The sequence below is a fragment of the Phoca vitulina genome, unplaced genomic scaffold (assembly GCF_004348235.1).
Source record: "Phoca vitulina isolate PV1807 unplaced genomic scaffold, GSC_HSeal_1.0 scaffold25, whole genome shotgun sequence".
Lineage (NCBI taxonomy): Eukaryota > Metazoa > Chordata > Mammalia > Carnivora > Phocidae > Phoca > Phoca vitulina.
The window spans coordinates 14,908,688-14,970,822 of NW_022589728.1; the positions used below are offsets into that span (position 1 = coordinate 14,908,688).

At 38.0% G+C, this 62,135-nt stretch overlaps 1 long non-coding RNA gene across 1 annotated transcript; it reads left to right on the forward strand.

Moving 5' to 3' along the window:
• Positions 1-25,866: 25,866 nt before the first annotated feature.
• On the forward strand, positions 25,867-44,624 carry LOC116642966. The gene is made up of 5 exons (XR_004301461.1): positions 25,867-25,916; positions 26,150-26,277; positions 28,581-28,656; positions 44,203-44,358; positions 44,459-44,624. It is a non-coding gene; the product is annotated as an uncharacterized LOC116642966 (long non-coding RNA).
• Positions 44,625-62,135: the final 17,511 nt, after the last annotated feature.

Below are 62,135 nucleotides of genomic sequence, written 5' to 3' on the forward strand. Positions count from 1 at the left end.
TTAGATTTTCAACACGTAGGATAAGCCTTTTAGGATAAAATATGGCTTATGTGTTTGTGATTGAAAACAGAATGTAAATGTTATCACCTTGGCAGATGACAGTGTTTGAAAGGAAAAAAGTGGAGAGAGAACTAAAATGAAGGAAAAGGACAGGAATGTTCTCATAATACAGAGTGATGAGTCAAGAGACACCTATTAGTTGATAGGATAAGAAATAAAGAAGAAACATTATTTACAGTTATGAAAAGCCTAAAAAATGTGACAAAACTATTTTAAGTGCACGGTAGGTGAAGATTGGGGGTGACAGTGAGCTAAATCTTTATCCATTATAGCAGAGAGTGGACGGTTAATGCGTAAAATTCCCGAATTCATAAATAGTATAAACATACTACTTGTCAACATGAACATAATCATGGGGAAAATACAAAAAATGATTTTCCCTGTGGATCTCTCCTAGATGTATAGATAGTGAATTGGGTACTATTTTTTTTTTTATTATGTCCTACTCCATGAAGTGATTTTAAAATCATGTTTATGTATAATTTTAATAAGTATTTTTTTTAAAAAAAGCTATCAGAAAAATGGAAAACTCTCATTCACTGATGATACAACCACTGCACATTTATTTGCTTCTGTGTGTAGATTTAAACTATTCCAAGCTGGTCAGGATGTGTTCAGCACCATGACTTTCCTGGAAAAGCTTTCTGTGTATTTAGACCTGCATAAATTCTCCTTTCTTTCCATTCAACTTCAAGGGGTCATCAGTTTTAGGAGGGGAATTAAAAAAAATTATTTAATAATAAATAATGTATTTATCTGATTCAAATTCAAAGGGCACAAAATGAAATATAATGAAGTCTGAGCACTATTGAACTGATGAACATTATTTATGCTCCCCATCTACTCAATGTTAAAATTCTTATTCTTATTCTTATTCTTATGAATGAGAGGCATCCAGAATTCTTTTATGCACATAGAAGCTAATACCCACACATGCATGAGTACACATAGGAATTTCTGAAAACCTGCTGGATTACAAGTTTTTGGATGGTTGGAGCTTATAATCCATTATTTTTAAAAGGAAAAAAACAGTATGTTCTCAGGCAATCAGAAACTCCCAACTTATTTCTCCAGTGGTTATATAGTAATTCACCGAAGATATCTGCACTATAAAATATCAAGAACCAAAATGTTTAACACTTAACGAACACATTAATGAGTATATTTGTGTGCAATGTGCAGTGATAACATTTATTCAAAATATGATCCATGAACTAGCAGCATCAGCATCACCTAAGAGCTTGTTAGAAATGCCCAATCTCATACCCAAACCCAAATCTAGTCAATCAGAATCTGTCTTTTGCTGAGATACCCTCTCTCAATTTGCTTTATCATTCAAACTTTTTTCTTATGTATGAGCTTTTCCCTACCTCAGGCTCACCTATTTTCTCCTTTTCCAATTTTAGGAGATATCTTTACTTACGGTATGTGGAAGATAATGATAATAACACAGAATTTGGTTGGACAACATCAGCAGAGACTCAGTTTTATCTAGAGAACACCTGAGAAATAATGGAAACTCACTCTAGTCTTGCCTGGAATCAGGCACCATGTTTATTGGTGCTTGCATGTAGATTCATTACAGGGGTTTCAATTTAGGTAGGGAATATTGGATAAACATTTTTGACAGTCATTATAGTGACTCTTATGAAACTGAGAGATCAGATAGCAAGAAAAATCAGTGATCCTGCCCTTAGCTTTAAAAAAAAAAATCAAATAGTACAATAATATAAAGACTGTGCTGTACTTTCATTTGTTTCCTTAGACATCAATAAATGTCAGTACTGAAAGAAACTTCCTCGGCCTTATTTTATGGCCACCAAGCACTCCACTGAGTAGACAAGCCATAATTTAATAAAATAGACCCCTTTTGATAGACATTTGGGTTATTTTTTAATATTTTACTATAATAAAAATTGTTGCATAAATAACTGTACATATGCCTTTTCATATGCATGAAGTTCTGTCTATAGAGAAGAAGAGAGTAGTTAGGTCAAATGACATGACCGCTTGCAATTTTGATAGCATTGCTAGTTTGTCCTCCACAGATACGTAATTTACACTCTACATGAGTGAACAAGGTAGTTCTCGACACCTTGTTCAATAAGAGTGTGTTATCAAACTTTGGAATTTTTTCCATTCTGAACTGTGAAAAGACATTTCAGTGTATTTTTAATTTATGTCTTTGTTATGAAAAATAAAAATATGTTCATATGTTTCATTTATGAGCCATTTACTATTCTTGTCCTATAAACTATCTATTTTAATCTTTTGCTTATTTTTCTATTGGGTTGTTGGCCTTTTTCTTAATAATTTGTTGGAATACTTTACATTAGGAAGATCAGATTTTTAAATGTCATATGAATTAAATTTTCTCCCCAATTTGTTATCCTTTGACTTTTCTTATGGTTGCTCTATCATCTATCTCTCTATTATCTATCTATCTATCTATCTATCTATCTATCTATCTATCTATCTATCATCTATCTACCTATCATCTATCATCTACTACCTATCATCTATCTCAACAGCTTTTATAATATGTTTAAATATTTTACTGAATCAATCTCTTCCTAGATTATAGCTGTTTCAATTCTAAGATGGTAAAAGAATTCTCACATAGTTTATTTCTTGTTCATTTGTGGTTATATTTATTTACTTTACTTTTTAGTTTGTGATCCATTTGACTTCACCCTGTTTTAATATGGGGGGTACGGACTCAACTTACTTTTTTTCCCTCAGGGTTTCTCAGTTATCCAAATTCTATTTACTGAATGATACATTTTTACACAAAGAACTTTTCAATAATATAGTTTCCCAGAAGCCACATTCAGATATTAGTATTAATATATTATTTAGTATATTTTGGTGAGGCACCAAAAGAAAGTCCCAGGCCATATGTGAAGTCATATTTGTAAATCATAACAAGGAGGCTCAGTCTGCAAGTGAAGGTGAGAGAATTTTGTTTTTCTTAATGAACATGATCCGAATGATTGGCTGGAAGCCTACCCTTTATTTGGAGAAAGCAGCTGTTCTCCAGAAGAGGCTCAGTAATATATTTGCCTGGATTGGTTCCTATTGATAAGACACAATACCAGCAAATTTATATAGCGATTAGCTACCCCTCAAATGGTTCTTTGAGTTTCTATGGGTGATAGGAGTAGTATAAGTGTTTTCTGAATTAGGACCAGTTGCTGGGTAGATGGAGTAGCAGATCTGAGAATGTTCACAAGACTCACTAACATGTAGGTAGCTTCCCAATGACCTGACATGAAGCACTGATATTCATCCTTGGACACTTATTCCTCAGGCTGGGTAGCATAGTTGACTCATATTGAGGGAAAGTAGGAGTTTATGTACTTGTTTTCTAGCAGAAATCTTAGCTGAGTATTATCACCATTAGTTAACATCATGCTAATTCTCAAGCCGAGCTGCATCTTGACATGCATGGAAAGCATTCAAAAATATTGATGCTTGGACCCTATCTTTGGTTAAACCACTCTAACTCAGGACCTCTGATTTAAGTCCAGAGCTTCTCCTCTTCCTCTGTATCATAAGCTCCTTCAGCAGAATGAGACAGAAGAAAATGGGAGCATGAGGAAGGTGAGAAAAAAGATCATGTCATAGAGCATCAACATAGTTCTAGAGACTCAGGGGTTTCCAAGAGATGGCAGAAGGGTGCTAAATGGGGCAGGGGAAGGATGCTGAAGATAAACCTCATATTTCAGCACCTTTCTCCTCTATTTAGAAGGGCGAGTAGGACACTGCTACCTCGAATGTGATGAAGAAAATTGCTCCTTCAGTGGGGGACAAAATGTGGAACAAGTATCCGACTTTCCAGAGAAAATTGCTGATGTTCTCTGTACTTTGTTTTTCAAATGGTGTGCTTCCTCAAGGCCTTGACTTTTCCCCATATTTAGCCCTATAAATACCGAGACGCTTTTTAATGCCTCATTTCTGAGGACTTGTTTAGGTTTTCTGCAGGACTTGATGCCTCTCATTTTCTTGCAGAAAAATAATGAAATCTTGCTAATTCATAATTCACAGGCTAAAATATTTGCTAGGATTTTGGATGCTCTAAACAAGGGCTTATCTTGGCTTTCCAGCTTATATTTATAAGGAAGTCTCTAAAATATTTTGCAAACAGTACGTGGGCCTAAGAAACAGTTTAAATCGTGTCATTCCCGGCAGGTCATTGCCTTGTCCCGAGGATCGACCCAATGTTGTGTGCCGAGTAAACATTTATAACACACAATTGTAAGCGTTTAATGAGGCTGAAGTGCTTTTTGATTTTAAAAGATGGCTACTCATTAGATCTGTATCTCATTACAAACCCATTCAGAGAAGCAAAGGGTTGAGGTTGCAGTAGGGTTAAGCCCTTCGTCTGGTTGGTGCAGAGCTGGGGAAGCCGTAGGTAAACTCTTAGCCAGGCCCCATAGACAGTGCTCCAGTCATGGGGTGACTGACTTCAAACTGGGATGTGGCTGCAGAGGTCTCTTTCCCAATCCTCTCCTGTACTGACACAACTAAGCCTCTCCAAATTCTTCCCTTTCTAGTTCCTAGTTTCTTCCGGTGTCTGAGTCAGTACTGTGGGGCCTCAGCAGTACATCTCCCATCCCACAGCCACAGTGTCTGTGTAGCCAGGGGGCTTTTTCTTCTTGTTCCCCATTACAGGTCCCATATCCTTCGTCCACCATAAAAACTGAGGAACCTTATCAGTCTCCTGAAATGCTGGAAATAGATGTGTCACAGTAGCTGGGACTGGTCAAAACTGCATGGATCTGGCACTTTTTTTTTTTTTTACTTTGCTCTAAGGCTCTTGCCATTTATGGAGCTGAGAGGATGCCGCTGCTTACAGAGTGGTGTGTTAAATAACAGAGTAATAAACAGGAGAGGAAAGCCATTTAGAAAAGAAAAACATAGTCACCTGTGAGATAATTCTTATAAGATTCCTATTTAATAATTTCCTCTCCTATTCATATGATCCCTCTTGGCAATGAATATATGGATTCCCCTCCCCCCCATTAGATTATGAACTATGAGAGCAAGGATTTCTTTTTTAATTTTTGTATCCCCATCACCTAACATCCAGCCCATCAGACAGAAAGTTCTCACTAATTATATGTTCAAGAATAAGTGAAAGCCTGGGCTGGCATATTTATTTTTTAAATTCTGACGTCTGAATGTTGGACGCTGCCATCAACTACAAGGTCCTCCACACCCCCTGTGGCCTGGCTGAGAAAGTTAACAAAACACCTAGCCTGGAGAAGCTCCTTAATCAATTTTAAATATTCACATTTCTACCATTCCTTGGGTGCATACCATGAGCAGGCCTTCGGCCCCGGGCACCTTATATACATTAGTGCCTTTAGTCAGGTCAACAACCTTAGGCAGTAGGTCTTCCTCTTCCTGTTTCACAGAGGGTAAAACTGAGACCCAAGGAATAACAACTAAAAGCCATATAATTGTTACAGAATTCATATAATTGAACCAGAATTCAAAGATGTGGAAAAGAGAACTCCTGCTTAGCGTTACTCCCGCACCTGAGTTTTTAAGGGCAACTACAGACTATTTTTTCCCCTTGGAGGCCAGGGAAAGGGGAGGGAAGGACAGACCAGAGAGCTGGGTGAGGGGCCCACAGCGCCCTCTGCTGATACCAGTCACCCCTCGCATTGGCTCTTCCTAGCTGGTAGCTGTGGCTTTCAAGATATCACTTAGTGAGAACATTTGAGAAATCACTTGAGGGGGATAATCTATAGAATGTGATGTAATTATTGCTCACTGAAGGGCGGCCCTGAGGAGTGACAAGGGCCCATATTGAAGCAGTTTGTGAAGAGGACTTGAACGCTGTACCAGCTGCATGTCCCTGGCTTCCTCCCAAGAGCTCCTGATGGGATATTCTCCATGATTTTTAAGACCACCTGGAGTTATTAGTCCCTTGAGGACTCCCATAAGACTCATCATTATCGTTTCCTCTGCTCCCCAGGTGCCTTAACTTAGGATCTTATTTATTGTGAGATGAGAAAATCATGCACGTGCAGGTTTTGTCTTAGGTGGCCATAAAAATTCTATTACTGCTGATCCCTACATGTAAATGACACAGGAAAGCTATTTCTTTTTTTTAATTTCTTTTTTTATTATGTTATGCTAGTCACCATACAGTACATCATTAGTTTTTGATGTAGTGTTCCATGATTCATTGTTTGCGTATAACACCCAGTGCTCCATGCAATACACTGTTGATGGGAATGCAAGTTGGTACAGCCACTTTGGAAAACAGTGTGGACGTTCCTCAAAAAATTAAAAATAGAGCTACCCTATGACCCAGCAATTGCACTACTGGGTATTTACCCCAAAGACACAGATGTAGTGAAAAGAAGGGCCATATGCACCCCAATGTTCATAGCAGCAATGTCTACAATAGTCAAACTGTGGAAAGAGCTGAGATGCTCTTCAACAGACAAATGGATAAAGAAGATGTGGTCCATATATACAATGGAATATTACTCAGCCATCAGAAAGGAAAGCTGTTTCTTAACGGCAGTAAATCTAATGTCTGTGTAATTCAAGGACCAGAAATCTGAACCCTACTTTTTGGCTAACCAAAAATTGTTCTCATTGTGATACTTAGGACGTGGTTTGTATGCTTTGTCTTATTACAGTAAATTCTGTTAATGTTTTAAAATCTTTAAATTGTTTTTCTTTTTAGACTTGAGTTTTGAGGCAACTTTAAAAGTTTGTTCCTAAGGAGGCAAGAGTTGTGTTTCAAAAAAGAAATAAGTCTTTGAGTCACTGGCATTTTTTTCCATGCATCTTTTCCAACACTGGAGTATTAGAAATATTTTTGAAAATGTTTGTGTAATAAAGGTCTATTTCTAAAAAAAACAGCACTGATGGGAAAGACATGAAATTTATGTAGAAAGAATTTGAAAATAAATGTAAAAACTTTTCACCAAGGGCACACAAAATAATTGGCTGAGAATGTGGTCAGTTTCAGTAATATTACACTAATAATTTCTAACTTCCTACACCATGTACACTTTAAATTTTTTATTAACATGAATTCATTATAGAACAAATGGCTGCACTTAAACATTAAAGCTATTTATTTATTTATTTTTTTACCAGTTCTCCTTCTTCCATGGAAAATATGATTCTGAATATAATGAATAAAACCAGAGGTGATTATGCTAATTTTGACAATGTCTGTGGAGTAAGTGCGTGCCATTTTCAAAGCTGCAATACTTCTTCTTAAAGGATAGAGGGCTAGGAGAGGAAGGGGAGGGGAAGAAAACCATCTTTGCATTTATCCTGTGTCCGAAGGCCATGTACTTTGCATGCTATGTCCTCTGTAACCTTCCTCAGAGCCATTCTTGGGCAAGTTTCCCATCTTCCCTTTGAGGGAAAACTGGAATCCAGGCACATGTTTGATGCCAAAGTGCATTTATCCTACTATCCCTCTATGTCTTTATGGGAAGCTTCTCTAAAAAAAATTTGATGGAGAAAGGGGAGTAATAAGAATTCTAAATGAAAGTAACTGTTAAGTTCAAAATAGTATAAGTAAGCCTGAATTTTACAATGGGGCTTGATAATAGTTTGCATGTCTATGTTTTAATGGAAAGTTAAAAAAAAAACAGGTGGTATAAATATAATAATTGCCACCTAACGTAAAATGTTGGCAAGCACATAAAGATGAGGGGTTAGGTCTGAGCAAAGAAGAGAAATTAGACAATACTTGAATTAGGTTTTATTTGAATTCTAGGGTCAGTGGTATTTTGGTTGAAATGCAAGGGTTTTAGTTAACTTCTGCATCTCTTCTCCAATCTGATGAAAGCCATGGTAATGTCCGCCAAAAAATGCCCATTAAGACATAATCATTTTTGCATAAACGTTTTTTGAGGGGGTCACTGATTCCCTAAAGTTCATCCATGACCCCCTTCTGTCACCTTTTCCTGGGGTCCAAGGGTCAACATGGAAAACTTCTTTAAGTGTCATCTCAGATGTCATTCTCTAAAATATTGGCTGAATTTTGTTTTTTTGGAATTTTGCAAGGCCTGCAAACATAAATCTTTCATTAACACCCTAACTATAGCTGGGTCCTTGTTTAGGGAAGTATACAACTGGGGAAGTAGAAAGATATGGCAATACTAACAGTTCATGCTTATGTAGAGCTGAAGGATGGTTTCTGTGTATTGCAGATGTTTCCTTGTTAATCATCACAAGCTCACCATGTAGGAACGTTTAGAGAAGGTTAGTAAGTTGTCCATGGCTTTCTAGCCTGAGAAAGGGGAAACCAGAAATCCAAGAAGTCTGGCCCTGGAGTCTATGTTCTTCATTATGATACCTTTCTCGGCTGGTTCAAAACACATGTTTTGATACACAATTAATAAATTTACTAATTCATCTGCTATGGATGGTTGGAATTTGGCCCTTAGCAGCAGTTCCCCCCTAAAATGTTATAAATGAAGAAAATTAAAATTCAGTTACCTGAAATGTCAAAATATCTAGATGTCTTGTTGTACATGTGACTGAGCAGATTTATTAGATTTCTATGAGGTGTTGGGCTTTGAGTGCCATAGATAGTTATATACAGTGGGTGCAAAATTCCCAGGTCAACCAGCGTGTGGACCAGCTGGTGTTCTCTTTAACAATCTCCGTATGTTCTTCAATCCTTGAATAACAAACACTGAAATGGCAAAAATACATTTTAAAATGACAGATAATTTTAATAGGACATTAACAATTTTTAAAGTTACGATCAGAATTATGTCCCTTAGTAAAAAAGAAATAATAATAACTCTTTTATAAATATTTCTAGACTCATGGCTCGAACCCAAAAGCAAAGCCTCCACTTCAGCACTGGAAGATACGTGAAACAGTTTTCAGAGCACAGAACTCTATGAGCTCAACACCAAGAATTGGTCTGCAAGGTCTTTAGAAGGGCAGGCTATTTGTAAACTTCTTTTGTTTTAGCTGGCAATATGCAAAACGTCCTTTTTCTGTGGTTAAATGATACTTGAGAAAAGGAAACACGTAGTAAATCTGGGTATTATATCTACTTGAAATACAAATGACTCCCTTATTTCTGCATAAGCACAATATACCACTTATTGGGGAAAAAACCGAATTTATGAATAGGCATAGGAGCAGGTTATGGTGCATTTTCTTATTCCCCACTGGGAGTTATTACTCAAACACTGTGTTTTTACCTGTCTTACAACACCTGTCATCCTTCCTTGTACTTTAGATGGCACTTTATCAACCTCTGCTATATTCTTAGCTTCTTCAGGGTGCTTATCACATCTTTATTTATCTTTGAACACTCTTCCTATGCCCTGCCCCTTTTCCTGAACCAATTTCTGCTCCCCTTGGAATTTTGTGCTCACAGGTGCACCATGAATATTTATGAGATTAAATTGAATGGTCTGTTACCAATTTGGGAATTTTTGGACCCATTAGTACAAATTCTTCAAAATATTCCCTTTCCCACTGAGGTAGTGAAGCTTCTAGATTACTTCTCACTTTTTGCCTCTGAGGATGTGAAGACCAAGGCTGTTACCTCCTCATAATTCCATGTGTCTGTCCTTGATTACCACTATCATTGTGGTCTCTCTCTACTGATTCCTCTTTGACACACCCGTCTTGGGGGTCTTTATAACATAATGGCCTCTGTTGATTCCCATTTTGCTTAAATAGGCATTCATCTAAATAAGAAAGTGTTTGTTTTTCTAGTGAGCTAAAGAGCACAGAAATTTGGAGCCTTCTTGTTGTCAGGAGTGGTGATGAGCTGATTCATGAGAAATATGTCACAACTGTGGTATCTCTTTTCAAAACAACTCTTCTTCCATGTCATAGTGCTTTGGTATAGCTTGTCTTGCATGCCTTCCTCCCTCCCTTTCTCCCTTCTTTTTTCTCTTTTTCTCTTTCTTCCCTCTTTCTCTCCTTCTCTTATTTCCTTCATGGAGAAAACCATTCAAAATGCTTCAGGTTGTGATTTCATTTTAGAGTCTTTTATTGACTTCCATTTTGGTATGTTAGGGGTTATGTAAAAAAAAAATTTTTTTTTGGTTTTAAAATGTTCATATTATTTCCTTATTTTTATATTATTTTCATATTAAAATGGTTCTAGATACCTCCAAAACAGAATGCAAAATTCACATGAAACTTTAAAGAAATTTTCTTCTAAGGTACCTTTGGACTATATATCCAGAAAGACTAGAAGCACAAGATCTCCTTCCCTTCCTTTTCCTTTCTGTCATTAGGGATATTTCTGTGACTTTTTTTTTTTTTTTTTTTTTTTGAGAGAAAGCAGGGGGAGGGGCAGAGGGAGAGAGAGAATCTCAAGCTGGCTCCACGTCAAGGGTCAGATGCGTAACCAGCTGAACCACTCAGGCGCCCCTTCTGTGACATCTTTGAGAAGCATTCAAAACCTCTTTGTTAATGCAAGCTTTTCTTTAGGATCTTACCTCCTTTAGTTCGTGTGTCTCAGGCTCTCGGTAGAATCCCACCATTCTCTCCTCAAAGCCCAGCGGATCTCTGGAGAGCCATGGGAGTAGGTGGTCGGTGGAGGTAGATGGTTTGCTGGGGCAGAACCTGTGCTTTGCTGGGGCAGTGGTTTGCTGGGGCAGAACCTGTGTTGTGCTGAAGAACCATTGGAAGGGCTCTGGAAGAGCCAATTTTTAGCACTTCTTCCTGACTCCTCTATCAGTGAAATCAAGTTGGTAGCTTGAAATTGACCATGGTGGGAGTTATTTACACCACAGAAATTCGCAAAGGCTATAGATCAGGGTTTCCCCCCCCCCCCCAAGACCTAGTTGTTAAGTACGTACCAGCACACCCTGTAAGGTTGATGCTTGGTTTAGGTGTCTTTCTTATTCTGCTTTGTATGTTACTGCTGCACCCTCAACCACTATTGTGCCTTAGCCTCTGGGGATAAGGGAAGCAATCAACCTTTGCCCCAGGTTTCACAAATGGCTTGGTTATTAATCAAGTGGTCATTTAGCTTCGTTCCCTTTGTTCAATGCCATGCTTGCAAGTATGGAAATGTTAGCTCTAGACAGAATCATAGATAAGGGAGCGAAAGCCCAGAGTGATTAATGACTTAACAAGGTTACAATTCTAGTTAGAAGTGAAACTGGGACAAGAATCCAGGTTTTCTAAGTCCCAGGTAGGTTTTGTTGCTCTTCTTCAACTCTGCCTCCCATAAGTTAAAAAATCCTAAATCATAAATGTTCCATTGTAATTAGCTTCAGAAAACATTGCCGGCTACAGAATAAAATACTAGGTCTAATAATATTAATTTTTGCTTCTCTTTCTAACCTGAAAAAGAAGATACATTAAGAGAAATAGAAAATGTACACGTATGGTTAAAAAAAGAAAAACAACCCAAAGCTCTAATTAAATTAATTTGTGTTAAGAGACACGTACATTTACCATCTTCATCTGCCCACATTTTAAAGGCACGTCTAAATCTAGTTCTCATGACTTTAAACCAAAATGATATAATTTCCCTTGTTATTTTAATAGTTTCTTCCAAATTACTTGTCTAGCAAGAAACAGAAAGATAGAGGGCAGCATGGGACCAGCGTGCTAGCTGCCCTTCAGGAGAACAGGACTGCGTAACTCGCACATCTGAAGAGGTAGCCAAGACACAGAGAGAAGTAGCAGGCGTACCCACATCCTCTCCCCGACCTCTCCAAAAAATAATGCAGCGCCTTTTTCTCATTGTTTAAGAAGAAAAGGGAGAACTTGGACACACAGCCAATGAAGGATAAATGAGTGCTCTGCTAGTTCAAAGTACTCCAATGAAGGATAAATGAGTGCTCTGCTAGTTCAAAGTCAACGTGCAGATTGGACAGAGGAAGCGTGCAGAGCTCAGAAGGTATTATTTTTAGAGGGTACAAACAAGAGAACTTGCCTGGCCGAAGGGGCTTTTGCAGGCCCTTCCAGCTTCTGTAATTGGATAGGTTTGGCAGCCTGAAAGAGGGGTTTGTGGTTCCTGATGAATGCTTCACTTGCACCCGGGCGTGATTTAGCGTGCTGCTGAATAAACACATCGTGGGACGGGGAGGTGATAACCACCAGCCTCAGCAGAAAGAGAGCCTATAAATATGCCAGGGGGTCAATAGAAGTGATTTCATTCTGCCTTCACAGGACTGCTGATGAGGTCTGACAGGGCAGCTCTACTTCATTACTGCATCACAATGGTGAAGGGAGTCTGAAGGGCAAGAAAGAGCAGTAGCCAGTGGTCCCAGCAGCAGGCTGTCACCTGAGCGGCAGCTCCCAGGAAGGCCAGGCGAGAAGACCCAGCGACAATAGTCTGGGATTTCCTGCCCTGGTTTTACTCTCCTTCCACCCTCTCCTTCTCTCTGTCTCCTGTCTCTGTCTCTCTGTCTACTCCTCCCTCCCTCCCTCCTTCCCTCCCTCCCTCCCTTTCCATCCCTTTGCTATTTTGCTATTTCTAGAAAGAATCCTTTCTCTTGCTGGCAGAGCATTTGTAACAAAGGAAAGAGAGCCGACCTAGATGCTGGAGCGGAGAGTAGAGAGCTTTTAACTGCAGGAGTGTTAGGATCTGAACACTCGGGTTAGGCTAGAAAGGAGAAAATCCTGGGGGAGTGTGTATGCTGAACTGTTCAGAGGAAGGGAAAAATCTTTCTAGGGAAATCACCCATAAAACAATCAAGGAGCTGAAATAAAGCTATTCTCCTGCACCTCGCGTTCCCTTTACTTCAGGAAATAACTAATACATTTCCCCAGACACCTCTGAGTTACCCCATTGTTCCTGGTTTTTTCTCTGGCTCAGGCTGCCTCTCTCCTCTTTTTGCTCCCAGACATCCATTTGCCTCTTGATATCATGTCTCCTTTTCCAAGGCCAGAGAGTATCTCTCACGCACCCTCTTCTGCCCTGCTCCTTCAGGGCCTGTCCTTTTCTGGCTCAGTCTGACAAACGGAATGGCGGCCGCGCCACCCGGATTGTTCAGCCATCTTAGCCCCGGGTTCTGATTGCTGCCTTATCAATCTGCCTGTGGACTGTCTAGAAAAATGGGAAGGATGAATGGTCGTGAAATAAATTCACTAGTCTGCTTGGCACCTTCCTCCTTTTCTATGCTTGGTTCGTGCACATGACGGCTGTTTATTTGGTCTGTGCAATTTTCAGGAACGTGAGGGGGTCAAGAAGGGGGTATTAAGGCAAGCTGTCCTACTTTTCCCTGGACGGTCTGCTTCCTAGCTGCATCTGTCTTAACACTGCAAATTACGTGCACATTTTTAGGAGCCGGTATTAGAGTCTTTTTAAAGACCACCATTCTTTTGGATTATTTTAGAAATAGAAACACACACGTATTACCTGTAGTGCTTAAAATCAGGTTTATTTTCAGAATTAGAACTTTCTTGGCGATGAGTTGTTCATTTTTCTTGGCCTGCTGACTTAGACCCATTTTCTAAGGTTTGTAGGTTTAATGCAGTGGTAATGGAAGGTTCATTGTTTGTGTTTTGGTGTACTGTGCTTTTGGTGTATGGTCACAGAGGTGATAAGCAGCAGTGCTACTCTGTGTGTGTGTGTTTTATATTTGAACGAACTATTCAGAAGAATACCCATGGATAATGAAAGCACTTGTCATTGTTTGGCTTGGATTTTGTTTAGTTTAATCTTGTCTCACTGTCCCTACGTTATAGACCTCCTGTGGGAAGTGCCAATGTCATTCATCTTTACACCCCCCAGTAGGCCTAGATTGGTGTGTGTGCACAATAGGGTGGAATGATTGTTAGTTGAATACAATCTAAAGCATATTTTAAGTATTTCAACTCCGGTAAAAACCATATGTAGAAGTTGTGTAGTGGGGAGGGAAGACAAGAAGGAAGACTAAAAACGTGCTTAGCTCAATTAGAAATTTAATTTCAGATTTTTACCAGTAGTTCCATTTATTTATTATTATCTAGAAAAGAAAATACATGAAATCACAAAATAGTCAAAATCTAGCTAGGAAATTAAAAGGCTCTTTAAGAAAAATAAATGAATAAGACTACTGATCAAGCAAAGTGCTGAAGGAATACCTGCAATTTCTACTTCATAAGCACAAAAAGAGCAAAAGGAAAGATAATTGATAAACCTCTTTGTCTTACAAGCTTTGGAAATGATACATATCCCACTTCTCAAACATTTTTGTTTTCGTTTTTTTTTAATTTGAACAGGAGAAAATCCTGTGACACAGATAAACAAACAAACATAAATATCCACACTGAAACAGGTAATATTCCCATGAAACAGAATATTAAGGCCTGAGAGGAAGAAGGCAGACTGAAGAAATCAGGCAACAGAATAGGGAAGTGGGAATATAACTGTGACTCTCAGTACTGGCTTCATGCTCAGCGTGGTTGGTAGAGCTCATTGCCGGCAGAGGCATGGTTTTGTTGACCTTGACTTAGTGCATGAAATGTTAATATATTACATTAAAGATTCTTTGGCAGCATCTCTGCCTTCTTACCTAGGTAATATTTTTCTTCTTGCTTTCACCTCTGATCTAGTCCTTACCTATCCATATCTGTGACTTCTTTAAGATATGTATAAAGTCCAACCATTGCAAATGGACCCAGAGCTTGATATATAACAAAGAGAAAATTAGGTAAATGCTTTAGTTTCCTTATCATTAGTATTCTTCATGCTTCTTACACTTGGGTTCCATTAAGTTTCCTGCAAAAGTGGGTATATAATTTTCATCAAGTGTAGAACAATTTTAAACATTATCTCCTCAAAGATATTTTTTTTCTGTCCTCTGTTCTCATTCCTGTGCCTTGAAAGCTCCAATTACACATATATTAGGCCATTTGAAGGTGTTCCACAGCTCACTGGTGCTCTGTTCATATTTTTGTCAGTCTTTTTTCTCTGTTTCACTTTGAGTTGTTTCTATCGCTTTGTCTTCAAATTCACTTTTCCCGGCATTTTCAAATCTGCTGTTAATCCCGTCAATTATATTCTTCATCTCAGTCATTGTCATTTTCATCTTTAGAAATTTGATTTGGGTCTTTTTTTTAATTTCATCGTCCCCTCCGTTCCTATAGCTTTTTGAATATATGGAATACAGTTGTAACCAAAGCAAGAGAAAATAAAGACCAGATAGGGAAGGGTCAGTGGGATTGAGAAGAGGGGGAGATTGAGGATTTATATGAGGAAATGAAATCAATGGCAGTTTAATCCTGACTAATATGCACAGTGGTGTCATGGAGAAGTCAGGGAAGGCTCTCAGGAGCCTGCATGAAAGATGGAGGGTGCTGCATCACCTTCCCTTTCCCTTCTACTCCACTCTTCTGCCCCTCCCAACTTGAACATATGCTCCCCAAGATGCACTTGTCTTTTTGTTCACTGCTGAGTCTTTATATTTAAAACAGGTCCTGGCACAGTCAAGTTTTGCTGAACAAATGATTCCGATTTTGCAAATATCGTCTCCAAGGATGATGGTATTGTCTGGACACTGCCTGCTTTGGTGAAATTTCACTGCTTTATGTGTGGTCTATATTCCAGTAGGGAGGACATCTATGTCCAAAGTTGAATTAATTCTCTGTACTTGCCCGTTCTGCTTATGCTAGTGTTCTGCAGCAAGTTCAGGGGTTAAAAGTGCGTCAGAGTAAAAGATTTCATATATATATACATACATATATACATCACATACATATATATATGTATATGTAAGAAGTCTGATCAGACATTCACGATGGGGCTTCCATATTGCACTCTAATAGACATAGAATGTCAGGACTGGAAGGGGCCTTTAATAATGATTGTAGTAACTAGTATTATTGAGAATCTAGTATGCATTAGAAACTCTGCTTTGTACTTTATATGGATTATTCATTTAATCTTCATAACAACTTTTTAATTTAATCTTTAAGCAACGAAATATCATTTTTATTTTTAATTTACCAATGAGAAACCTGATGCTCAGAAGTGTTGTACAACTTAAAAAGTTTCCACAGCTAGGAAACCACCTTCTTGGTTCTAATTACAACTAAGGAGCCAGCGTTAGGGCTGAACATGAGTGCAAAAGCCCTGATGGTCCAGGGGCCAGTCCAGGAGAGGAAGATCTAAGGAAATCCCTTCTCCTGTGATGCTCTTCTCATTTCCATGCTCCTGCTTGTACCTGCCCAGTTGCTTGCTGGCATACAGATGATAGCAGCTCTCAGTGTACAGATACACAGTGCTCCCTTCACTTGATGTTCTAAATCTATCATCCAGAGAAGTATTTTAATAATAACTCTGAGTTAAAAGTAGATGGTGTCTGATCAGCCAGTCAACTCATGTCCCTTGGCATGAGGAAGTCAATGTCCAATGACATTCTGGGATCTTAGGCATGAGCCCAAACCATGGATTCCAGATATGTGTACTCCTAGCTGAGACCAAACTCATGGTTCCAGAGAACAGAAGGTCAGAGCACTAAAATGGGTGTATTAGAATTAAGCTGGCTTCCATCAGAAAGCTTCATACAAATATTACACCCAGCTCTATAAGACACTCAATGTTTGGTTTCTGAACCTATTAATATATAATGAGGATATGATGTAATTAATATCATTTGTTTTGATTTTCTGTTAAATCTGCTTTAGTAATAAGAATGCAAGGTAATTATTCAGAAAGGCTTTTCAACAAATGTCAGTTTTCATTGATTAAAAATCAAGTCAGTGCTTCATTTGAAATGATATTTACAAGCATGCTTTAAGCTGAAATGAATAATTATCAGGTTATTGAACTGCAAGTTATCTGCAAAGAATTGTCTACTTTTTTTTTTTTTTCATTTTGCACTAAGGCTTACTCTCAAATAATAATAGAGGACAAACCAGAGGGTGTGGAGAAGAAATGCCATGCTTTTGCTTTATGGGATTTAATTTTCTTTACGTAATGTTGAAGGCGGCTTCCCGTTGGCTGTAGCATCTCCCCAAACTGAAGTTTTGGAGAACCAGAGCCAGACATTGTTGCTTGGGAGGCACTTGGAGCTGTTCATCATGCAGCAATCTAAAGTTTCTGTTTTCCTGGGGTCCTGCTGCTGTGAGTGGTGGTTGTGCCAAGCCAATGTGGGCATTTCTTTTCACTCTAAAATGGCTTTTTCTCCTACATATTTCTCTTTCATTATTTCACATAAAACAATGGGAAAGTAGTCTGTCATCTGTTACTCAGAGTCGTACTGAAGGTTATGTGAATTCACAGCCATTTGTTTTTCCAGTGACTAAAGAATGCACACAGCAACAACCCCAACAATTTAGACTGCAGTGTATTCATATTTACAAATAGACGTGTACATATAAATCAAGTCACCAAAATTATGCACTGCCTGGATTTTAAAATAATGTTCTTTGTGCGACTAACTCTTATTCAAAGCCCTCCAACAAAATGACAAAAATCCATTACTATATGCTTTCTTCATTTACTCACTCATTATCCTTTGTACCAAATACTCTTGTAGGTGCCTGAGATGTGGCAACAAAGAAGCCATCCAAAGTCCTTACCTGTGGACCTCACATGTGAGCCAGGGAGACTAGCAGTAATGGACAAACATGTGAAATATGGAGTGTGTCAGGTGGTGGTAGACGCCATCCAGGAAAATCAAGCAGAGTAGATGTGGGAGCTGGGGCAGAGAAAGAGTTTCCGTTTGCATTTAGGTCAAGAGAAAAGCCACACTGAAAAGGTGATCATTGAGCAAAGCCTTGAAGAATGTGAGGGAGTGAGCCATATGGGAACCTGGAGGAAGAGCATTGTAGCATCTGGGAACAGAATGTGCAAAGGCCCTACTGTGGTGGGTGGCTGTGGAAGCAGGAAAAGGAGGCCAGTGTAGCTGGCATAGGGTGCAAGGGGAGGATAATAGTAGAAGAGACAGCAGATCTAATTGGGGACTTATTTAATGAAAATACCTAGTACCTGACAGCTCACATCTGTCATAAGAGATGTGTTATAATAACTTGAGTCTAGGAGGTTGTTGATCTGATGGGCAACTCATATCTTTCTTACAGATTCTTCCTCTGTGATGACTAGGAATTAAGCTACTGAATTACTGGCTATCACAATCTATTTTTTTAAAAAGATTTTATTATTTATTTATTTATCTGTCAGAGAGAGAGAGAGAGAGAGAGTGCACAAGCAGGGGGAGTGGCAGGCAGAGGGAGTGACAGGCAGAGGGAGAAGCAGGCTTTCCGCTGAGCAGGGAGCCCAATGCAGGCCTCAATCCCAGGACCCTGGGATCATGACCTGAGCCGAAGGCAGATGCTTAACTGACTGAGCCACCCAGGCATTCCTGGCTATCACAATCTAAATGGGACTAATCCTGCATCTCTGGGTTCTGGGACCTGGTCAGAATTTATTCCCACCATGTCAACTAAGCCCACAAAGGTTGGCTTGTTTTTTTTGTTTTGTTTTGTTTTGTTTTGTTTTTAAGAGATAGATTAACAGGGAGAAAAAATATCAGAGATGGGAAGAATGACCATTTTGTTGTAATTGAGAACAGTGTTGGTTACAGGTATATATGAATTAGAGATGACAAGATTTTCAGACTTAATTCTGAGTTTACTCCTAAATTATGATATTTTGGTAATTGTCTTCATATGAAAATGGACTAAAATTTTAAATGCTATATTCCTGATTCCTGACACTCGGAATGTTCTATCTCTTCCTTTGGCTTTTCTTGGGTTCTACTTAAATGGCAGGAGAAAGCCAAGTAACATGTTTGGTTGAATGGTTAGATTAAAGTGGTGGGTTGTGGAGAGAATTTGTTTGGTACTTACTTTGGCAAGGCACTTACTAGGGCTTTGCACATTATCTTCTTTGGTCCTCAGGACTCTCTCTGAGGTAGATAGAGAAACTGCTTAATGTTCTAAGCAGTACCCTCTATGCTCTGACTCCATCACACATCTAGGAAAGGCGATTCCATTCAGTGATAAGATACAGCATGCAAAAGAGTCAAATCAGGACCCACATGTATTAATGGTGGCTGGTGGGAACACTGATTCAAAATATTTCTTCATCTCATCAGAGAGAACACTGTCTCCAAATTCCCTTAGGGATTGGAGCCATCATCTATCTCCAGTGTCAGAGGGCACTGCTTGCTTAGGTTACACATTGTAGTCAGCCAGAAATACAAATCTTGGGAATATCCAAGAACCCAACCAGTAAATGATCAAAAAGTTTGCAGTTAGAGTAGATGAAAACCAGGGGAATGTGAAGACCCTTAGTAATTCTATGGCATCAGAATATTAAATTTCTGTAATAACAAATTACGATATAATGAGGTCACATTAGTGGAATAAGAGGCCCAGATGCCTCAATGATTTAATCTCTCTCTCCACATAAGCTTGCATCAAATTTTAATGAGTATTTTGATTGATAACATATTTAGTTCAAAATAGGTCTTTGAAGACAGCTGTAAGAGTATTAACATTTAAAAGATGCTATGATAGAAATTTCATTAAGTAGCTGATAAGAAAAAAAATTACTGTATAAACCTGCCAGTGTCAGACATACTGCTATGACCCATCAATTCCTACTGAATAAAGGGACAGTAAAATATCTTTATTGGACTATTCTTTGAACACTATAGGAGCTCATTTTCTTTTCTTATGAAAAAGCCAAGTGTGGAGACCCACAGGGCTGTGGCAAACTGAAGAAGGTCCCCTAAAGGGCCTATGTGCTGACTCACCCGCCCCAGGGGCCAGCGCAGAAGCAGCCCTTTGAAAAGTTCCCAAACTTCCTGTGGAAGAGACTCATTTCCTAATTTTAAAGCATTGGTCTAAGGGCGGGGGCCTACTGGGATACTCTCCCTGGATGGAGGGTGGTGAGCACTATCTTCCTGTTCTCCCTCTGTCTTGATGAAGCTAGTAGGCACCACCTTTTTTTTCTTTCTTTTTATTCCCTGCTTTTCTTTTTCTCTTCCCCTCTCCTCTTTTCTTTTCTTTCTTTCCTTTTTATTCCCTTTTTGTGGCAACCACCATCTTTGCACTCCCCCTCTGCTTCCCTTCAGGCAGTGGGTGACCTCTTCGTGCTCTGTCCCTCTCATTGCTCCTGACTGCCATTATCTCCCAGAGGGAATCCTTTACACACACTTGGTGCCCCAGTTTGTGTATCTGGTGACCTGGTTTTTGAGGCTGCCACCTAAGGAGTGCCCCTCGATCACCTGGCTCTGGAGGCCAGGGGGATTTATGTTCCTGGGTCCCATGGGACTGTAACAGTTGGAGAGACAGTTTTTGGCAGGCTGCCACTCCCAACCCACTGCACAGACAGAAGAGGAACACACTCCCAGTTTTTTTGAGGGACAGACTTCTGGTTTGGCACACTTATAGGGGCCTGTAGAGGGGCTCTCCAGAAATGGAAGCTGGTAATGCAATCGTATTCCTGTCTGCCTCACTCCAGCTCAACAGTATCTTACAAAAAGGAGCTTATGCTTTTCTCTGGTGCCCTGATTTTTGTGGCTGCTGTCAGGGGACACTTTTATATCACCTGGTTCTGGTGGCCAGAGAGGCTTATGCTCGTGGGTCCCTCAGGGCAGTAACCAATGAAAAAATAGTTCTTAGACAGCAAGCCCCATCCCTCTCCCTTACCCCGGCCAGGGAGCAAGAAACAATAGACTTAGGAGCACAATCTTTCTGGAAAAAAGCCTATTAGCTTATCATCATAGCTGCAGCCTGAGGGGCAGGCTTCCAATTAAACACACATGTAAGGGCTGACTGGAAACCTGTCCTGAGACCTCAAAGAGCAGGCACTATCTTAACAGATATATACAGAACATTCTATCCAAATGCAACAGAATACACATTCTTCTCAAGTGTACACGGGACATTCTCCAGGGTAGATCATATGTTAGGCCACAAAACAAGTCTTAACAAGTTTAAGATAATTGAAATTATACCAAGCATCTTTTCCCACAACAATAGTATGAAACCAGAAATCAGTTGCAAAAAGAAAACTGGAAAACACACAAATTATGTAGAGACTAAACAACATGCTACTGAACAACCAATGAGTCAATGAAGAAATTGAAAGTGAAAGCAAAAAAATTTCTTGAGACAAAAATGGAAATACAACATTCCAGAATTTGTGGGATACAGAAAAACAGTTCTATGAAGGAAGATTATAGCAATAAATCATTACCTCAAGAAACAAAAATTTCAAATGACCTAACTTTACACTTCAAGGGACTAGAAAAGAAGAACAAACAAAGCAGAAGGAAGGAAATAACAAAGACTGGAGCAAAAATAAGTAAAATAGAAACTAAAAAGACAATAAAAAAGATCAATGAAACCAAGAGTTGGTTCTTTGAAAAGATAAACAAAATTGATAAACCTTTAGCTAGACTCAACTCGTCAAGAGAAAAGGAGAGGGCTCAAATAAGTAACATCAGAAATGAAAGAGGAGACATTGCAACTGGTATTACAGAAATACAAAAGATCATAAGAGACTACTAGAATTGTACACCCAACAAATTGGACAACCCAGAAGAAATAGATGAATTGCTAGAAACATACAACCTTCTAAGACTGAATCATGAAGAAATAGAAAATCTGAACAAACTGGTGATGGGTAAGGAGATTGAGTCAGTAAGTAAAATACTGCCTACAAACAAAAATCCAGGACTAGTCAGCTTCACTACTGAATTCTACTAAACATTCAAGTAAGAATTAATATCAATCTTTCTCAAACTCTTCCAAAAAACAGAGAGGTGGGAATACTTCCAAACTCATTTTATGAAGCCAGTGTCACCTTGATACCCAAACCAAACAAGGGCACCACAAGAAAAGAAATTTACAGGCCATTATCCCTGATGAATACAGATGCAAAAATCCTTAAGAAAATAGTAGCAAACCGAATTCAACAATACATTCAAAGGATCATATACCACGATCCAGTGAAATTTATTCCAGGGGTGCAAAGGTGGTTCAACATCTGAAAATCAATCAATGTGATACATTACATTAACAAAATGAAGAATAATAATCATATGATCATCTCAGTGGATGCAGAAAAAGCATGTGACAAAATTCAACATCCATTTATGATAAAAAGTCTCAACAAAGTGGGTATAGAGGGAATATGTGGCACCATAATAAAGGCCATAAATGACAAGGCCACAGCTCACACACTCAATAATGAAAAACTGAAACCTTTTCCTCTAAGACAAGGATGCCCACTTTACCACTTTTATTCAACATAGTACTGGAAGTTCTGGCCAGAGCAAGTAGACTAGAAAAAGAAATAAAAAGCATCCAGTTGGAAAGAAAGAAGTAAAATTGTCGTCATTTGCTGATGACATGACAATATATATTGAAAACTCCAAAGACTCCACCAAAAAACTCTTAGAACTAATAAACAAATTCAGTAAAGTTGCAGGATACAAATTCAATATACAGAAATCTGTTGCATTTCTATACATACCCTAATAATGAACTATCAGAAGGAGAAATTAAGAAAATAACCCCATTTACAATTACTTTGAAAAGAATAAAATGCCTAGGAATAAATTTAACCAAGGAGGTGAAAGATCTGTACTCTGTAAACTATAAGACATTGAGGAAAGACATTGAAGAGGACACAAATAAATGAAAAGGTATTCTGTGCTCGTGGATTGGAAGAATTAATATTATTGAAATCTCCGTACTACCCAAAGCAATCTAGAGGTTCAGTGCAAACCCTACCAAAATTCCATTGGCATTTTTCACAGAAATTGAACAAACAATCCTAAAATTTGTATGGAAGCACAAAAGACCCTGAATAGCCAAGGCAATCTTGAGAAAGGACAAAGCTGGAGGTATCATGCTCCCTAATTTCAAATTATGTCAGAAAGCTATAGTAATCAAAACAATGTGGTATTAACATAAAAACAGACACATAGATCAATGAGATAGAATAGAGAGCCTAGAGATAAACCCATGCATATATAGCTGGTTGGTTTATGACCAAGAAGCCAAGACTGTACAAAGGGGAAAGACAATCTGTTTAATAAATGATGTTGGAGAAGCTGGACAGCCACAGGCAAAAGAATGAAACCAGACCGGTATCTTACACTGTACACTAAAATTAACTCAAAATGGATTAAAGACTTGAAGTAAGACCTGAAACCATAAAACTCCTAGAAGAAAACATAGGCAATAAGCTCTTTGACATAGGTCTTGGAGATGATCTTTTGGATACCAAAAGTGAAGACAATAAAAGCAACAATAAACAAATGGGACAACAACCAACTAAAAAACTTCTGCACAGCTTTAGTTTTTAGGAAACCATCAACAAAATGAAAAGGCAACCTACTGAATGGAAGAAAATATTCGCAAACCATATATCTAATAAGGAGTTAATATCCAATATACATAAAGAACTCATGCAACTTAATAACAAAAAAATCCAATTAAAAAATGCCAAAGGATCTAAATAGACATTTTTCTAAAAAAAAAAAAAACTATACAGATGGTCAACAGGAATATGAAAAAATGCTCAGCATCACTAATCATAAGGGAAATGCAAATCAAAACAGTAAGATATTGGGGCACCTGGGTGGCTCAGTCAGTTAAGCGTCTGCCTTTGGCTCAGGTCATGATCTCAGGGTCCTGGGATGGAGTCCCACACTGGGCTCCCTGCTCAGTGGGGAACCTGCTTCTCCCTCTCCCCTGCCCCTCCCCCTCCCCCCTGCTCATGCTCTCTCATATAAATAAATACAATTTAAAAAAAAACAACAAAAACAACCAAAACCAAACCAAACCAAACAAACCAACAAGATATTGCCTTGCACCTGTTAGATTGGCTATTATAAAAATGATAATAAATAACAAGTGTTGGCAAGGATGTGAAGAAAATTCTATAACTATGGGTGGTGATGGATGTCAACTAGACTTATTGGGGTGAACATTTCATAATATATAGAAATATCAAGTCATTATGTTGTATACCTGAGACCAATATAATGTATGTTATACTTCAATAAAAATATTTAAAAAGCCAGGTGATACCAATAAAACAGGTAAATGTGTTAAATTAAAAAAAGAATCTGAAACTAATGATGTACTATAAGTTGGCTAATTGAATTTAAATAAATTTTTAAGAAGGCAAAAAAAAAGAATTTCAAGAAAACACTACTTAAATATACAATGGCTTGGATGCCTCAGCTCTTGGTACAATTGCAATAGCTTTGAGGGCTTAGTATCTCAGTGGGCTGAAACAGACTCGTGCTACCCAACTGTAATGTAATGTAAGCCACAGATGCAAGCTATATCTATACTTCAAAAATTTCTAGTGGCCAAATTAAAACAGTAAAAAACATGTGAAATTAATTCATGTTACTTAACCCCAACTTATTATCATAACTCCAAAATATTATCATTTCAACATGTAATCAATATAAACATTATTAATATTTTATATATTTTTTGTGCTAAGTCTTCAAGCCACTCCTGCTCCTTCTTCTGCCCCAAAGAATGTAGGGCCAGTCGAATTCCTCATCCATAAGACAATCCCTTTCACGTTTTGCAAAAGGTCTTATTTCCTCCCTAAGTCATCTCTTTGACATTCTAAATATTCAAGTTCTAATAATTCTTCTCCTTTTGAGTCTTCACACCTTATTGATCACTGCCCTCTGGACATCCTCCAGTATTAGCAATTGGCCTTCTAAAGTCTGATTCACAAAACTGGTCTTATGAGTATCATGGACGTCACCCTTCCTTATTCTGAATTTATGCCTCTAAGAAGTGCAACAAAATATTAGATAAAACTGATAGCTTACTAGATGGGACAGTAGACTCAATTAAAGGGTTCAAGGTGAAACTCAATTTCTTCAGCCTGAAAATGCATTGAAGACCGAGATGTATTTACTGTGAAGTGATGAAGCTTTAGCTTCAAGACCTTCTCTTGATTGGTCCACATCAAGGCTCTGGGAGGGCTTTGGCCATACATTTGGATGGTCATATGATTTTTTGGGTAAATTTTACAAAGCAACATACTGTCTCTTACCACTCTGACTTAACCTTGCTTTCTTCCCCATGTTTGGAATGGCTGTGGACATTTTTGGAATGAGCTAAGGAGGAGCTGAATCGGGGATACATTTAGTTTAAACTGGTACAGTGGGATAAAGATGTAATTTGCAGTCATTTGATGTATAGTTATTACAGCTGGACACATTTATGTGTAGGTATTTCAACTGACCCAATGTAGGAATGGGTTGCAGAAATCCTCCTCCTTTCTGCTAGGCCTCCTTACCAGCATCAGAACACAATGGCACGGAACACTACATCAAAAACTAATGATGTAATGTATGGTGATTAACATAACATAAAAAAAAAAGCCCACAATGGCAGGATCAGAGGTTGTACATCAGTGTAACTATATCCTATTGATCCTAGTGTATCCTCTAGAAGCTAGTCTGTGAGAAGTTCTTTTAATCATCCATGTACAATTGTAGTAAATGTACAAATGTAGTAAATAAGAACAAAGTTGTCCTTATTGACATAGTTAAGACAGAAGCTCTCTTGGCAGATATATACATGGTAACATACCATATAAAATTACCACCATATATATATATATTTTTTTTTTGGTGGACTTACACAAAATAGTATTTATCAGACTTCTTGTGCTTTTAGGATATAAACTTATAGCAGTACTACAATAAATAGGTCTTTTATAAGAAAAGAACTTGGGAGATATTTCCCCAAATTTGACAATACTCCTAAAAATTTATGTGACATTAAGTGTAATGAGTTATGAAATCAAAGGAACCCTTTTATACTATAAGTAATAAAAAACAAATTTTTGTCAACCAAATCAGTAAAAGATTGAAATATCTTTCTGTTCTTTCTAGAAATACATTACAAAATTAGCGTCATATGAAGAAGTGATTTAAAGAGTAAGTAGCCAAAAAATGTCAGGTAGTAAGTTAATATAAATATTTGTTATTTTCTGGTTGTTGTAATGTTTTTGGTACTTATCAGCTTTTAAAAGTTCATTGACATTTCTTTTTTCATTCTCATTAAATGATTGCTTAATGAATAATCATTATTATTTAATGAATGGTGAATACTTAATTTTGTGTTGTCACTTTGCATTCTGTAAGAGTCCCCCCTTCTGTCATTTCTACAGGTTTCAGGCCACACAAAATATGGATCCACCCTTGCTTTCAGCAATCCTGGTAATAAAAATTATTCATCACTCAAAACCAAGATCAAATGTCACTTCCTTTATAAACTATTTTCTGAATCCCTAATCAGGTAAGAGCTACTTTAGAATTGTACAGTGATTTGTTTTAACACCTTAAAGCCATTATTAAAATGTGCCTCGTTTTCTTTCTTTCTGACTGTCCTGTATTATTTGTATTATTGTCTGTCTTCACTGTCAGAGAAATGCAAGTCTTAAGCAGAAAAGGTTGATATGGAGGGCATTGGGACCTGGAGATGATGCAACCCATTGGGTTTCCAGGGACATACCCAGGAGCATAGTTTCAGGTAATCAATGATCTAGAGGCTGCTGGTGTCAAAGAGGTCTAGAAGGTACCCCAAGGGTTAGATGAATCACAGGGACACTGAATCTCTTCAGCTGATCATAACCAGCAAGCCAAGCCAATGGTCATTACCAAGGCGATTTTTAACACTACTCAAGAAGGTTCCATGGGACATCTGGGTGGCTCAGTTAGTTAAGGTTTGCCTTCAGCTCAGGTCATGATCCCAGGATCCTGGGATTGAGTCCTGCATCTGGCTTCCTGCTCAGTGGGGAGTCTGCTTCTCCTTCTGTGTGCAGCTCCCCCTGCTTGTGCTCTCTCTGACAAATAAATAAAATCTTAAAAAAAAAAGGCTTCAGTAGAGAAATTCAAATTTAGAGGCAAGTATCAATCTAAAAGACAAAAGTATGGAAGGCCAGATAGCCTTAGAGAAATTGCATAGCAGGCAATAATCTTAGGGCCTTAGTGACTGCACCTAGAAGGACCCTAATTTCTAAACAGAAGAGCAAGGAGCTACAGCAGGATCACCAAGTAGGCTAACTTGCTTGTCATCTGGATACTTTGAGTTCTGCGTACACTAGAATGGGTATGAGCAGAGCCCATCTGCTTAGGGGTTGAATGGGCAGAGCCCGGAGGAGGGCAGTGTGATTGAGGAATATGCCAGATAATTGTTTGTGATGTTCTTTGAAGGCAGGAACTATGAGTTAAACTTGAATCTTCCTAGAAAAATGTTGAGCACTGGGTAGATACTTGGTATTTGTAAAATTAAAAAGGAAAATGATTTTTAGACATCTATCCTGTGTACACTCCAGAATTTGGCATTGTCTTTCTTGAAATGTGGCTCCCAGAAATCAACAACTGGCATCTAACAGTGAAAATTTTTACTTCTCTAGATCTTGCTGTAATTCTTTATAAATGCTATGTAAGATTGTATCATTCATTTTATGGCAGATACGGGTATTGTTTGTTTAATGACCATTACCACCTAATATGCTTGGAGTTAAGTAAGGTTTCTTTGCTTTCAGTGAGGTCTAATTTCAAGCCTTTCCCCCTGATCTTGAACATGTAACTGGTTTCTTCAACCAAAATACTGTATTTTATACTTATAAATGTTAAATTTCATCTTGAAGGCTTTTGTTTGAGCATTGCAGAATTTTGGAGTTATTATGAATGTCTTTTATTTGTTCTATTATATATCCCTTCCAGTTTTTTTGCCATGTAAAAATTTTAAAAATTTTATTTATTTTTAACTATGTATTACTTGAATAAAACCTAGATAGATTTTCTATATATGCAAACCATTGTGTGTGTGTGTGTGTGCATGCATATCTGTATCCTACAAATTTTTTACACAAAGAACTTTAATCAGTGTTAAATGGAGAACTTATTTAACCAAGACAATAAATAAAATATTGAGAAAAAGAGCCAAGGACAAACTTCTCCAAGTTTCTTAGGTCATTTGGATGATGTTATTGTGTGGATTGAATAAAAGGGTATTTAAAGAATTTTTGGAACATGAAGGCACTTGATTAATGTTAGCTTCCCCTACAACTGTTATAGATTTTGTTTTGATTTTTAATTTTCAACATCTTTTATTTGGAAATAATTTGAAGTCTATGGAAAAGTTACAACAATAGAAATAGATCATAGAATGCCAATATACTCTTTAGCCAGATTTACCTATTTTACTGTTTTACCTCATTTGCTTTCATTTGCTTTATCACTTATCATCAATCTCTCTTTCCTTCTCTTTCATACTGTTATCAACTTTAGTAAAATTAACATTGTCACCATTAGTTTACCTAATCTACTGTCCAAATTCCAATTTTGCTAAGTGTCTCAATAATGTCCTTTAATGATTTTTTCCTGTCATTAAAGAATCCAGTCTAAGATCAGGTTTTACATTTAGTTGTTATGTTTCTTTAATTTACTTTAATGTGCAAATTCTTCCACTGGTTTTTATGACATTGGCTTTTTTGAAGAATTCAGCATTTTTTTCCTTTTTTAAAACACGACTTTCCTTATTTTGGGATTGCTTGTTGTTTTCTCATGTTAAAATCATGTTATCTATTCCAGGCTGGACCAGAAGAGATGTTGTAGCCTTCTGAGTGCATCATTCTGGAAGAACATGGTGTCTATCTGCCCCTCATTGGTATAGTAATTTTGATTACTGGGTCAAAGTGTTATTCATTTTGTCACTGTATAGTCATTATTTTTTCTATTGCAACTTCTAGAAATCCGTAAGGAGACATTGTAAGGTGATGCAAATATTATGGTCCTCATCAAAAATTTCCCCTATGTTTACCATCCATAGATAATTCTTGCCTGAAACAATCTTTACTCCAATGGTGCTAAATGGTGATTTTCTAACTCTAACTCTGCCTTTCCCATCACATTTACCTTTTGATTCTAGAAATTATACTGCAAGTAAGAGCTGTCTCTTCCAATTAATTTATTAATTAGTTAATTATCAATATGGACTCATGAATTTCTATTTTTGCAATGTCTATAATTAATTACTGTCCTTAATTATTTTGATACTTAAATTGTCCCTATTTTGGCCAGTGAGAGCTCCTTCATATCTTTGTGACAAATACCCACTGATTTGTTGTTGCTGCTAGTTGTTTTAACATACTTATTTGGGGGACTAATAGGATATCCTAGGTTCATTTTGTTCCCTCCATGCTACAGGCCTGGTCAGCCATTTGTCTGAAAAGAACTGTTTCTATTTGGTACGGAATGGTATTAGACATCAAAATGTTACTGATTTTTGATAGAGATCAATATCACTTTTTTAAATGAATTATTCCTGGAATCTATCTTTTTTTCCTTTGGAAACAAGAATATCTCCTTATTCAAGTCTGCTACCACTTCTTCTTAATTACTGTCATTCTCTTAGAGATTAACAGGATCCTTTATGACTCTAAGATGTATTTCACTTAGATCCAGTGACTCGGACTCATTTTCTATTGGATACTCATTATTAGCTCTTTTTTGAAGTTCAGTATCTTCATTATAATGTAGTTTTCTGTCTTTCTTGTATTGCATACATTATGCTTAATAATGAGAATAGAAGCAAGGTATGATATGATTTGATTAGTTTTTTTGGAGGATCCTTTAAAAATTGAATATAAAATACATACGATAAAGTACCCACATCTTAAGTGTACAGTTCAATGAAATTTTACAAATTAAATACACTGGTGTAAAAACCACTAATAACAAGATATAAAAACTTACAAGCAACCCAGACGCTGCCCTAATTCACTCTGTCACTCATTATCTTCCTCAAAACAATCATTTCTTTCAATGTTTTGTAGTTTTCATTGTGTAAACCTTGTACTTCTTTTGTTAAATTTATTCCTAAGTATATTTTTGATGCAATTATAAATGAAATTGTGTTCTTAATATAATTTTAATTGTTCAGTGCTAATGTGTAGAAACACAATAGATTTTTGTATACTGATCTTGTATCCTGAAACCTTGCTGAACTCATATACTAATTCTGCTGTTTTTTTTTTTTCTATGGATTCCTTAGGTTACACACACACACACACACACACACACACACACACACACACACGTTCATGTGTCTGTTGAGATGCTTATGTAATTTTGGCCTGTTATTCTATTAATATAGTGTAATACATTGATTGATTTTCATATCAACGAACTTTGCATTCCTGGGATAAAACCACTTAGTCATGGTGTATAATCCTATTTATAGGTTGCTGGATTTAGATTTTAAAGAGGATTTTTATATCTATATTCATGAAAAGATATTCTGTAGTTCTCTTTTCTTGTGATGTCTTTGGTTTGAGTAGCAGGGTCATACTGGCCTCCCAAGATGAGTTAGGAAGTGTTCACTCCTTTTCTATATTTTGGAGGTTTATTAAAGAATGGTATTAATTCTTTACATATTTGGTAGAATTCACCTGCAAGGACTTTTTGTTTTGGGCTTTTCTTTGTGGATTTTTTTAAATTACTGATTTCATGTCTTTACTTGTTATGGGTCTATTCAGGTTTTCTATTCTGTTTTCACTTTCAGTAGTTTGCATCTTTATAAGATTACTTACATTTCATCTAGATTATCTAATTTATTGGCATACAATTGTTTATAATAGTCCCATATGGTCCTTTTTATTTCTGTGATTCGTAGTAAATGCCCCTTCTGTAATTCCTGATTTTAGTTATTTTCATCTTCTTTTGTTTATCTTGATTAACCTATTAAGTATTTTGTCCATTTTGTTCATTGTTTTAAAGAATCAACTTTTGGCTTTTCTAATTGTCTCAATTGTTTTCATATTATTTATTACATTAGTTTTTATTCTTTATTATGTATTTCTTTTGCTTGATTTTGGTTTAATTTCCTTTTTTTTTCAAGTTTCTCTAGGTGAAAATTAGGTTATTGATTTGAGATCTTTTTTTTTTTTTTTTTTTTTTTTTTTTTTAGGGGGGGGGAGGAAGGGACAGAGGGAGAGGGGAGAGAGAGAGAGAGAATCTTAAGCAGGCTCCATGCCCAGTGCAGAGTACCATGTAGGGCTCCACATAGGGCTTGACCTGGGGCTCTATCTCCCGACTTTGACATCATGACCTGAGCAGAAATCAAGAGTTGGAGGCTTAACTGGCTGAGCCACCTAGGTGCTCCAAGATCTTTTTTTTTTTTTTTTTTTTTATAAAATATAGGTATTTATAGCTATAAATTTCTCTCTAACCACTACTTCACCTGCATCCCATAAGTTTTGGCAGGTTGTTTTATTGTTTTCATTCATTTCAAAGTATTTTCTAATTTTCCCTGTCATTTCTTCTTTGATCCATTGATTATTTAAGAGTGTGCTGTTTAGGGGCACCTGGGTGGCACAGTCAGTTAAGCATCCAACTCTTGATTTCAGCTCAGATCATGATCTCACAGTCCTGGGATCAAGCTCCACATTGGGCTCCCTGCTCAGTAAGGAGTCTGTCTCTCTTTCCCTCTGCTTGCTCTCTCTGTCTCTCTCTCAAATAAATAAATCTTTTAAAAACAGGAGTGTGCTGTTTAATTTTCATATAATTGTTAATTTCCTGAATTTTCTACCTTTTTTGATTTTTAATTTCATTCCATTGTGGTCAGAGACATATTTTGTATGATTTCAATCCTTTTAAATTTATTTAGACTTATTTATTGGCCTTACTATTGATCAAGTGACCATATATATGTGAATATGATTCTATGTTTTCTATTTTTTCTATTGGTCTATTTGTCTGCCTTTGTGTCATTACCACAAATATTTTAGTTACTAGAGCTCTATAATGAGTCTTAATATATGGTAAGTCTTCCAACTTTGTTCTTATTCAAGATTATTTCTGCTGTTGTTAGCCATTTGGATTTTCATGTAGATTTGCAATCACCTTGTCAATTCCATACAAAAATTCCTTTGGGATTTTGATGGATTGCGTGAGATCTATGGATCAATTTGAGGAATATGGTATTTCTACCAAAGTGAACCTTTAATCTGTGTATGTTCTGCCATTAATTAGGTCTTCTTTAATTTATCTCAGTAAAATTTAGTTTCCTGGGAGAGTCTTTTACACACCTTTTATTAAAATTATTGCTAAGTATTTGATGTTTTTGGTGCTTATATAAGAGATATCACCTTTAAAATTTAATTTTCTCTTATTAATATTTAGAAATACAATTATATTTTGTATACTGAACTTCTATCCAGTGACCTTGTTAAATTTACTTATTAATTCTTATAGATTATCTGTATATTCTTTTGGATATTCCACATATATAATAATTTGTCTTTAAACAATTAGTGTTTTATTATTCTTTTTAAAATCATTTATTTTTATAAAAATAAAATTATTTATATATATGGTATATATAGTCAATTTATGTCAATGTCTATATATATATATAGTCTTATTACATTAGTTAATTCTTCCAGCAAATGATTGAACTAAAGTGATAGAAAGTATCATTGTCTCATTCTTGATTGCATAGACAATGCTTTCAATATTTCATCATTATTATGATGACCCCATATTTGGGTTTTTGGAAATATACTTTCCATATTATATTATTATATTATCACTAATTTTCTATTCTATTATAGATATATTATTATATTATCACTAGTTTCTATTATATTATTACATTATCACTAGTTTCTAAGACTTCTTTTGATTTAATTCAATTTTTAAATTTAATATAGTTATTGAGAAATTTAATTTTGCCAAATGTTTTCAATTGAGATGACTGTAATTTTTCTTCTTTATTCTGTCACAATGGTGATTTTTACTAATTGATTGATTTTATGGTGTTAAAATAACCTTGCATTCTTGGTATAAACACCACTTTGCCATGATATATTATCTTTTTTTTTAATATATATAGCTGTAGTTTATTTGTTAATATAAATGATTTTTACACATGTGTTTGGAAGAGAGATTGTCCTGCGATATTCCTTTTTAAAAATGCCTTTGGAAGAATATGGTATTAAATTTATGCTGGCCTTGTAAAATGTAGTGGATTGTGTTTCTTCATTTTTTATTTTCTGGATCAGTGTATGATTGGTGTTTTCTACCTTAGATGTTGAAGAATATACCAGTTCATCCATCTAGGCTTGAAGTTTTCTCTGTAGAAAGGTTTCAAACTACAGATTTGATTTTTTAAATAAGAGCAGTACTATTCAGATTTTCCCATCCCCTTTTTGCTAAAAATCTTAGTAAGTTGTATTTTCAAGGAATTTATCTATTTTTTCTTTGACTCACGGTTTTAATTTTTTTCAAAATTTTAAGCACTTTTAAATTATATTTTGTTACTGATTTCTAATATAATTCTTTTCCTGTTAGAGGAAGTTACTTTATGTAACTTCAGTTCTTTAAATTGATGCTTCTTAAATTTATTTCTCAAGCCCTTCACTTCCCTAGAGCTTTAGACTTTCTCTCTCTCTCTGTCTCATACATACACCTGCTTTTAGATAAGATTATAAGGAATAAAGTGTAGAGTGAGAAGCCCACTTATCCATGGGTGCAATCTTAGGAACACCAATGTTTGGGACGAAGAAAAGGATCCAACTAAGAACACAATGAAAGACTAGAAGAGAGAACTTTTTATTTCCAGAAAACTAAGAGATTAGGGCTTCAAAAAACAGTACAAGCCTTTGTGCAAATAGGTACTTATTAGCTGTTATAATTTCGCTCTTTCCCATAATAATGGGATGTTTAGAAATGTGGCTGAAGCAGCAGTTTCTACCCTTATAGAAGCCTTTACAAAATCATATCTTATATCATAGTTCTCCCCAAATCCTAATAGGTAGAGTGTTAGAGTATAAGGAATTGAAGGTGAACTTGGAGGTCAATTCTCTCTCTGTGAAAAAACAAATGTTAAAAAAAAAAAAAAAGCCCAGCAGGGAAGCAAAACCAAGCTCGGCTTACAGGAGAAAATAGCAAACTGTAGGGAGAATTCCTGGAGCATAGAAGAACAGGACATGGGCAAGGATAAGGAAAGGTCTAGTTTTCAAGAGACCAAAATGAACTTTTTTCTTAGGCTAAAGGCTTAATGAGCTTCTCCCCAAGTCGAGAAACTCGCAGGTTTCCCAGTTTGAAGTCATTAGCATATCACAGGCGTGCCCCTTTTTCTAGGATGCTAAATTGTGATAACATTTCAATAGGAGAAGTGGGAACCTGACCTGCTGTTTTTCACTTCTTGCCTCATTAACATACTTGAGGGTTTGGGAAATAAATTTAAGAAGCACATGGCTTTTTAATTTCCCTTCCCAGATTTCCAACATTTTCGACTAGTTTAGGTATACTTTCTTGGAGATATTGCACTAGAATGTTTATATAAAATGCTTGTGGAGAATATGTCTAAAGCATTTTATAAAGGCTAACTTCTTTTTTGCTAGATTTTCACTCTGGGAGTTTGTTCCATTTCAGGGGACAGAGTTTGATCTGGAGTGAGCTATGTAACCACACAGCTGTGATGCCCTGTCATGGAGAAAAGCTGCATGTGTTGGACATGTTATCTCTATCTTCTCCACTTCTGACAGATAATTGGTCCTGTTAGTGCTCAGGCCTGGGTTCTGCTAAGAGCGTCAGTGAGTCTGTGTAAGAAAGTTTGAAAGAAGCTGAGCACCAAGCCTCTTTTAGTGTTAAGAGTTCAGAAGAAAGGGAGAGCTAATTCTGCCTGGAGGAATGTAGAGGGTGAGGGCTGGGGTACAGCAAATGCTTCCGAATGAGAAGGTAGGGAACAAGAACATGTAGGGGGACGGTGGCAGGAAGTGGTGATGTGACCTTCCTGACAACCATCTGCAGCTTGAATGAGTTCTTCCAAAACTGATGAAGGGCTTGGAAAGGAGTAGATATCAGTGGAAACCGGTGTAAGGCCTAAGCTGCATGCCCAGAGGAATCTAGGAAAGGGAACAAGACAGACTATGAGAATGATGCTGGTATGATCCCTGGAAATGAGCTTGGAATTATGGGACAATCTTCAGACTTTCAGCAGCCAAGGAGTATGGCAGGAGATGGGCAAGAATTATGGGACAGTCATCAGACTTCAAGCAGCCAAGGAGTAAGCTGGGGTTCTGGCCAAGTAAGCCTCTGTCTCCCAGGGGCGAAGGGCTCCATCTGACACCTCCAGTCCATTTCTGTGGCATTCCTCTTTTCTGTCCTGTTTCTCCATTCTCTTTATCCTTTCCATCAGAGTCTTCAAAATGTAGGAAAAAAAAACTCCAGGCTCTCAAAGTTTGTAAAGATCAAGTTATTTTGAGGGAAATTCAAAGAAGGCAGAGAATTAAACTTAAAATTTTTGGAAAATCTGGAAAAAATAGATTATATACAGCTAGAAGGAGGGACATTATTTGAAATGTCCTATGTATTCTACATGATGCAGAAATCTGCACAGACAATAATAGCAGTTCACTGACGCTAAGCCACTTTATTTTGCCTTATATGCATTCTGCATTGATTAATAAATAGTAGAAGAATTATTTTTTAGGGGTCATATGTTGGTATCCGAGTAAATCATTCTGTAAGCATAGAATATGATAGCAATATCTATGATCATAACAGTATTATTGATATGAAATGATGCATTATCCAAATAGTTTTCTTCCTTGCTTATGTTTATTTCCCATAGGTATGTATACTTATATTTGGTACCTATGTATATGCCTTGCTCCTGTCTCATATATATATATATATGTGTGTGTATTTCTAAGCTGGCCATTTTATTTTTTTAAAAGATTTTATTTATTTATTTGAGAGAGACAGAGAAAGCATGAGCAGGGGGAGGAGAAAGGGGAAGGACAAGAAGACACCCCGCTTAGTGCAGAATCCCACACGAGGCTTGATTCCAGGACCTTGAGATAATGATCTGAGGCAAAGTCAGACCCTTATCTGACTGAGCCACTCAGGTGCCCCTAAGCTGGCCATTTTAAGACATACTGTTTACTTTCATCTTCTGAGGTATCATTTATTAGTAATTCTGTTCAACAAGGGGTCATCTACAGATATAATGAACATAAATCTAAACTTTATTTAGTCCAATAACACCAGCTGCAGGAGCCTTTGGAGGACATCATTTTGTATATGTGCAGACACCAATGATTTTCTAATTACCAAATTCAGTAATTTCTTTTCTGGTTAATCGATCACATTTGACATTGGTGGTTAACTTCTTGAAACACTCTTATCCCTTGAATTTCCAGATTTCACTCTTCTCTAATTCTCTTCTAACTTATCTCATTGTCTTTTCTCTATTGCTGTCCTCCCTCTATTTTTATGTCCCTAGTACGTCAGAGCTGGAATTTTAACTTATTCTTTTGTCTCTCTACATAATTTGGGCCATGTTACACATTCATATGGCTTTAGCAACTATTTTAAGCTAATTATTTCCAAATCTTGATCTTTAGCTGCATTGTGTCCCCTTGAATTCCAAGTTCATATTTTCAACTACCTACAGGAGGTCCATAATCAGATGGGTTGCAGGCATCTTAAGCTCACAACTTCAATAGTAAATTTTTATCACTTCCATAATTCTCAAGTTTCAACTCCTTCTTCTACTGTATTCTGTTTTGTGTAGTGGTATCATGGCCAACCCATGATTTATTAGATGTAGTGGAGTGGAGGACTCCATACTGTTGGGCTTCTGGTTGGATCTGACCAATGAGGGGCAAGCAGGAGAGAAAAGGTTAGATTACCCTGCTATATCTGTGTTTTGGAATTGCCCTTCTGGCAATGGATTCTTCCATGGCTCTACCTCTTGCCGAGAGTGCTCTCTTCCACACCTCCAGCTCTCATCTGGTAAAAGCATTTCCTCAAAAGGTAATTTTTTTTTTTAACGTGAAGATAAGGTCAACCATTTTCTAACCATGTTTCTTTAAGTAAATATATATATTTAGTGTTAGTACCTACCAAGTTAAGCTTTGTGAAGATACAGAGATTAATTTTTCAAAAATGTGTTTTGATTTCAGGATGCTCACCATCTACTGGGAGAAACAAATGTACATATATAAACATAACACAGAAGAAATAAAAATTAAATCTCCTAAGAGATACAAATAAAAAAATTCTGGCAGTTGACGCAAATGTGCAAGATGTGGAATTTCTTAAGATTCTGCTAGTGCAAATATCTGCAAGATATTCTTGAAGTGGGTCAATTGAAATATATCTATCCAAAAAACAAAAAAACAAATAACAAACCAACAACAACAACAAAAACACCCCAAAACCAAAATATTTCCTCTTTCTATTGCTTCAGTGCTAGGTAGTATCTTCCTTTCATTGCTTGTCCTTGGATAGCTAAGTATCTCCTGATGTTTCTTTTAACTTTTCCCCTATGACTATATATAGTTTCTTTGTTAATTCTCCCCAAATTCCTTCTGAGCTTCCTTTCTGTTTTCTACCAGACCTTAACTGATCGGTGATCTTGGAGTCTTTCACATTGAAAACCGAGCAGGTCCCTCCGGCTCTTGTAACCTATTCTGCCTTCAATAGAAATTTGCTGCTCCAATCCCAACTCTTTGGAATCCAACCCTGACTTTAGTCCCTTGATAGTATCCTGGATTGAGGACCCCTTTTCCAATAAGGTATTCAGGCATTTTAAAATTTATAAACCTTTAACTCTGAAGGGAGCCTAGAATTTGAGGCCATTATCTCTGCAAGGGCCACCTAGCTGCCTATCACTTTTCTATCACTCACTCATTTATTGACTCTTCATAAATTCCGTAAGACCAAGAACTGGTGCTCCCTTGTTGCCAACTCTATTTCCAGAGCCTAACCAAGTACCCTTTACATTGTAGGCACTTTATATTTGTTAAATGGGTGAATGAATACATAAAGGAATGATTTAAACAAAAAAAATTTTTGACTACCCTTTGTCTTAGGCCTCCGTTGGTGTGGGAAATAAGGATGGCTACAAGTGTCCCTTATCCCTGGATGCCTGCGCCTTTGCCCAGTGACTTTGCCAGTCTTCCTACCACAAGGTGGTGTCTATTTCCCCGCATCTGTACCTGGGCTGCCTTCTGACTTGCTTTGACCAATCAAGCTTGGTGGAAGTGATGCTGTGTGTCCTCTGTGGGAAGGCTGTAAGAGGCCTCGCAGTGTTGCCTTGAGACAGCGTGTAAGGGAGCAAGTCTAGCCAGCTGGAGGAAGAGGCCATGTGGAAAAGGACGAAGGAAGCCCAGCTGACAGGTGGCACCTACTGCCAGACCTGTGAGTGAGGCTAGAAACTTCCAGCTCAGCCAGTCTTTCTAGATGAATGGGGCCACTTGAGTGAGCCCAGGTAAAGGCATGGCAGGAACCACCAGCCAATGTGCAGAATCACATGAGATGATAAATCATTGCTTTTGTAGGCACATGCCTTTAAAGATGCCATGACTTTAAAAATAAACAAGTCAGTGTCATTCCCTTTAAGGAGCTTATAATCTACTGGGAAAGACATATCACATGTACTAATAATTTCTGGTTCTGGTTTGAGTCAATTATGGATACAATTGTAAAATCTTCCTACTGGAGTTGTGAATGATTCTTGGCAGCGAGGAAAAGGACATCTAACAAAAATAAAAGGAAGACAGAGAGACCTTGAAAAAAAACTCACGTTTGGCCTAATACATGTGAAATATTGGAAATGGGGAGACACACATGCACAAAGCTGGGGAATTGGAGCCATTTATTTTATGCATTATTTGGGAAGGAGGTATGAATTTAGTATTGTCCTAACCATCTCAGCTTTTCTTCATGGGAGCACGCAGGAAGAATATATTTACACTGGGTTCTGTACGGATATTACATATATTTTACATACAAGCTCTGACAGACTCAATTCAGAGCGAAGAGTAATCTTTCAGATACTTTTTATTGCATTTATATTATAAATTCCATTTGGTGGGCGAATATCACTGTAAGCCTCGGCATTCATATGCTAATGTTATAAGTTGGAGTTGTCAAGAGAATTATGCACAGGCTTGAGTACATGTGTGTGTGAGTGAGTGATATTTGTGTTTGCCAAAGCAGCATGTGCTCCTGAAGGGAGAGTGTGTCTTATCTTACTAGCTGTCTGGTCTCAGTTTCTCTCTCTAATGTGCCAGGAAGAAAATGTCTTTATCACTGAATATTTTGGTGATGCACAGATTCCAGGATGCCCTCCAGTGGTATGAGACATCTGTGTGTGTGTGTGTGCGCACGCACACCCACATGTATATATGTGTGTGTACATACACTCATTAGGAGTGGGGGATTAGGAGACTTTTTGCTTCTATGTTCTCCTTATTTCATGGGATATCTTTTAACATTCTCTCAGAATTTTGAACTCCTTTGGTTTCACTATATTTATGAGACAATTTAACATTCCACAGACGAAAGGAAAGTGCTCTGGTATTTCACTGTTTCTACAAGAACAATAACCTTATTTAATTGGGTATCCTCAGTAGAAACCTTCTATATGTGTCTTAAATTTTAATAACTTCATAGCAGTGATAAGCAGCAGCAGAAGGCATGACGTTTGATGTAATTGTAAGGTAGAGTTTGAGCAGTGAGACTGGGGGCTCTGGAAGAGCGCCAATTCAGTGAGATTGCAGGTGAGGCCAGGGATGCTCCACTAAAGCATTCTGTGGGCAGGGGGATGTCACTGAAGGATTATAAAGTGAGAGGTAATATCCAGGTCCAGGTTCATATCTTGGATGTCTCACTGAAGCAGGGGTTTGGAGGAAAGACCTGTCCATACCCGAGTGGATCTTCTCTCTCACCAAGCCAAGTAAGGTGTTTTACCCACCATCAAATGTTTCTTAGCAAGTTTGTCAAGAACTAGAATGTGGACTGTCATTTCTCTGGGTCCATGTATGGTTCTGGGTCCACCTTCATCAGAATTTCCCAGGAGATACTTGTTAAGGAAGCTAATTCCTAGACCCTATTTCATACTTGCTGAATTAACATCCTTGTGGATTGTTAATATTTTATCCTGACTTTGTTCAAACTGCTCCCTTTATCCTGAACACTCTTGATTTTTCCTTTTCTGTCTCAGTCATTTTTTCAAAATCCAGCTAAATCATCACTTCAATCCTGTGTCCGGACAGAATTGACCACTTTCTCCATTGTGCTCCTACTATTCCCTTTAATTATTTCTTTTTTTTTTTTTAAAGATTTTATTTATTTGTGTGTGTGTGGGAGAGAGAGCACAAGCAGGGCGAGCCGCAGGCAGAGGGAGAAGCAGGCTCCCACTGAGCAGGGAGCCCGATATGGGACTCCATCCCAGGACCCTGGGATCATGACCAGAGCCAAAGGCAGATGCTTAATCCACTGAGGCACCCTCCCTTTAATTATTTCTACACAGAATATCATGACACATTAAGACACTTCTTTGTATTTGTATTCTTCCCACTCAATCTTTAGAGAACAGTGATTATGACATATGTGTCTCTGTTTCCTCTCTGCCTACCATAGGAGTTTAGGGGTTTCATAAACATTGTTGGATAAATATACAAATACATGAAAGTTTCTTGAGTGTATCTACGTTTCTAATTTTTCTGTAGCCATTTGTGTCTCAGTGTTTTTTGAATGCTTGTTTTGTGCCTAAGTCTGTACTTATTGCCAGTGGAAGGTCATAGGTTTCTAGTTGGGGCAATATAGCACATCTAGTTGAAACTCATGTGTTGTGGTCGAGGTGTGATGCTGTGGGAGAGATCAGCATTGGTTAGTACCTCAGACAGCTAGGTGAAGAATTTGGGATTTGAAACAGATCTTGAGGGTCCAGTGAAGTTTAGAAAGGTGAGGAGAGGCCATGCCATTCACAGTCAGTGTTCAAGTAGACATGTATATGGAAGAGGCCAAGTTCACAATAAGAATTGAGGGTGAAAAAAAAGGATGAGTGAATTGAAAAGAGTGGCAGTCTATAAGTATGGAAGAATAGATAGATAATTCTTGGAGGAAAATAAATGAAACCCCTGGCAACATTTAAGAAAAGAAGTTTTTTATACAAAATGGAAAAAACAGGACGTAAACAGTGGGAACCACAAAAAGCAAATGAAAATATTCAAAATCATGAATTTGTCTACACTGCCCGAGAGCATCTTGTCTAAAGAAGGAAGCTATGCATGATGTGACGTATGTGCACAACGAATAAGGCCACGTTGCTCATTTCAACTTTTCCTATGCTTCACTGTGACTTAAAAATGAATCCGGGACCTACTACCCTGTCCCACGCTGGACATGTGAGGACTGTCTTTTTTTTTTTTTTTTTTAAAGATTTTATTTATTTATTTGACAGAGAGAGACAGAGCGAGAGAGGGAACACAAGCAGGGGGAGTGGGAGAGAGAGAAGCAGGCTTCCCGTAGAGCAGGGAGCCCGATGCGGGGCTCGATCCTAGGACCCTGGGATCATGATCTGAGCCAAAGGCAGATGCTTAACGACTGAGCCACCCAGGCGCCCCGAGGACTGTCTTTCACGTTGTACCAGAGCTTCCAGTGTCAGGAGCTTCTCCAGCAGAGCAACTCTGGAGGAGACATGTCTTTGTGATGGGCAGCTGGCGGAGTCCATCTTGTAATGTGAATGGTCTCACTGGTGACACCAGAAGCTATTCAAAAGGTAGAGAATGGTGCCTAATGTAGGTCCCAATCACAAATCATCAGACATGGTGGAACTCTTGTTCCACCTGAGTTTCCTGACCCATATGCTACTTCTATTATTTGTATATAAATTTCTCTACTTGTGAGTAGCATTCTGTTTGGCTTCTGCTGATGAAAACTCTGATGCCAAGGATAAGGTATATGATTTTTCCCTTGGCAGACTCATCTGTAGCTTTGGTCTCTCCAGGCTTGTAACGAGAGAGCCATCCTATATGTGAAGCAGTCTGGGACTTTCTGCTTAAGTACTTCCAAAGAGGAAACATGAAATCCATATATAGCAAAGGGCCAGACGGATTGTGCCAGGAAGCAAACACTGAGGCAGGTGTGCTTGGCTAGTCAATGCCTAAAATCCAGAGAAAGTTGAAGTGTGTATGACTAAGATATCACAACAAAAATGACATATATAAGCTTTGAGAGAGAAGCATTGTACCAACAGGGTTTATGGTTGGTGAATTATGGGGCCAGATTAATGTGAGCTCAATCATCGGGACAACTTGGGAAATTTCTGCCTCCTGAGAGTTCCCAAAGATTCATTTAGATTTCATATCTCTGTGATGTGTGGCTCCATAAATTCTGGGCAAAGGCAGAAGGAGAAAGACTTGCACCTGTGGTCCAGGAGTTCCTGCCCACCTTCAGGGGCGTTGATCCTGCCAGTTATAACTTGGAAGCTGTCATGTGTTTTCAGAAGAGGAAGGTGATTCTTGCAGAGTGGCCATGTACAGATTTGGGAGAATGGGGGTTTAACCTGACACGGTGCCATTTAGAGGGGGGACGTCCTCAGATGACCTTAGTTAATATTCATTCTTCTCTAAAACTGGGATTTAGCTGACAAACTACATGAGTTACTGCATCTTTTTATTTGTGTGAAGTAGAGGCTGGAAATTTATGGAATAAGAAGTGATAAATCAAAGAGATGGGAATGAATAAGAAATGGCGCTCTTAAACTTTTGTATTTGTTGATGCACCAGCAAAAAATAAACAGCCTGGAAAAGTGAAGACAGTAAAATACTTTTGAGTGCCTTCTAGAAATGCATAATATAAATGGGATGCATTATATTCATTTATGCTCCTAGAAGGCACAATTCTTTTTTGAGTGCTCAAAAGAAAGAATGATTTGATACATGGGGAAAAAGTGCTAAAAGAAACTTTTAAAATATTTGCCACTGGAACATCATTTCAAACCTGTCAGAAATGTGGCAGGAAATAGAACACTTCTGCCCTGACAATGTTTTTGGGAAAATGGGCCAACTAAACATCATTTGAAGGCAGTAAGGAGGAAAATGCTCAGAAACACAATTTTATTTCCTTTTACAAATTCTTCCTCCAGAGTTTTTAGTCACTCACAAAACAGATGTCATTTTTGAAAATGCAGAATTGCAAAACACAAAAAAATCAACATCCTTCAAGAATACTGTTGTGCTTTCTTCTTATTTGCTGGTAGAAAACATGTGTGTCTTGAATACCAATTATCTTTTCAGTTCAGTATTTTCTTCAGAGAACAAAAACTTTCTGGTACAGCTGCAGAAGCACAAACAAAATGGTATCACAGAAGAGCAACTAGCACCTTGGAACCAGCTGTTTATGCTATTTTGTCAGCTTCTCTTTAACCCTCTGAGTCCTGAATGAGAGTGGGGAACATTCTGGAATATGATTAACTCTGTGTGTCTTTGTGCATGTGTTTAATGCGCTCTCAGCTTGCATTGGAGGGCTGTTAGAAGACAGACAGGCCTACATTCTAGTCCCAGCAGTGCCATGTATTAATCTTGGGACTTTGGGGAATTGATTTAACTTTTCCAAGCTTCATTTTCTCATCTGCAAAATGGCTATGATAATATTTGCCTCATAGTGTTGTTATGAGAAGTAAGACAATGCATATTAAAATACTTAGCACAGCACGTCGCATGTAATAGGTGCTTGATACATGGTAGTATTATGAGATTGTGACCTATTTGAAGTCAAAGTCTTGTTTTTGAGCCCTGCTCTACTATTATGGTGGAAGGCACACAGAATATTTGCTATTCAAGTGACGGTTCCTCTGCAGCATTGCATAAATATCTGAGGTCCTGTGTATAGGCACTTTCACCTGTGCTGTGGTAATTCTTCCAGAAACCTGTATAATTGTATCATTATTGCCATTTTTCTAGATAAGAAACTAACATGCAGAAAGGCTCAGGAGGTTGCTCAAGTTCAAGGCAATTACTAGTATGCTGGGTTCAAATTCAAATTTTTAAGTCAAGCATTGTTTCCAGTGAGACTTCCTAAAACAAAACAAAGGGAAACAAAAACGCCCAACAACTACACAAACCTAAACCAATAGCGGTGAGAATATATTGGTGTATCACAGTATGTGCCCAGTGGAAAAGTCAGTCTGCGAAAGCCGGGGAAAGCAGGCAGCCTCTGGGCTCTGATTCAATCAGGAAGCCTCAGAGGTGCGAGTGTTCAAATGGGAGATTTACTATGATCTGGAGGTGTGGAGCCAGAGGCTGCTTCCAATTGAAATTATAATTTCATCTTTCCAATCCACAGAAAGTACATTAGCTATAATTTGTTACTTTGAGCCAGGCTCATCCACACCTTTGGTGTTTTGCAGGCTCCCACTGACTTTTGGAAAAGGAAATTGAAAGGCATCTACAGAGCATGTGCGGCACGTTGACCGACACATGGCCAGGAACGGCGAACTTTCCTAAGAAAAGCAACTTTTATATAAAAGGCTCGATTCCACACCCTTTAGCTTCATGTAGACGAGGTAAAAGGGTTTCATTTTTTAAATGAAGTAAAAAGTAAGATATTGTGGTTTCTTTAGTGTGAATGGGATTGATTCAAAAAACATCCTTTTTTTCCCACAGACTCCTTTGAAACAAAATCAAAGAGGATACGGGGCAAAGGAAAAACAACCTATCCATCTCCCCAAAGGAGAAAGGTATTCGTACTAGATGGTGAGTCCAGGGGCAAGGACAACATGCCATGTCTCTTACTGTCTCTCTTCTCAGTAGGCATTTCTTTTTCACAAAGTCAGGGCAGCATAATCTGAAATTAAAATCCCCGATACCTTCTGCATGAAGGTTGGAAGCGGATGCTCAGGTCCTCCGAGTTGCCTGGGATGTGGCTGCCGGGGCTGCATCCCTAATAGATGCAGTGACTTTGAGGAAGAAGAGGCTCGGCTGTCCGGGGACAGTGCCGGCCAGCATGACTCATGAGGAAGGGCAGGGCCCAATCGAAGAAGAGCAACACTGAAAGACCTTTTGGGTAGAAATCACAGTCTTTTGCTTGAAGGCATCTTGCTGCTGGATGACACCAGCCTCTCTTGTACATGTTGCCTGTGTCGTTTCTCCCCAGTGAAAGCCCCAAATGACCTTGCAGTTGGTTTTCCATTATGCTCCAACTGGAATGTGCAAGAGGGCTTGCTGTTTGCTACTGGTGACTTTGGAGGGAAGCAGATAGTTTAATTTCTCTAGTCTGTGTGTCTGTCTGCTTGATGCCCCTGCGGTCAATCCATGTTTTCCTGGAGTGATGGTGGGGAGCAAGATTGGCTGGTATCAAACCCCACTCTGTCTTTAACTTTTGGAATATTTCCCTAGATTATAATTGGTGTTGGGGAAAAAAAACCCTCTGCAGATTTTACCAGTGATCTGTTAGCCCTAATATGATTGGGGAAAGGGGTGGAGATGGAGTCCTGGTCGCATGACTTGGAACTGATGGCGGTATTCTTGTCACAAGTGAGATTGGAAAAGGAAGAGGTGCTTACTCATCCCTTCTACTCTGTTGACATAAAGTCACCATCCTCAATGTTAAGGCTACTCTTTATTCTGGAGTGGTTTGGCTCACCAGTGGATGGTGAACTTTTGCCATGATGAGCCATGAAAACTACTCTTGAAGATTAAGGGAATATAAATAATAATTCGTATCTCCATTAGGGTGATGGAACAACCTGGTTTGCTTGGGATTGAGGGGTTTCCTGGGATATGAGATTTTCCATTTTACAACCACAATAACACCAGGGGCGCCTGGGAGGCTCAGTCGGTTGAGGTTTCGACTCTTGATTTCGGCTCAGGTCATGAACTCAGGGTTGTGAGATTGAGCCCCATGTGGGGCTTCACGCTCAGCGTGGAGTCTGCTTGAGATGCTCTCTCTCCCTCTCCCTCCACCCCTCCCCACATTCACACACACCCTCTATCTCTCAAGTAAATAAACAAAATCTTTAAAAACACAAAACCACAATAATACCAGAAAAATAACCTATCACAGGAGGATAGCAGAGCGTAGAGAGCTGAACTGAGAAGCAGAAGCCCTGATATTAAGATCGGGCTGTTTAACTGACCAGCTGTGTGGCCCTGAGTAACCTTTCTCCAGGGCAGTTTCTTCAGCTGCAGAATGAAAGTTCTGGCTGGATGGTCCATGGGGTTCCTTCCTGCTTCCATGGCCCATGATTTCAAGACTATTGACAGTGACTGGCATGGAAGCAAAATAAAAAAAGAGATCCTATAATGTCTTTAAAAGGTTGTATTTCAGCTTGCCCAGCCTAGAAACTTGGAAATGCCTCCATCTCTGTTGCAAGCAGCCTGTGCTTGTGCATCTCTCTGCAGTCTCCTAGAGTTCAAAGAAAGGACACATCCTCTGGACTTCGCGCACCCTGCCCTGTTTGTTGGAACTCTCCTGTGCACTTGGCCCTCCCTCCCACTGTCACGACCTTGGTTCAGCCTGCCATCACCTCCCACTTGGACCTACTTGGCTTCTGCTTTCATGTTTCCTAAAATAAAAAAACTACATTATTTATATATTCTGTGGTTTAAACTTCATTCATTCCATTAGGCTTTCTCCACAAGTCCCAATTAATTTGACCTACTGAGGCTTTACCATGCCTAACTATAAATAAAAAATTATAGGTACATGCTGAATTTGGGCAAATCTTCTCTTTGTGGTAGAAAAAATAACATACTTCTTGATCAGACTTATTTGTACTTCTATCATCGGCCCTAATTTGTAAGTTTAAACTAACCCCTCTGCCATTATTGCGAACACAGATGTCGTGAAATCCTACTTGTTTTAAAATTTTCAATTTGAACTCACACTTTTTCTATTTTAAGGTAGCTTATACAAGGAAATAATATAAAACAGGACCTTTAAGTATAAGATTAGAACAGAGACCATCTACAGCAACAGAAAAAGAAGATGTCCCTTGGCATTTCAAATATGATTAGAATTATTAATAACAGCTAATAACAGAAGTTGACTGTAATGGAGTGCTTACGACGCCCAGTAGTGGTCCTTTCCATGAATTATGTCATTATTTCCTAACAGGGCACACAGAGAAACACTCGAGGCACATAACTCTCATTGATTATTTGATCAAAGAAAAATATATACATTGATTTGTAGAAAGCAACATTTTCCTGAGCTAAATTAAAGGGATGGTTTTATTATGTTCTACTTTTCTGAAGCACTTTGATAACATGCAGAAAACTTTTTTTCAATTACGCTTTTGCAAAAGCCACCAACACTTTTTCAAAAGAGTGCTTCTTGTTTTGACCTATAAAAGCTTAAGTAGTGACATAAAATTGTAACTTAGCAGAATATTGAATTCATCACGAAGGGCTGAGTAATTTTCTTTTCTGATAACCTGCATTCATATAGGGATCGAGTTTAGGGAACACAGAGTGGAGAATTGGCCTGCCCATTTGAACATTCTCTTTAATATCAGATGTCTTGGGTAAGCCATTGTGAGTTTCTAGCTTACAGTTAGATCATGATCAATTTCTTTAAATATAAAGCAGGTGTTCTGTGTTTCTATGGTTAACCTAGGGCCATATCTTTTATGCACCAAATGTGTTGGCAGCAAAGTAGATATTCTCATTTGGTTAAAAACCCAGTTCTTATTTTATCCTAGGCAAAAGGCCTACCCACTTGGACATGGGCAGGGACTCCAACGCTACCTGAAATAAAGGTAGTGGATTTCTCAAAGAAGAGCTTTTAAATCTTCTCAAGCACTTGCACCATCAGTTGGCAGAGGTCCTAGAGTTCTGAACAATATATATGAAGGAACTCGTTTTAGCATGAAACAATTTTAAAGGCATTTGTTACCAACCGACGGTCTTGTCTGAGAAGGAACTACATCCTGATAAACTAGACAGAGTGAAATTAATTGTAAAAGGCATTTCCTTATAGTTGAAAGAATTGATGCATTGTGTGGCATTACTTAAAATTGGTGGAGTTAATTGAAATGTAATTAATGTTGGGAAATGCCTTTCAATTCAGTGAGTTTGCTTTTATGCTTGATGTTTGATAGTGATTTACATTTCCTGAAAGTAACTCGGAAGTGAATTGATGTTACATGATAATTAAAACAAACCACCAGAATTTTTAAAAAAAGAAGTATATTCTCCTGTAGTGTATGTGTGTGACAAGGGAGGGGGAGGCCATATATTGGGTGTATCTGTTAGCTATAGCAAGTTGTTTTATGTAAATCAATAAGACAAGGAGGGAATTAGGACATAACCTTAGTTAACATCATTTACATGGACATTTACATGTACTGTGAAAATATTTTTGTTGATTCTGATTTTAGCTTTAATATCATGATACAGTAGAGTCTAATATCATGACCATCTTAGATTTTGTATCCATTGGCATTATTGTTCACAATAACAATAACAATTAATTCTGAATAGTAGTTATAATGTTCCAGGTACCATGTTAAAGGATTTGCGCATATGAATTTATTTGATCTAATGTACTCTAAACCTGGGAGCTATGTATTTTATTATTATCCTCATTTTACAGATGGGAAACTGAAGAACAGAGATATTAACACAGCTAGTAACTGAAGAATCCTGGATTCAAACCAGGGCACTCTGACTTCTGAATCTCTGCTCATAACCACTAGATAATATTGCTGCAGTCATAGATGGTGAATTTCATAAATGGTCTTAAATTGCTTTCATCTGATGTTTCATGGAGATAAAGCACTCTATAAAATTGATCACGGTGAGAAAATTATGGCTAAAATTCTCTAACTCCTCATAAAGTCATTCCCTTTGGAAAAAAAAATGTGGTCTTAAAGTTTGTTTAGAATCAATCTGTCATGTTTTTTGAAAAGAGTGTCTAGTAGCCCAATAAGCCTATTGTTTGGAACAGAGAAAGCATTTTTCTTTTGGAAAACAAGGCAAACTCGATTTCATACTCTTCCTAAGGGGATTATGCCCCCAGAGCTAATTAGAGTACATAATTTTTAAAAATTGGGTTTACTTGAGATAAATTCTTAAGAGATTCCTTGATAAGAGACCTTCTCCTGGGGTCATCTTTTCTAATAGTTAAGTGATTGATCAGATATTTTAGAGTAGATGGAGTTCCAGGCTGCCAGCTGGGCCAGTTCCTGGAACCTACAAAATGCAGAGACCATGATGGCTGAGTGAAGTGACTTGTCCAGTCATCGACAGAGACAGGCATTTCCATACTCCTTTCACAAAAGTCACGCAATGTCTCAGAACCTGCACTTAATTGCTCCTTACAGCTGAGCCCAAAACCTCCCACTGGGGTCTATTGTAATTATTGTACTCTAGGACTTTTTTTTTTTAACTGAAAGAATTTGTTGGTTAAAGGATCTACATTTGCTAGGTTTTAGACAATCAATAGTTATTAAACCAAGACATACATTGGCAAACTCTCTTCCCCTCTTGCAAGTAATGGTATAATAAAGCTGATTTAAGCCTCTCTATGATGGAGATTATATATAGAGAAGAAACTTCTCCCAAAAGACAGGATGAGTTAAGTTCTATCAAATCAAGTAGAGTAGATTAATTAAAGAGTTGGAAAATTCTCACTTGACTCAGCCTTCATATTTTTGTAATAAATAATAAGATAATTTAAAATGAAAATTATTAAAAATGTATTATACCATCAATAATTTCATTATCAAAAGCACATTCTCTCCTGTCTGCCCTCAACTCCCAGATGATCAAACATGTTTGCAAGTTGCTGGAGACAGGTAAAGGCATTCCGATAGTCCAAGGAGGTCAGAGTGATATTTTTGAAACAGAGTTGTTTCAGGTGTTGGGATCCAGAGACTATGGTATAGTGCCATAAGGAAGTTGAATGTTTCCTTCCATTATTTTCTTGGAACAAAATTCATTCATTATTATTTCAACAATATATATTCAGTCCCTACTATGTGTGCTAGGCACTTCATTCAAGATAGTCTGTTTCAAAAGTGCCATGGGTAGAAGCGATTAATAGGTAATAATGATAAGATAATTAAGAATGTAAATTATTAGATCATCTTTATGATGTCAATAATTGATTTACATAATGCACTTTCTTTCTTGTCTGTGTTCAGTCAAAAAGAGAATAAAACATATTTGGCTACTATGTGTTTTTTTTTTTTTTTTAATCATTCTCAGCATATTTACCAATGGGAAAATCCAAGACATTAAGACTTTGTGACACAGTTTTTAAAATTCATAACTGAAGACAATGAAAGAGCATACCTGACAAGTTCATAGATGTCATTATATTCTCTATTGTGGAAGTACCCAGATAAATATACAAATCTGGCTTTTTTCCCTATTTTGTCAAGATGATCTTTTGACACATTTCCAAAGGTCTCTCAGACCTTTATAAAATAGGTAGTATTTTTGAAATGCCTCACAGAAAGATTATAGTATATAAAATATCTTATTGTTTTTGCATTTATTCAATAAAAATGTACTGTGTGTTCCTTTTATATTAGTATTGTTTTTGGCAGAGAGCATAACATGATAAAAAGATACATTTTGCTTTCCAAGGGATTCACAATTCATCTAGGCACAATCAAGTTGAGAGTCAGACATGAAAATGAGCGTGGTCTGCAGTGATGAAGTGCTATAATAATAGAATAAATAGTGACATGTCACAGAATCACAGAGGAAGAAAGCATCTACATTTGAAATTATTGATGTGGTATAGAAAACAACCTCACTTCTCCGATTAAGTAGCCCAAACATTTGGGATAAATCATTTGTGCCATAGCACAAGGCAGTTTCATTTTTATTAATTCTGGACTTTTGAATTTATAATCATAAAGTTTTACTTAGAGTAAGAAAAAAAAAGCATGAAGCAATCTGCTATTGGCTTTTCTATTTTGGTCTCCAACATCAAGGACTTTGGGAGGAGAATGTGTGAATGTGTAATGCAGTGTCCATGTATTATGCTTTTCAATTTTTTGAAATCAAAGTACTCAATCAGCATTAATTAGGAGATATTGTGCTGTAATTTCCAAGTGCATGTACAATGGGTAGTCTTCTAAATTGTGTGCAATTTTCCTTTTCTTTCGAATTTCCACATGGAGCTTTCCCTATTATATATTAAATTGAGAGGCAGTTAGTTTCACATTCTGGGCATCCAAACATTAGGTTTTTTATATTTCTATGTGTCATGTGCAAAGTATGCCTCCTCCTGAAAAACTTGATCCTTGTTGTTCTCCCCACAGCACAGACTTTATGGGCCTCTGGTAACAAACTTGGAACTGTTCCTTTTGGTTTTATAAATCATGTCTAAGGGATTCTAAACCACATTTAATTACACATGACAGAAAAGTTTCATGTGCTAATGTTCTTCTGGTTGACCCACCATGAATTCCTGCTAAAATTTTCATAAGCCTTGGAGACTATTCTCCAGAGTATCCCCCAGAGCATTTCCTGGACTCCGATGATGCAAGAGTGTACCATCCCATTGATGGTTGTCCCAGAGCACCCCAGGATGAATACTCCCATTCCCTGAAAGCTGCTCATGGACCACGAGGCTACTATCAATGGCTGAAATGTGATGCAGCTTCCCCTGAAACTTCCTCCAACTCAGCCTAATGGAGATTAAGATCCATTAAGAGCTCTTTGCTGCATGTGCAATTTCTATTGATCAGATTGACTCATTTCATTTTAGCCAATGATCCTATTACAAAAGCTGCCTCCTTCCAATGTTTTACCGGCACAGGGAAACCTGCAAATGCTCTCTACTGTAACAGGCGGTGCACAGAAGGGCACTGGCCTGAGTTGTGTTTTCCAGTCCCCGCTGAACATCCTTTGCAGCACCTAAATTCTTACATGTTTTGGGGAGTTATTATCATTCATCCTCTTACTTAGGATTGATTTAGAGGCTAGAAGCCTATGTGATTCATTTATAACTAAGCATTTGATTGTGAAACTCTGTCAGCCACAGTACAGATGGAGACAAAGTTCAGTATGAGCAACACTGTGGCTTGAAAATGAGGTTGCCCTGAACTGGAAACATGTGAGGAAAGCAGCTAGAGAGAGAGGAAATGTTTGCTTATAAGGACACACTGTATTAAATTAATAGTCATCTTTGTTTGTAAGAGGAGGTGTTAAGCTCCCAGCAGGCCTTATTGTTTTAGTGGTCAACGCTAAGTGGAATCACAGGTTTTTACAAGTTGTAAAAAATGGACCTTCTAGGAAGAGCTTATGGGAAAAGCTGAGTGGAAGGACACACAGGAGTGCGGCCACCCTGAGTGGAGTCCTTCTTTGTCTGATTACATGAATATACTATGTGGTAATAATAATGGCTTGCATATAAAGTCCCTTCCTATTGCCCAAATATTTTCACATAGATGAGTAATAAATTCAACTGCCATTTATTGAGCCCCTATCATGTATTATATCTTGAACATGTATTGTGACATTTAATCACTTTAAGAACCCTCTAAACTTTAAATTACCACCGGCTCTGTTTTTTAGATGAGGAGTTAAAAACACAGGGAAGTCAAAAGACTTGCCCAAGGTCTCTACCTGGAAGCGTCGCAGCCTGGTTTGGAACTCAGTCTAAGTCTGTTTCCGAGGGCAGATTTTGTTTTGTTTTTAAACCACCCCACACTTTAACTGTCTGGATTCTCTCAACGGTTTTGCTCAGTGGGTAAGCTATTGTTATTAACTCTAAAGCTCAGCAGAGATAAGCCAACTATCCTAAGTGTTACAAGCGGATGATAGTAGGGTCAGGATTAGAACCTGGCCTGACATACCATATTACCTTCTCATGCAATTTTACAATCACATCTAGATACAGTTGTGGAATATTTATGTATCTTTTTATGCTAGTCAATAATTACGGAAGTAAATTTATGCAGTTGAAATTCATTATCAGTGCCTGGAACTCTAGGTTTAATTCTCTCACTTTTACCTCTACCTTATAACCCCTATTCTAGGTGTTTGTAAAGTAAGTATCGAGTTTCTCTGTCTCTCTTCAGTAGACGGAGAGCATTGTATTAGGCCCAAGTTAAAAAAGAAAGGATGAGGATGGAGAGAGCCTTTAAAAAATAGTTCTTACTTATGCTGAGGCAGTAGAAATTCCTTGAATTTTTTTCATGACCAGATAACTCCTGATGTAGAGTTGGGATGGGTTCCACGAGGTGATAAAGTATTTATTAAATCTATTTGCCCAAATCACATTGAGTTCAGGAATAACTGTTTAGTTTCAATTTTTAAATTTAATTGGACTACTTTTGGAAGTCCAAGTGAATTACTTTTCATGGGAAAAGCAGTTATTTTAATTATGAAATTAGACAAACATATGCTATGTTTCGTACAAATGTGTCTTAGTTTTGAGGCGAATTAGAGCTACAATGGATGTTTTTTGTTAAAAAATAACAAATAGCACTTGATTTTTAATCAAAATTGTCTGAGAAACAAATGAAAAAATGCAGAATGCTCTTAAGCAGGAAAAAATGTGGTAGCAATCCGTTTCCAAGAACATCCTCGCTGCCTGTATCCTAGCTCCTCATAGCATAATCCTTCACGACACTACCTACACTGTGTCACACATGGGCAGGAAAAGTGATTGTAAAGCATACGGAGAATATAAATCTTGCTCTGTATATTGAAAAGTTCAGATGTTTTCTGGCAGATGTGCATCTCCTAGGATTGCGAATAGAAACAAATAATGATTTGGGCTGGGAAACAAGCCAATGACAGCAAAACATTTCTCTTGAAAACAGTGGTTGACTGATCTGGACTATGCTAAGTTTCTTAGAGCTTCAAAAAAATAGGGCTTTTTATATTTATTGACTATAAACAGAACATATTTTGCTTATTTCCTTATGTCTGCATAATATTTCAAATAGCCACTGAAGAATATGTATTTTTAAAGACACTATATTTGGGCTTCTGAGAGCTGCTCCAAATGATCGTGTCTCTTTTCTTTGAAAGTGGCATTAAATAAAGATATTCCCTCATCTGGTTGAGAGGGAGCAAAATCTCAGAACTAAGAAATATGCTTTGGTGACTTGGGATGTATAGGTGTATGCACGTAAGGGGTGCATTAAGAGCCTGAAACATTAGGGGTGCAACTCCAAAGCAACTTATTTTTCATTCCCATTGCCCAGTCCAACATGCCTTTTCTGCCCCTGGATGAAATTCAGTGAAGGTCCATTAGTGTTTCTGGATTCTTTAAAATAATAGCAAGTCCTCCGGTACTTCTAATTATAAAAGAAGTCTTATTTTAGTAGCAAAATTACCTCGTCTATTGTAATAATGACAACTCAGAACTTGCCTGGAAATTAAAGCTGTTTCCTCCTCCAGTTCGAGGTGTTGCAAATGGGAAGAAGCTGCAGTGAGGACGTGCAGGTTGGGCTGGCGTCTTCTTGATTTCTCTGTCAGGCACTCCTTTTCTCCATGGCAACCAGCCCCTCTTGAGACTGACTCTGGTTCTTCCAGGGTCAGAGACAGCGGAGATGGGGCCCCAAAAGGCCTTCCTTGACTTGTATTGTTGTGATCTGGAGTTGACATTCTCGTAGCTTGGTGAATACTTAAATGGGAGAAGTATGGGTATGCCTACCTTCTCACATAGATTGCTTTGTGGACTCCTCAGAAATATCCCCACAGCCACAGGTACATTTTGGTCTTTCACCTCGAGGCTATTAACACCCTTAAGGGGGTTGATGTGCAGAATCACCCTAGAAAGAGGGCTTGGTTATCTCTTTCAGGAGCTCTGAGTAGTTAACCCAGCATCCCCTTTTGTAATGAGGGGGGTCCTTGGCATCTATCACTCTGTGCTCGGTTTGCTAGGCTTGAATCAAAACTGAGAGAGAAAGAACATCCTATTAAAAATATTCTGTTACACAAAAACACTGAGGTCAGCAGCTTGGTGCACTGAAGCTGTCTGAAATGATCTAGAAGTGGTCATGCTGCGTTCTGTGCTCTATAACCCTCCCAGGCGTGCTGTTAGGTACAGACTGTCTTTATCTCTATCTTACAGACAAGGAAATGAAGCTAAAAGAAAGAGCCTAATTTCTGCAGGGCCCAACAGCTATTGAGTGGGGCTGGATTCAGAACCAAGACATGAGTAGAGAGTGTGAACTTTTAGAAATGTATAATCTTGAGTCCAACCCAGACCTACTGTACCAGAAACTCTGGGAAGGGACCCTACAATGTGAGTTTAACAAGCCTCCCACGTGATGCCACTAACAATGCTCCCCTTTGAGAACCACCACAGTACAGTGTAGTGGTGGAAAACTGAATTCTAGTCTTTGCTTTGGCATTAATTACATATAGAAAGGCACAGAAGTTGTATCAAGGCTGTTTGTATCAGGTAGCTGTCCATTGTTGAAAGATCTTTAGCTTTCTTAATGTGGGAAACTTACACCAAATATAGTGCTACTATGGGGCAGATACTGTTCTAAGTGGTTTACATACAATAACTCGTTTAGCCTTCCTGTGCTATTGTTCCCATTTCATAGCATAGAACAACCCAGATGGGGCAGTGTGGATATCTGCTCCATGTTACAGTTCTAGGAAATAGCAGATCAGAGCCACTAAGCAAAACCGTCTTCTTAGAAGGGTGAGTCACCGCAGTTCTGGTGACCTGGTTGTATTTGGGTCTACACGGAAATAGCAACATAGACTACTGGTTCTTTTTTGGAAGTAAAACTTTAAAAGTCCTTTCTCTTAGGACTTCTGAAAGGTTGGATGAGAAACGCATTTATGGAGATTTTCCATAAAGAAAGCCATTTATTCATTCTGCTAGATATTCTAAAATCTATTCTGGGATTAAGCCAGAGCATCATGTGAATTTGCATGCTTGTAGATATACTTTTATAAACTGCATTTTAGCATTATGCCATTGACCTACATTGAAGAATGTTACAAGAAACAGTGTCATGAAATGCACTGTATTTACTGTAAGAATACTGCTAAAGAAATTTCTCACCCTGGTACTCCGTAACCTCTTTTTGAGAATCTGAATGAGGTATTTTTTTTTCAGTCATTGGTAGCAGGAATAATCTTGTTTTTCCTGAGCATCTGATTTATTTTTGTCTTGTGGACATAGAGAACCATATAATCATACTTCTGCCTTTGTGTTATGGGCTCAGCTCTGTCTCCCCCGCGCCCCCCCCCCCAGAACCATATGTTGAAGTCTTAACTCCCAGTACCTCAGGATGTGACTATATTTGGAGATAGGGTCTTTAAAGGGATTATTAGGTTAAAATGAGATGATTAGCATGGGCCTTAATCCATTATGACTAGTATCCTTATAAGAAGAGGAAGTTAGTACATAGAAAAGCACAGAGGGTATACCACATGAAGACAGAGGGAGAAGACAGCCATTTCCAAGCCAAAAAAAGAGCTCAGAAGAAACCAATCCTGCCGACACCTTGATTGAGACTTTCAGCAACCAGAATTATGAAGAAATACATGTCTGTTGTTTAAGCCACCCAGTCTGTGGTACTTTGTTACGGTAACCTTAGCAAATCAGTACAGTTTATACTGGCTCTTGCAAAGCTATATTCATGAACCATATCTAGCAAATGCAGATTGAATATCATTCTTTTTATGTGTTACCCTTGCTCCTGACTTTATCTACTATTTCTGTTTCTTATTTGCTCTTTACCTATTTCCTTCTTTTCATTTCTCATGCTGCTACCATCCTTATTGGGTACCATATTGTGCTTGGCGTTCCTATGGGTTACCTACTGGCTTTGTTGTACAGCTGGCTTGGAAAGATGGGCTGGAATTCTTGTACTCGTCCCAGGACCTGGAGAGAGTCATGGGTAGTGACTCTAGGCTTGTGATGGTCTTCCAGTCGTGTGTTCCCCTGTTTCTCCCTTATGTGGCCATGGCACCCAGACTTTGCCCTGACTCTTGAACGCAAGCTACAACACTCATAGTTTCTTCTTGGAGGCAGCCATTCTTGTTGTGATGTGTGTCCTGAAGTTGACTCACATGACTGTTTTCTCTAGAGTAATCCAACCAATCCCCCATCTGGTACCCTTTCTGCTTTGAGCTTTTATCTCTCCCGAGTGCAGAAGACTCTTAGGGCTGCTCCTATCTCTTTCCAGTAGATGTTTTTGTTTTGTTTTGTTCTGCGGCATATCCTGGATGGCAGCTTTCCTATATGGCTGTGTCTTTTTGCAGCTTTATATCTTCCTGCTTTTCAGAATTCCTCTCAATTTCTTACTCATTTTGAGTTCCTCTTCTTGCTTCAAACATACATATATTTAGTTTACTTATAATTTAGATAGATAAATAAATGTATATTTAAAATTTGTTGCCCATAATTAACTTTTGCTTTAAAATCTCTTCTACCACTTTTAAGGTTTTGTCTGGGGAGAGAGGGATAGTGGAGTATACTTAATCCACCATGCTGAAATGGAAATGGGCTTATCTTTTATATTGTGACTTCTATATTATTTTGTGAGTTTTCTTACTTTCCTTTTGAAATGAGGTTGTTTATCCATACATTTCTATTTAACTAATACAACAGACCACATGCACAACTTGGACTAGTTTTTGTTTTTTCTTTCACCTATCCATACTTGCTCCCTTAAATGTAAAATATGAGAGATTCCTAAACTCCTGCCAGATATAAGTGAGGTCCACGGAGACCATGGATTCTTACATCTGTCTTAAGTCCCCATATTGCTGTGGTGACACATACGAAGGACACATATTCCACCCTCAAAATATTGAAGAACATGGTAAGTTTCTCCTTGAGGGGCTTTACGATGGATTATACTTCTCAACGTAATACCAAAGTTTTTCCAATATTCTCTTTAGATGTCTCTACTACTAAAAACTCACTCACTGTGGTAATTGTTCACCCCCAAATCTCTCTTCTCCATCTCTCCCTCAAAACTCTTGGTTACTTCCTATACCTCCCCTTCTTCTGCTTTCCTCTCCTTCTACATCAGGCCCTTTCTTCTTTAGTGAATCAAATTCCTCTCATTTTTTTTCCTTCTCCCAACCTATTACACTTAGCAGCACAGCTGCACAAACAGGATCTTCTTTAGAAGGTAGGTAAGGGGAAAGGCTTTGGAAGCTTGTACTTTTATATCTTTGTCCTGTCAGGCAAGATGCTATGGCTCCTCACAGACATATAATGCAACTGATGGGCTCTGTCAGAAGTACTGTTTTCAGTGGGAAATGTACAAGGAGGCAGGAACAAATTGAGCTTCCTCTGCTGCCCTGGGACCAATTTGTACAAAGAGGCATTTAGAGTCTAATGATCTTGCTTTCAGGATCAAATTGGAAACAAGTGCACAACTAAAACTTACTGATTTATAACTGGAGTCCTTAATTCTCATTCTTGGTGTTATCTAAAATGATGTCCATGTTGACGTGTGTGAGGATAGTTAACTCACCTGCTTACCATCATCACAGTGTGCATTAAAATTCTTGGAGTTGAAGTATAAAGTAACAGTTAAGGGCATGGACTTGGTGTCTCAAAGAATTGCGTTCCAGCCCTGACTCTCTTTTTACTTAACGTGAGAACTTAGGCAAGTTAATTTTGATGAAGCTCAGCTTCTTCATTTATAACAAAGGAATAATAACGATACCTTCCTGAAAGTGTTACTGAAACATGAAATAAGGTGATGTGTGTAAAGACAGTTGAGATCACTTTCCTTGGGTCCACAAATGCTTTAGCACAGCCTGTTGTGTCTTGCAGGATCTGATTCCCGGTGGAGCACAACCTCTCACCTCCCACCCCCAACTTCCAATATGTGTTCCACACACTAGTTACACTTCATAACGAGTTGTGCACGGGCTATGTGCTATTCTCTGGGGATAAAGACGTGAAGAGCCATGGCTCCTGGTCTGGAGGCACTCACTATTTATCAGAGGGCAAGAGACTCATGAACAAATTAACAAACTTGGTTGTTAAGCATTAACCAAACTGTTAGAGAAAGGAAAAGGAGACAGTTGTTAATTTCGCTTAGATAAAAGGTGGATGGGAAGAAACATGGTTGATCTGGACAACTCACTATTTGTCTCAAGGCCATTAATACAATTCCAAAACATCACTGCAAAATGGGATGTTTTATATAGAAGAGGGTACAAGAAGACTGGGGAGTCCTAGAATCATGGCCAAGCTGGGAGCCCCGTGCAGAGCTATTCCTCTTTTTTTCCCCGGCAAAGAAATCTCCCCACGTGTCCCAAGGAGAGACTTCATGGGGCAAGTGGAAGACATTCCCCACATCCCAGCTGGGTAATTCCAGCTTTATTTTACTAAAAAACCAATATTATAGATGACATAAAGTAGTTCTGAGCATTTAGATCACTATGACTCAGCTTTGAGCAAGTGCTCTGGGTACTTTTTACGCAAGATTTTCTTGTCACTGGGTAGCTAGGCACCAGCACTGGGCATGGCTGGGTGTTCGCAGATACAAGCAAGATTTTTCTCTGTCCCTGGAGATGGTATAAATTCTGATGGCCACACTGTTTACAAACATGGCCCATCTTTCCTGCCTTAATACTTTGGCTCATTTTGTATCCTTCCTCTCGAATTCCCTTTCTACCTTCTCTCTCTTCAAGATCCAGTTCAAAAAATACTTGGGTGTGTACTTTTTTTCCTTTAGTCGATGGTTGACATGAGGCAATGACTGAGTCTGACATTTGTTGTGTCCCTATGGTCGCTCACACTCATTAGAGACTTCATGTGTTAGCAGTATAAGTGATCTAGAGCCTTAAAGTCCCATCTCTGGTGACAAGGATGCCTTCTACCTTCCTGGTACAGGAAGGTACCTTCACATGGAAGATGTATTTCCTGCTTTCTGGGGGACAAAGGAGAGTCAGAGTATCCTTCTCGTACCAGGTGTTTCTTATGTTACTTTAATTCAAAATAATCAACATGCCAAAGCAGCATATTTTGGGGTGGCATGCACTGCTCTCCTTTACTTCAAATGCAGCAACGCCTCAGCTAAGATTCCAAATTTTTAATCTATTGATAAACCGTATCGTCTTTTCTGAATGTTCCTAAAGAGTCCTGATTGTTCCAGTGTGGTGAATACACTATAATAATACTAATTTGGTAAGGGAGACCTGAAGCTTCTAAACAGCTAGGTGGTGACACAGGATAGGAGATTCAAGGTCTATCTTTTTACCCTATAGTTTGTAATCTGAGGAGATGGAGTACAGAGAAAACAAAAATTGTTGTGGGGCTATAAAAAATACAATGAGTAAAGTGTGTACTTAAAATCATTTCAATGAAGTCTCTCTCATGAGGAAAGGTTTTTACTTTTTGTTTTTCTTTTTTTTTCTGTACCATACAGTTTTAGTATTAAAACCAGAACAAAATACCATGAAACAAGCTAGTAAAAGGGGTTTATTCTCAAAAGCAAGTGTAGTGTACATTCTGGGATCAAAACAAAATCAACCTAAATTCTTATTTATTCTGCTGCACAATAAAAGGCAATATTCAAGACGACAATATTCAGGCAGTGTAAGATTTTCAAGCACAAAAGATCTCATTATATTTATAGCATAATTTCCTTAAAGAGATGGAAGAAATAAACTAAAATTCAAATCAGGAGGATCTCAATAAAGCTTGAAATTAACAGCTCTTTCTGTCTAGTAATTGTTAGAAAGACCTTCCAGATACTGCAACATTCTATGCCATGAACATTTCAGTTAATAGAAGCATTTTTATTTCCAAGTACCACTAAGTACCAAGTGATAATTTGACTATACATAAAACACATATGATTATAGAAAGATGTGTACTTATCATATGTAACATTTATCAAACCAATTGGTGCTTAGTGCTCTTGCTTTGGAGACCCTGAATTTTAGCAGCCTTGAGATGTTACATATTCAACACCCTTGAGAAGTCTTAGTTATACAACTAAAGGTGACCTCTGAAATCAACTCACCGAAACCTCAGACTCCAGATTTGTAAAATGGAGATAACATCTTCTGTCGGCTCCACAGAATGAGGAATGTATCTGAGAGCTTTTCGGAAACAGGAAAGCCCTATCTCTCCACAAGGACATACCTATGATTAATGGAAGATCATGGTAAGAGGTGTTTTGTGCCTGTTGCATCTATTTGCGATTGTTACCATGTTGTATAATGGTGCTTGCAAGAAATAGTTGACCTTTAGAAGTGGATGTATCAATGGCACCAGTGAAAGGAGTATTAATTAATCGATTTGGCACAGTTTTATGGCCTTCTCTGTATCACTGGCAGTGTTCTAGATGCTGGAGACATAACAGTGGACAAAATGTGGAACTTGTGGTTATGCGTTCAGTTGTTTGATATGCCTGACATGAACCCCACTACAGCAGAAGAAGCTAGTCAGGAGGGGCTTCACCTCCCCAGCTTATACCCTTTTTCACATTTACAGCTCAGAGTCTGTCTTGCAAAGCATGTGAAGAAACATTGAGCAATGTTCATACAGAGGGTGAAGAATGAGAATGGGGATAAATTATCACATCTCGAAATTTGCAGGCAAAAACCATGTCCTAATGTGCTTTTCACAAAGCAACAACACTGCAACAATCGCGAATAGATGCCAACAGGCACAAAGAAACACCTCTTACCATGATCTTCCATTAGTGATAAGACTGCCCTTGTGGAGAGATCGGGCTTTACTATTTAGGAAGGGCTGTCGGATACATTCCTCAATCTGTGGAGCAGTCAGCGAATGTTATCTCCGTTTTACAAATTTGGAGACTGAGGTGTCAGTGGGTTTTCAAAGGTCACACAGTAAGTAAGATACATAACTAAGACGGGGACTCAAGTCTTCAAGCAATTCCTCCACCTCGATTTCCTGGGCACCTTGATATTACACCCTTCATAGGTTTTGCTGGTTTGGCATGGGACTATGATCCCTGGAGATTTTACTTTCTCCAATTATTACAGTTAAAGTGGCATGTGCTGATTTGATAGATATTCTCCTGTCCTGATGGTAAGAATTCCAGAAGCAGAGTCCTGAGTAATAATATGTAGAATATGACGAGTTACTGGAAGTTCTGGCATTTGGATCTGAGCTAATGCTCAGGTTCTGACCTATTTCATTCAATAATAGAGTAGGTGTCAGGTTTCACAAGAAGAGGATGATGAATTGCAAAAACAGTTATCCGGGGGCGCCTGGGTGGCTCAGATGGTTAGACGTCTGCCTTCGGCTCAGGTCATGATCTCAGGGTCCTGGGATCGAGTCCCACATCGGGCTCCCTGCTCCTTGGGAGCCTGCTTCTCCCTCTGCCTTTCTCTCTCGCTCTGTCTCTCATGAATAAATAAATAAAATCTTTAAAAAAAAAAAAAAAAAAAAAAA